This window comes from Melanostigma gelatinosum (genome assembly GCF_949748355.1).
Source record: "Melanostigma gelatinosum genome assembly, chromosome: 16".
Taxonomy (NCBI): Eukaryota; Metazoa; Chordata; class Actinopteri; order Perciformes; family Zoarcidae; genus Melanostigma; species Melanostigma gelatinosum.
Window position 1 is genome coordinate 6,159,937 of NC_136649.1, and position 72,089 is coordinate 6,232,025.

The window sequence follows — 72,089 nt, forward strand, 5'->3', positions numbered from 1 at the left end:
ATTCAGGGCCTATATGCTTTGCAATAATAATGAATTATACATAAACAAAGTGGGGAGAGGTGGGGCGGACGAGGCATGATGATCAGAGCGCAGTGGAGGAGGTTGAAACCCGGGGATGCAGGAGTGCGGATGATCAGGCCTGTTATTACATGGAGTGATGTTCTGGCTGATCACAGCATCAGGCAGCAGGAGAGAAGGTATACACACACTATCGCCGACTTTCACCTCCATACCCAGAACCAACACGGTCGACTCCTGAGAATAGTCCATTTATACCTCGTTATTCTGGGGAATGAGACTCTTTTCCTGTGGAGTTCGTGTTTTTTGTTTCAATGGGTGAATCTGCCTTTTATATTGCTGTGTTTTCTCACACATTCCATTAAGATTTTTATAGATTCTTGTACTGGATTATTATTTATTTCTATGATTCTTTTTTACTTTGTTTCTATTTATTTATCAGTATTTTGGATATTTCAGAAATTTGGTACAATATGTACACTTTATATACCAGCAGCTTTATTGTTCTTATAGTTTGTAAAATGTCCCAAATCACAATACAATGAAGGCAGGGCCGTAGCTATCATTTACCCATTACTTCTATTTTCTGCATGTTGCATGCAAATTAAACTGAAAAGTTCATAGAACTTCCTCTGAAAATCATTGACCTCTCAGAACATTATTTATCTTGTCCTTGTAATTATGATTATATAATTAGTACCGATTTCATAGTTCTTTCCAGGAAAGTTCTGTTGGGTTCTGTTATTCACCATGAATGTCACATGTATATTTATAGTCGGATGTCTTCTGAATCCCAATATATGGTTGGTTATGAGCTGAAGACCATAACGGTGAGGATTAATCATCATTATGGAGTATAGTAATATTTTGCAGTATGGTGTTGTGGGAGCAGCACAAACATGATTTCAGTAGAGTTATGGCAGTTGCAAAAACCTTACTTTCCTTGATGTACACATCCTTCAAACTTCCGTGGATGTACACAGAAATGTGGTGAAGTCACTAATTCACTTTAGTTTAGTGTGAGTTTGTTTTTCTGCACATCAGCAGCACTTGTCTTGCCTGACTGTCTCTGGGAACTTTAAGGAGGGAAACGCTTCTCTTCCATCTTCTTCTTCATTTTTTCTTTTTTTTCCTCTTTCCTTCGGTGGCTGAACACAATAGCTCTCCGCCCGGCCTTGCCAATCCCACAATGCCTGGCGGTGGGTCTGGCAATAATTCAGGGCAGGACTAAACAGCTGGCTGCCTGACAGGAGAGCTGCCAAGAGCTGGCAACGAGCGGCAGGCTGCTAACCCTTTCACATTTTTAATTAGACCCACACAGCCATGTCTTTGAGCCATCGTAAATATACCGATGACATGCCGAGCATCATTTGTTCAGAAATATTCGCTTACAAAATGCTGGGCTCGAAGTCCTATTTTTTTCCCCCTAACATCTAGTTTGCAAGAATATTCCAGAATATCTTCTTGTGTGGGAGTCAGACAAACAGCAGCTAGAGAAGATTTCTTAAAGGTGTTGAGAGATTGTTGCTCTATAAAGGAATGGACTTATGTTACAAACAATATAAACTAGACTCTTGGGCTGCTTTTCATCACTGGTTCACTGGTTCCCTCCCATAATAGTGTTCAGATCCCCTCGACAGAATGAAATACTAGACTGTCGAATACATTTTAGAAAACCTCCCAGAGCAACAGCTTTTAAACCTTTCACCATCCCATATCACCAGACATATTGCCCATCATCATATCATGTCGACACAAGGCTTTCCCTGACCTGTAGAGAGGACATCAGACTTACTCGTACAGCAGGAAGCCTGTCCAGCTCCGCAGGCCGTGGGCACAGTGGTACCACGGGGCCCGGGAGTGCGAAGGAAGTCCAGGAAACAATGGGAGCGAGGTGTTTACCGGAGCGAGGGCACCATGTGCAGGAGGGATTACCACAGCATTATGACTGCAAGACGCCTCGCCATCTGGACACACAGCGCAGAAAAGGAGTGTAATGAGTTTGCACAAAAAGAGGGCTGATGAAAAGGACGAAATGTGGGATGGATGCTTTTGTGTGTCTCAGATGGAACAGGTGAGATATATGTGTGTTGCACACATTAGTGAGGAATGCAATGGCTGTCCTTGAGCCGTCATCAGAAGATGGAAATGGTAGGCATAGGTATTGTTGTTCACTAGTGAGTTCAAGACTTTAGTGCAGATGCTGACTTTGGGCCGTAGTAAGTTAGCTGAAAAAAACTGTAGCCAGATTTCCATCAACTTTGCTGTCGATATTCAAGGTCCTCAAACAATGATTCCTAATGTTTTGCTGACATTCTCACCTTTCTGCAACTGTCCTTGCAAATGTCCCCACTTGTAATATCCAACATTGAGAGACCGGGATGGGGTTGTGAACAGAAGCAAACCGCTTTTAAATGCAACAAACGTAGAAAACAGAAGAATACCGTAACTCCCGCCTGCCCTCCATGCTGTTGATGTGATACAAATTCAAAACCAAATCCAAATGGCAGCTGAATGGCAAGCACACTGAATGCCAAAAGGCCGTGGCCTATTTGGAATCTACCTTGAAAATGTATTTTAGTTGAGCAAAGAACAATTCCAAAGAGACATGTATGTGTTTGAAATGTGATTTGGGAACCATGAAATATATCTGTCTTAATCGTGAGAGAAACACTGAACCAGCTTTAAAACAAATTGGTTTTGCTTGAAGACAGAAGTGGAAGAGACAACTTAAGAACTGTATGCTTAATGACAGGAGAGCAATGCATTGCCATAATCACCAAGTGGTTCCCATCCCTGGCTGAAAATCCAGCGCTCATTGAGCAACACGTTTTATTCCATGACAATGTCAGATTTGCGTATAATTTGAATATTCATGATCATCAGAGGATGAATCCTGATGTTTTTTGCCGACTTTCTTTCCTGTCACGATCATCAGGCCAAATATTTTCTGTCTCTTTAGCGGCTGAATGCTCCACTGTGTTCACCAGCTAGTGTCCAACTGTCTCTGTCTGCTCAAAAGTGCTGAATGATCAGGTCTAGACAACGCATGGTGGCTTTGTGTGATGTCATTGCCACTACAATAAAATATATATGGAACACCAAATCCATTGTTACCACTTTAAATACTTAAAATTCATAACCCTATATACATGTGTGGCCCAGCATCCAGTAGTGTCATGCATATTCACCGAAACCACGTCAAAGCTAGCTGATGGCATCGACACGTTTTCCCAATTGGGAACAGTCAGACTCCTCCGAAAGGTCTGATTTGGACAACATCTGGGTGGTGTAACAGTATGCACATCTAGCATTTGTATAGTTGTTTAAATTACTCATTTTTGAACAAAATACCTGTCATTTTGTAGTTTTGTAGTAAACAACTCTTACCTCTTCTGGCAGTCCCCCCTCTTTGTCTCTGCGCATGAATGATTTTCGGCTGATCTGAGAAGAGAAAAGCCTCACACAGAACATGTTGGACCCCTCACAGAATCTCTCCTGTCTCTCCAACCCAGTCACCGGCAGAGAAGTGTTTCTGCAAACCATGGGGTACGTTGAATGTCAACATTTTATGAATATGTTCTACGTGAGCCTAGAATCACGCTTGCAGTAAGGCAACAAAACTACTTGGTTAAAATAGTTTAAAAAATGATTTGTGTTCATATAATAACGTAGCTAGTGTCAATAAATAATGACTATTCAGACTTTCTTACCTTATGTAACAAGCAGATCAACCCAATGTAACAAGAATAAAGTCAATGTTTACTTTTGGTTTCACACGGGACGCAACTATTGGTTTTATTTGACCCATTGAAGACTTTCTCACTTTTTATACTTGTTATTATAACAACACTTTCTTCTACGCTCTCTGGATATTCTTCATCACTTGTTCCACTTCACCGAATGCAAAATTGTCAATCAACGGTAATCAAGGGTAACACAAAAAAATTGGAAACTAGGCTGCTTTCACACACAAGCAGCCTAGACATGTGTGTGTGTGTGTGTGTGTGTGTGTGTGTTGTGACAGGGCCAAGGGTCTTGGCATGCCAGTGCAGTGTGTGTCACATGGAGACAGGATGGGATGGTGAATGGTCATTTCCAGCTGGGATCACATCTGGACTGCAGGGAAAGTGACAAAGGAAAGGATGAACTCAAAGGACTTCTAGCCGGCTCTAAAGAGACCGCACTTTTGTGTTTGAGTGTTTCAGAAATAGATTCTGAACTGATATTGAAGCAGTGGTCTCCAAACATGTGCCATCCAGAGTCACGGGTCTGGTCCTCCCACGTGGTTGAAGATGTGCTACGTTGTGGAATCGGCTGCTGCAGTGTTTGCTTTGAATGAAAACCTGCTCTAGAGCCTTATGGATCATTGGGTGGAATAAACAGGGAAGTACTGCACACAAAGCAGGAGCAGTGCATGTTTGGATAACTGAATGCAGACAAAGATGGGCACAGTATTGGTGGCATTACAGCACAGTTGTCTAATGAGACATTTTAAAGGTGCAAGATAAGTGACTGGGAGCATTCCAATTGCCTCTCAACATGGGAACAACAAGCTAGCTCAAGTTAGCCGGTGCTAACAGTGCAAACAACGGAAACAGTGCTGACAGAGCTACCAGTTGGTAACCCCACTCCATTATATCTTAACGTAGACAATAGTTGTTTGCTGCTATATTTATCTTCGGAATGTTAAACACAGCTACCATATATCTTGGTCCCTTCTAGCTGCAGTGTTGCACATGCAGGGCATCGACTAGTGACTGAAGTCATTATGAAGGCAGTAAAGGAGGAAGCGAGTGAGTCGTACTGTAAAGAGGGCCAAAGTCTGTGTGGGGTGGAGAGTTCAAACAAACACAGGACTTTCACCCAGGACACCACTGTTCATGACCTGTATGAACCCACATGTCAATGTTTAATCATTTTAACTCACACACATAGGTAAGGGCACAATGGAGTTGAATTGATGTATCAGACCATCTGCAGAGATTCATCGTAGCCTCACAACAGGTGTCCACCCGCAGCGTGACAGAGGCCAAAAAAGTAATGAAGTTCACACAATACTGCAACAGTGTCTACAGTTAAACTCCTCTTCATGTGGAACTTAAATGTAAAAGGACTTAACATGCTATTTAGACGTAACATTCTGCAGCATCCTTTACGTGTGCGGCACAGTATCAATGAATACAGACACATGTCAGAGTGTGTTAGGCATGACGGGCCAGAGTGTAGATCTCTAAACCCAGGTGGAGCTGCAAAGTCAAACTGTATCATCCTGCCTCAGAGGGATGTGCAGCTCTCTTTGATCCAGACCTAGTGTAACTAACAGGGTTTTGATTGACACATTGCGGTGCATTGCCGAGGTGGTCTATAATGGCAATGACAACTGTCCCTCTCAGGCCCTTTTGTGTGCATTTAGGTTTCAGTGCCCCCTCCCTCTGCTATTTCCAGCCACACCTCACTGCAAATCTGTGCAGAGAAGGAGGAATGGTTGCAGGGCTGCTGCGGCGGCCCAACACGAACAGGCCTGTGAGGCCTTTGGCATCAGGCCCAGACAGAGAGAGGAACCACTGGAGGCCCCGAGGAGGAGCTTTGGGGAGGGAGGGGTGGATGGATGGATGGAGGGAGGGAGGGAGGGAGGGGGGACGAAGCCTGAGATCAGACGGGCTTCAGGCAGGTGTTAAAATACTCGCCCTGGTTCTTTTGGTGGCAACCGCTTCGCAAAAACAGTCAGTTTGCAGTCAGCTTCTATGTGAGTCATACACACCGGCTTTGTTTCTATCACTCATCAGCATGTTCTCCTGGCCAAGTGGTGGCGTCATGTCAACCTGAAGGCAGCTTTCCGACACACTCAAAGCAGATGTACACAATTGGTAACAAGCTGCAGCCAAGGTGCAGCGTCCAGGCTTGCACAGAAATGTAATCTCCCTAAACTTCTGCCGAACTCCTGCTGTTTCTTGCCACTTTGTTGCAGCGATGTCGCTATGTTGCCAGATCTCAGCAATCAACTCGGTGAGTTCATCGCGATCACAACCGACAGAAATCATACGGTTGTATAATGAACTGAGACTGTTCTGAGACTGAAGTTATTTGTCTACACTTGATCATATGTCCAATTAAAAACATTCAGTCTGCATAGCATGGATGTCTCAAAGCCCCTCTCTCTGGATATACATGTATTCAGTGGCAACCTTTGGGTCAGTGCAGAAAGAGTGACATCGGCCCCATGGATCTCCCTCACAGTGCACCCTACTTATCCTCCAATGATACAGCAACAGCCACTGCAATGCCCAAGTGAACTGGAGGAGTTCTAACTGCATCACATTTATTTAGGAATAATGACGACTTATAGCTACACCTCCACTCCAAGCCCAGTTCTCCCAGCACTTACAAGTGTCAGGGGAGTCAGAAGGCATCTGTTGAGCTCAGGGGTCGCAGACGAGGAGTGACCTAAAGGTGACCTGAGGGATCATTTTGAGCCGTTTCCTTTCAGCTGTCAGTCATATTGTGAGACGCCCTGAGGAGGAGGAGGAGGAGGAGGAGGAGGAGGAGGCAGGGCCTGTCTGCCCCCCTTTAACTCAGTGTAACCTTTCTGTCTTCTCTCGTTCTCCCGTTCCGACTTTGTCCTGCACCTTTATAAAAATGTACAGTTTGACTTTTATTGTGAAAGATAAATAGAGTAGAACGAGTACAGCAATGCATGCAGCTGTGTGTGTGTGTGTGTGTGTGTGTGTGTGTGTGTGTGTGTTTATAGTGTGTAGGTGACCCTCCCCCTGCCTGATTATAATCCAACCTCTGCCCAACAGACTCTTCCTCTGTGTTAGTCCTGTTCAAACCTGAGCCTTGGCCCTAGGGACACACACCTGGCTCCTCTCCACACACACACACACACACACACACACACACGCACACACACACACCGTGTACTGCGTATATAGGCTTACACACCTGGTCACTCCATCTCCCTCTCCTCTTCTCTGTCTCTTTTTCCTCTTCTTTTCCAGCCTAATTTCCTCGCCGTGTTGAGATGCTTATTTTTCCATCACTTGATCTGCAAGTCATCCTTAAGTCTTTTGACACGGCTCTGGCCCCGCGGACTAATCGTATTCCATAAATATTTAAAAAGGGCGGAAATCCGCTGGAGGTTGCCTTATCTGGAGCCCCGACGATAATCATCTTAACCAGGACCATTATGATTTTAATTACCTGTCTTTGATTTCCTAACTCAGGAGCGTGGTTATTCTTGGCCCCGCGGTACATTCCAGGTTAACAGGGTCTCTGGGATTAGCTCCCCCCCCCCCCCCCCCGATAATTGAGTCCATGTCAAAATGCAGATTTATCCGTGAAGAGGTGTTTAGAGTTAAAATCTCACGATCCCTTGTCTTCAGCCAATCGGGGTAATACTGCAGAGCTGATTCTGGAAGATGCCACTGGCTGCAGATGAGTGTTAAACAGCAGCACACCGCTCCTTCTGTTAGTCTGCTTCCGTTCAACTTTTTAAAAGAAAGGCAGGCTGGAATAAAAAAGGCTTTTCTTTTCATCGTTTCTTTTGACGTTAGGATTTATTTGACCTTAAATATTCACTGTTGTTCATGTAAGAGCCTGATTGCTTACACTGACATCTCACCTGTGACCTGTTTTTGTTTCCACTGTGCTGAACAGTTTAGGAAGTCATTCACCATCTTATGACAATATAAGATACAATAACATATAAGATACTTCTTTTATCTCGCTCACATCATTAAAAAAGGATCAATAATGAGAGAAAAGTGAAAGGCCAGAGTGCACATAGGGCAACATTACGATGAGCTAATCGTGCCGTGCATCACCAACATGTGGGTTTTGTTCTTCACTTCAACATATATACCGTACTTTAGAGGGTTTCTAGATGAGGACTGCTTTCTCATTGCACTGCAGTTGTATGATAAGCTGGAATGTGTCTCTCCTTCATCTCTTCCATCTCTCTTGCAGACATGGTGACACAGACACGGATGCACTTCAAATAAAGTTCTTCACTTTTGTTTGAACATAACCTCTGAGAATCTGCCTGACAAGGGATGGGTTTTATTGATCCTACTTATTGGTTCGGTTCTGTATTGAAACCCTTAACACATCTTTTTCATGACTAAATAATCTTTTTCATGACTAAATAATTGCTTTTTAAATATATTATTAGAACAAAAATAATGAATTCAGAACAGGATTAGAATTTGTTTATGTTTTAAATATAACTAAATGTTGTTTTAGCAGCAAACAGCAAAGGCGATATATGTACTCAATGTCAAATGTCAACGTGTAATGAAGAACGCAGACATTAGTCAGTATCAGTCATTCCTCTGCCGATGTGATTCAGTACCTGCAGGTACCACTGCAATTTTAAGATCTGTAGCAAACTAAGCTAAACATTTAGACAACCTACATTTTGACTGACGAAGGTTTGATTGCACTCACAGTCACGGCCGTGCACAGGGATTGACACATAGGTCCAAACACACAGCTTTCTCATGGGGCTTTTCCTGATCTAAATATGCACATTTTGAACTGTTTGGAGAACAACACTTTGATAATAATAGCTTCAAACCATGTCAGTGGGCAATAATAGCATTACATTATCTGCCAAGCAGTAACACAGAGTCAGTTTAAAAGTTACAATGAATGATCCACACTTCAATCTGAACATACAGAAGAGGGTAAAATGAGGTGTAATGACATCTGAAGATGAATGTCGACAATGTTTAATTAAAGTGTTCAAGTGTGCTGCTCTCTCACCCTCTGTACTCGCTGCCTGTCTGTGTCTCAGTGACTCCTCACTCGTCTCTCCTGACAACTGAATTAAAGATCATTTGCTCAAATGATACACACCTTATCTATTTGACCTTTTTGTTTGAAATCATTTGGAATTAAAGAAATGTGTCTCAAACAGTAGAGACATGTCAGCAAAATGTGTCTTTTACAACAATATATTCATACAATATTACATTATTATTGGACTAAATTATGTTTTAAATGTTGTCTTGTTAAATTGAGCCTAAGTTCAACCGTACAAACCAAAGAACATATATATTTATGTGGTAATGACATCATTTGACTTGGATGAGGGGCCTGTACTACGAAGTGAGTTCAACATGGCCACACAACTAACCGTCACAAGCGCGATCAAGCTGACCGGTTCAACACAATGTTTCTCTATCTGGCTGTTCTCATAACGGGCCGGTGTTTGCAGCTTATGACCAATCATGAAGGTGAAGTCTGCTGTCAGAAGGAAAACTATAATATCAGACAATATCGGAAAAAAAGTTAAACACATAATCTAGGTTAAAGGTAAGTCAGTTGCAGCTGCCATATGCAAGAAGGACAGCTGGAAAAAAATTTGTGTAAATTATGAGACTCATAAGTGGCCCATCCAGAGCAGGAGTAGATCTGACAATGATTACATTTCTGTGTTGCGTTCAGTAAGTGCGTTGCTCAGACGTATTCCTACAGAATTGAGGATATTTTATGCACCCCGTCGGGGAAATTGTGGCTTGTTCGACAATTTTTTGCCTTTTTCTTTCAGCTGCAACCGTGGCAGTGGGAAACGGACTTGGGGGCAAACGAAAAAGAAATATAAAAATACAATTGTGAGCAGGCTTTACTTTTATATGATATAATCACTGACAGCATACATTCAGAGTAGAGCAGAAGCTGACACCCATAAGAGGATATGATGTGAATGATGACACAATATCGACTGATTTATTGATCTTATATAAATGTAATTTATGCTGTTGGTAGATTGCTGCTAGACCGCCCTGTTAATGAGTGCATGTTGGATGCAGGGAAACAAACAGGAATAAAATACATAACCACAGTGAGAATATAGTTCTTGAAAGGCAAGGCACACTGGATTAAAGCAAAACGTTTTGTTAGATAAAATGATGTTGTGACTTTTGGAAATTGTTGACTTTTGGACTTTACAACGTGCTGTAGTTATTTGAAAAACATGAGTTGGAAAGAAAATAGAATAAATAAAATCCTGTCATACGATAAAAGACGACATCTGCAACACGTTAATTCAATGGAACACACCAATGTAGTCATAGTCAGATCTACTGGTGCTCTATGGGGCAGTGATGTTATAAGCCTATTCATTTATGTATTGTCAGCTGTACATTCAGTCAGTTTAAACTGTGCTGCTTTTAGCTCAGATGATGACTTGAACTTCCTTCACTGGTTAGTTGGCGGAGCATTTATACGAGCTGGAACATAAGCCGCTCCAGAACAGGTTGGGTGTGCAGCATAAGACCGCGGTGATCTACACCGGTAGCAAGTGAAAGTGAAACCAATTAGCCGGTATCACTGACCACTTAATGTACCGCGACCACACAGGAGCTATCGGTCAGATGATGCCTGTCTGTGGATGAATGCCCTTGAGCTACATGGATGGACTTGGACTTGTAAAGCGCTTTTCTAGTCGTCCGACCACTCAAAGCGCTTTGCATGTCATCATTCACCCATTCACACCCATTCATACACTGATGACAGGCTACCATGCAAGGTGCCACCTGCCCATCAGGACTAAACGTTCACACCCATTCACACACCACATGGATTCAACTGCGCATCCAGTTTCTTCAAGCTGTTAACATCATCAAAGATGGTGAGTAAAGATTTGGAACTAACGACACTTCACCACTTCACCCCGTCACCACACACCCACACACAAACAGCCGCACAAGCAGTAACGGTGATCAGATGAGCAAGTCGAAATCTTGGCATTGTAGGATATCTGTGCTGCACCAAAGTCATATTATTTACAGTCAGAAAATACAGCGGTCTCAAACTTGGTGACCTTAAGGGTGGGTCCGTACCCATTGCCATCAATGCTAACAGGAAAGAGCAGAGTTGGAGAAGCTCAGCCCCGACACAGAGGGCAGAGGAGACGCTGCAGCAAATTATTAAGAAGTACAGATAACAGAGCCGATAACGCCGCACCTCATCACTACTACCAGACCCCGTTTACTACTGGGTTTGAGTATCCATCCCTAACAATACACATGTTTAATGATGAATCATAATGATATTAACATAACAGATTTCAGCTGACTGATTGAATTCCATTTAGCTTAGCTTTCATTTATACTCACTAGGGTTTACACTGTATAACAACACACACACACACATGCACACACAGTATGCACCTGGTGTCTGTGTGAATGTGTGCAATGGTGTATAGGGAACATATTTTTCCTTGCTGTAGCTCAAGGGTCACTAATAGGCGAACTGCGGACCGAGTCCGGGCCCAGACGCCGTTGTGTCTGGACCCTGGTCCTACAACCGATAGATAATTGAGAATTATTACATTTTGACGGAGCGCTTCTACTTTAACCGGCGCAGCTTTTCCAGCCTTTACGGCACTCGTTCAGCGGTGCAGGAAATACACCAATTGTATGCGTTGTAAATCATCTCACGTGATGCTGCTCAGCCAATCAGATATGTCTTGAGTGGGATTCACACACACGGGGGAAACGGGGCAAGAGACGAGTAGTCGCAGAATAATACGTGAGTCAGAGAAGTTATTTCACATGATGTTCTCCAAGAAGAGGAAAGTGGTCAGAGAGACCACAGAGACCCGAGTCTTTAACCGACGGACTCTTTTATGTTTATTCTTCCCACAGGCAGTTTAAAGCCAGTATGTCTCACATGTTCAGAGACCGTGACTATAAGTAAAAGCGATAATGTGAAGCGTCACTACGAGACAAAGAACAACTCTTTTGAGAAAACATGTCCACTCACATCTGGAATGAAGTCACAGATAATAAACAATCTATGATCAGAATCCTAACACATGAATTCACAGCCCAACAATGATGTTAACTGAGAGGAATAGAGCTGAAACAAGTGGTTTAATAACCACACTTAAAACATTAGACCCTGCACACACATTTCTCTCATTAGAAGATGAGAAGAATAAAATATCGTGGCTTTTTTGATTGACATCTGAATTAACTGAATTGAAAGCTGCAGGGCAATTCAGTTCACTTAAGTTTTCTTAAATTATGTAGTTTTTCCAATTGTTTTCCAAAGCTTTCTGTTATGCATTATTTTATTTTATTCAGCCCTTATTTTACTTGAAACAAGAGAATGACACGTATTTTTGTTGTTGACAACATACAGATGTTAATACGACTGCTGGGCGACATCAATATGGAACTAAATCATAGCACAAGTTTGACATTATTGTGATGTTCTGGACCTTTGCATGAGGAGGAAATGAACTCTGAATGGACCTCGTTGAACCCCCCCCCCCCCCCCCCCACTTCCACTGCAGAAGCAACCCCTTTTATATTTTGGCTGCATTAACAATGTTTTCAGTCACTTTGTTGATGGCATCAAACAGGTGAACCCTGCCAAACATTAGCTGGATAAATTGCCTAATTGATCCATTCACTTTTTAACTGATGCTTTATTAGGAGGCTCTGGAGTGAGGAGGAGAGGTGGGGAAAGGCTGGAGAATGCTGCTTTGGCTACACACACACACACACACACACACACACACACACGCACACACACACACACACACACACACACTCCACCTCTATATCAGCTTTGAGATGGCAAGAAAGTGGCAAAGTGACTGGGTCTAACAAGAGAGCATAATTGATGTCATTGGAGTAAGCAAACGCATACAGTACACAGAGCCATGTCGAGACACACACTCACACACACCATACAGTGTATGTACGGTGTGTGTGCGAGTGCATATGCATCCACAGGGGAGCGGTCACAGGGGCCACATATGGGCACACTCATGGACCCAAAGGCACACACTGGCACAGGGTTTTAATAATCATGTCTGGAAAAATGTACTTTGAATCCAGAGCTTTTTTATGTTTGCCCACATGCTCAACAGGCCCCTTACATTTTTACTGCCAGCTTGTTAAGTGTCTTCTGGCAGCATGGGGTAAAGAGGAGAAGCCCATTCCAGCCGGTAGTCCCCCCCCACCAAAAAAACCCCTCTTCACCAGCCAAACAGCCAATTACACATAAACCAATTCATCATTCTTAACAAAATCAGTATTAACATAAATATGCTGTCTCTTTTTAGCTGGAGTTAAATTTAATAAATGTAGTACAAATGGTAAATGGACCAACCACTCAAATCACCTTTAACACTACATGTCATTCACCCATTCACACACTGATGGCAGGGGCTACCATGCAAGGTGTCATCTGCCCATCAGGACTAAACGTCCACACCCATTCACACGCCACAGGTACAGCCTTTCAGAAGCAGTTTGGGGTTAAATGTCTTGCCCAAGGACACAGCGACATGGACTGGAGGGGATCGAACCGCCAGTCGTACAATTAAAAGACAACACGCTCTACCTGAGCCTTAGGGAGCAGGGCGGCAGGTTTCCAGCTAACACGTCGGCCTACAAGCGACAAAGCCAGTCCCACCAAATATGATTTGATGTCCTGTTCGGGTTCCAGTGTATTTGAACTGAGCTTTATTGAAACCCACAGAGCTGGTCAAGTCTGCCAACAGGTCAAGCATCACAGGTCACACTCATATTGGTTTACAGGTTAAGTGACCTCATCTGGAGTCATGGCAAATATAGTACACCTGTGACAAAAACTAGAGATGATTGTACTGAGTTAAGAAAGCATCAGAGATTCATGTTATGTCACTCTTGAGCTAATTTCAAAAGGGATAGACTTTCTAATAAAAGCAATTGAGAAATGACTTTTACGTTGATGACTATACCCATTTTAAGGTCTACTTGTATATAAAATAGGATGCAAAAGGTGAAATGGTTTCTTATTCGGAGAAATGCACTTCTGCTTTGCTTAAGCCCACGATCCAACAATGAAATATGACAAAAAGTGATTTCCCTGCATGTGAAATGCTGATTTAAGTCGTAAACATGCGCATGTATAAATGATGTCTTAGATTCCAAATGTTAAATCAAACGTCATGGTTCACATGTGATAACACATTTTGTGTGATGACAGCAGCCTTAAAGCAGTTTGTCAAAGGCCATCTTAAACAAATTTAGTTGCGATTTTTAGTATTTTTGCAAATATCATTGGGAATTGAATGACATCTTCTTAATTCTAACAGAAGCCAGAAGTGCTTGTTTGACTTAAGCTCAATCGTGGGACTGCAGTCACCACCACAATGTTTTCCCACTGTCTGACTGTGGATATGTCACCTGAATGATTTTTACACAACCACATGTGTGGGCCTTAAACACCACTGTATAGACCCTTTTACTGCCTGCCTCTTCTCTATGATGCTACTCCATTAAAATCACTGTGGCTGCATCCATATATAGAACTGAACCTTAGAAATATCTTACACTTTCCTCTCACTTGACATTCTGAAGCACGTATGGCATGCCTCCCCAAAGACCCCTCACATTGCACTCTAATGGCTTGTACGCACACACACAGAACACACTTGCCAAATCAAATACACACAGCTGTCACACCAAGACTCCATCCAAACTCGCACCACTTCTTCCTTGTGATTATGGAGAGCGTGTTGGCACGAGGCGCCGGCCTAATAGCCATTTAGTTGATTCCAATGAGGAGATATTGGGGGAAAGTTGGTGGCGAAGTGCTTTCATGCCGACTGCCAAGCGACGGAGAGCCGCGGCTGGCTTCCATCTCCTGAATGAGAAGCAAATTATTCCAAATCATTTGGGAGCAGGAGGCAGAAGCAACCCCTTTTATATTTTGGATGCATTAACAATGTTTTCAGTCACTTTGTTGGCGACATCAAAAAGGTGGGCGCTGCCAAACATTAGCTGGATAAATTGCCTAATTGATCCATTCACTTTTTAACTGATGCTTTATTAGGAGGCTCTGGAGTGAGGAGGAGAGGTGCTGGAGAATGCTGCTTTGGCTACACGCACACACACACGCGATTAGAGTCCACGGCATGAAGGACGATACTTTCTTGCAGTCTTCAGTGAGTTTATTTAAGAATAAACACCAAAATACACTTTTCTGTCATCCATTAAGTTTCCAGGGTTTCTGGCTTGAGGTTATTCATGGAGATATTAACACACTTCATCATCATCAGCCTTCTTAACCGTTAGCATATTAAAATGCTTTAATCCATGCATAAATATTGGAGAGCTTACACTATTAAGGTGATGGATGGAGGATGTTCAGTGGGAACACCTTGTATTATAGAGTGACTGTGGAGCAAAGTGAAGCGATTGCACTGAGCTCACTGTGGATTTTACACAAATATTACAAACATATGTCATTGGTATTTGAGAGTTGGCCGTGTAAAACATGTACGATTTGTCTTCGCTGAATGCAGGAACTGCTAAATTGTGAATTGAATTACAACAAAATCCAGAAAAAGAATCGAGAAACAAGCATTCTCAATGTCTTATGGAAGTCTGTCCATGAGGCCTAAAAATACATAAATAATGATGTCTGCTGCAATTCAGATAGGAATAGGATTTTTTTGAACATGCCAAAAGTTTATACCATGAGCAGAGATCTTTCTGCCAGTAATTGGTACATAACAATTGCAGGAAGTGAAGTGTTTGCTGTCAAAATGTACTGGGGGAGGACCCCCCCCCCCCCCCCCCCCACACTGTATATGTGTCTCCCCCATTGTTGAAAGGACACCTGCGCCTTTGCCCTTGATGAAACATTTGTCTCTTTCTCTGTTAGCTGCATGAAATATGCTCACATTCCCAGCATTTGGAACCTTCATTTTAGTTGTTCAATTACCTCAAAGGTTGTGTTGGAAAAGTCTGGCTTAAAGTTGGCTTCCTGACACTGCTAAAGCAGCTGTATGTACTGAAAAACACCCACCGAGATGGCAGCGACGGGAGCATGACTTCCTGCTCTGTGGTAAAGCTGCGGTCGGCTGGTAGGTGACAGCAAGACTGGAAGCATTTTCAAAATGCAGCAAGTGTAGAGCAGAGCAGGAAGTGTTCCTGGTTTCCTTCCTGTAGCGTGACACTCACTTATGTTCAGCCCTTCCTACAAAACCTCAGACAAAGACTGGTTCCATGTTTTCTGGATGCCCCGCTTCTTGTACTTGTCCTCATCCTGTCTGTTACGTCCTGACAGGCACAATTACAGTTTGACGACTGGCATGAATTTGCGGAATAAAGTGAAAGACATCAAATCCGCTCTCTACAATTTAGTCAATTTAGCAACAGCGGCCTTGTACGACACCATATCTACTCTTTCAAAGTTGGAGGAAAGTAATTAGCTAAGCGTATCCTCAAAAATGTATCTGATGCCGTGTCAAAGTTGGTCTAATTCCTGTTATTTCTTCTACAAGGAGCAAGCGCAGCACTTGTTACAGTCAGCATAATTAATTTGATTGATGAAAGAGGTGTGTGAACACCAGAGAGAAGAGGGCAAGCTGATTTGAACTCCCTCAGATACTCTGAAACTGCTTTAGTGTCATACATCTGTGGTATTCAGTGCTTTCGACAAGTCATTTTGTGAAAAAAGCGTTGTCTTTACACTGAGTTTTGAATGCTCAACCTGCCTCAACCCCTACTTTCTACATCTCCCAGAATGCCTGTCAAAAAACCCAAGAAAAGGGGTGTGAACATGTTGCATTCAACTGGGGGCTTCATGTGGAGAGAAATAGTGATTGTGGCAGCGGAGGTTTTGTGGTTGAGAAAATGCAAGCATCACTGTTGTTTGATGAAACAACTGATTTGTGCTGCTTTGCAATTCTGTGGGAAACAAATATATCTCCCTTAATGACTGGCGAATAAATGTTGAGGCAGAAGTTCTGTCCTTTCATGTCCTTTGCCTCAAGAAAATGAGTATCAATACCTTCAGTGCTCTCATTTCCTCTCCTTCAGCTCCTCTCCTGATTCTGGTTTAAGGGCCTGGGTAAGTTCTTCATGTGAATACCGATCAAGTTATTGGTGGGGCTCATACAATTGATTGATCCAAGGCCAGGGGGCATTTGAGGAGACATGCAGTGGTGATGTCTGCTAGAATTGGACCACCCTGCACTGCAGAACCAGGAGTGGGTTTGGACGGAGCTACAGCGTCTGCAGAGTTCTGCTGACTTGACACTGCTAAGCTGCTGGACTTGGCAGAAGATGAAGCCAGCCTCATCGGTTTACCCCCTCCGTCGAATTCCATGGTGACGCTTATGCCCCAATCTGGATCCCATTAGGAGCCTGGCCCACCAGGCCTCGAGCGAGCAGGGCCAGGGATTATGGATGAAATCAGGATCATGCTTGGGAGGCTCTCTGCCAAACGTAGCATCTACTGTCTAGGTCATACATCTGATAGGATAACAATGATTACACACGGTATTCTTTCACTTTGTCTCATGTTAATACTAATGGTCACATCTGGCCCGCTAGTTTCTTAGATATTGTCCCTGTCGTTGTTTACTGTGTTGAAGTCTGTGGCCTTTTTCTTCTTCTTCTCTTTCTTTATTCGAAGTGGGGTTAGCAGAGCAAAATACCTGACTGTTGAATCAACCATGTCACTACATAGCAAGAATTAAGATATGCTGCAAGCTGCTCTTTTTTTAAATTGTGGCTTCAACAAAAAAAGCCAATGCGGTACTCCTTGCATTCTCAACCTGCAAAAATCACTCTCTCTGATCGTTGCCTGAGTTCCCTTTTTTCAGACCTGATAGATATTGCTGCTAACACTGATCTACCTAAAAGTTGTTAAACTTAAGTCATAACTTCATGTAAAAAATTCACATTTTCTCAACAAAATATGCTACTATTTCTAATACTGACTATATGTCCGATGACTATTCTCTATCAACCAACAATAGCAGGTTGTTACATGAATAATCTCCAACATATTAACATTCATGCTTGATAATGTCTCTATCTGTGTCCCAACATGTGCTGCTCTGTCTATCTATTTGTTCTTTCAAGGACAAAGACCACAGCTTGCTCTCTCGTCAGGCCACTGTATCCTCAGTGCGATGCACTCAGGGCACTCAGCCGTAGTGAGTCACCAATCACTTTGTCTTGTTTTGGGGAAATGGGGAGGGGGTGATTAAACGGATAGGGGGGAGGTCAAAGTCCATCTTCTCATCTGCCGTTGTGTCCCTCCGAGCTCTTATCTGTTACTGTCAGTGTCCACTGACTGACGTCTTCACTCAGCGGTCAGGTCCTGGCAGCCATGCCGCGACAACACCACCTGATACACAACCAACACAACAACAACTAAATAAACAGGGGGCCTCAACGATTCCCAAACCTATAGCCTCCCTATCAGCCATCCATCCATCCATCCATCCATCCCTCTATCCATCCACCCATATCTCCCTAAGCCTACCGGTTGACTTTGCTCTGGTCACTCTTTTCCACCAGCAAAACTGACAGCTGCCCTCCTTTGTTTGGGAGGAAAGTCAGGCTAAACTCCAGGCTAAAGTCATCAGATGAGTCCAATTGATTGTGGCCTGCTTTTGTGACAAGCTGACTTCGCAGGAGAGCAGTGAGGATTCAATACAATGAGTACTTTGCTAGAGGAGTGGTTCCCGACCTCTTTGTTTGACGTACTCCAGCTGAGCAGCTGAGCACAAATAGGCTACCCCATTTGACACCACCCATCATGTTCCAATTATGAAATTAGAATGGATTATCAACTGTATCTTTATAAAACTGTATATTGCATTAATATCTTTTCGGTTTGGTGATAGCAATATGTCAACTTCTCATCCATTAGGCTACTTATTATACTAACTAATTATTTCAACTCTTCAAACATTACTGTAAGATAACTATTTCAATTGTTTATCCAAACTTTTAAAGGTGCACTGTGTAAAATGTGGCCAGACTTTTGTTTAAAACATTTAAAAAATGTACCTGCCTGTGAACATTATCAGCAGAATGTGAAGTGGTTACAGTGTTGACATCATGTCAAAGATGTCTGTGTACTGTGTTGCAGCGATATCTTCTGAAATGAACCAGCTAGCCCCGGCCCTTCCTGTCGTGTAATAGCACTTTACCTCGAGAGGCAATAGTGAGTCACTGCAGCGTCCAGTCTCTCCTCTGTCCACATGAGAGGACTAGAGTAGAGGAGTAGCCCTGAGGGCATATCGACCACGTTGACTGGTACAGTGTCCTTGTACGTTTTACGTGTTGACTGCTTGGCCGTGAAGAGGACAGGAACAGGCAGTGACTCCGGGAGACGGACCTTCAGTTAGCAGTTAGCTGTAGCAACTTACATTCAGTTAGCTGAGTGCAAACACCAGAGCCGGGAGTCACGGCGAGGTGGCACTGGGTTTAGCCTGTGTAACGGCAGCAACAGAAGGTTTGCTGATCCTGCAGGGAGTCGGGGAGGTCCCCTGGGATCAGACCTGGGGTTTGCACCGGCCACATGTTTCAACTGATTCAGGTCCATGGGAGGTGTGTTCTCTCATCATGTACCCTATGGCACCTATACAGAAGTACCCACTGGAGCACAAGTTCCCTTGGTTGGGAATTACTCAAGCATAAAACAAACCCAGCCTGGACTTGACTCTATAATGAATGATACATTTCGAAGTTCTTTAAGTGGAGAAAAACAAACTAGAAGAAGGGTTACTGTCCAGGTAAAGTGAATGTCTAAACAGGTCTGATGTTTCAATCAGTGTTAACTCAGAGAAGTAAAAAGACAAAGTGTTGTGGCCTCTGACCACAGCGATTTGATTTTGCAGGCCAACAGCAAAGTGATGAGACCAGAGCAGGTCTTCCATTGTGTATTCCCTTTCATATGTCAACACCCTGAGATGTGCTGAAGAGGACTTCTGAAGAGGGAAAGTGTTTACTAATCAGTGCATAGGTCAGCATGTAACAGAATATTTTGGCCACTGGGATGGGCCCGTGCTTTGATCAAGAGGGAGTATTCTGTTTGAACGAGTCATTTGGCTCAAGGCAGTAGAACTTCCTGGGGACAAACCAGCCCAGATCGGGCAGCTGTGGGGTTAATATAGTGATGTTTAAGGGAATTGGTTGATGCCCCAGACCAAGACTTTGTAAATTCTTTCATATCAAACAGACCCACAGAAGACTGAAGACCCTCATTCGCTCTGATTCAGTCCCAGAGACCCAACTGGGAAGACTGTTGCCGGTTCAGTGGATCTTAGAACTGATTGATCTTGGAGAACTGACTTTAGACTAGCGCTTGCAAATTCAACATGTACTATTGGAGCAAAGAGATCTCCTAATGCCCAGATCATTATATTTGCTGTTTTTGAACTCTGTCTAGTAGTTTCTGATCACATTTTTATTTTGCTAGTCACCGGAACCGCCGACCTCTGATTGAAAGACGGCCCTGCTATCCACTTAGCCACAGTCGCCCACTCTTCAAACGTATGCTATCGAAAGGGTGTCACATTGTAGTTGGATTATTGTGCAACTCAATGTTTTAGGCTCTTGGTGTGTATGCTAATAGATTATATCTCTTTCAATCTTTCACTCTGACACACATACACTCACATGTATGTGGGAGGACCATCGCTGACAAAAGTCATTGCCTAACTTCCAAACCAAGTACCGGTAATCGTTATTAAGAAACTAAATGCAGATGTAGATATATATTTTTTTACATTGCGGATCTCTTGTGAGGACAAATGGGCCGGATAAAAACTGAAAAACACAAGACACGCTAAAACACACACATAAACACACACACACACAATTCCAGTCGCTCCTATTAATAGGGGGCTCATTGAAATGCTGCAACAGTTTGTTGGCTGGGCTGGGGGGCTGACAGTGCTGGTCACCCCACACCAGACCTCACCTACACCAGGGGGCACACAGAGATCCCGGCTGATTGATTGGAGTGCTCTTTCTGCTCATTCATTAGCCGGCGCTCCTACCTGACAAGGCCTGGCTGCTACCTTCATGTAGACAGACCCCTTTTCTGCACCGTGGGGTCCCGGCCACGCTCACTTCAGCAGTTTATTAATGACATTTTAGACATTAATATTGCAGGGGATTAGGGACCTCCTTTATTCTCCTGACAAACCCCTTTACTGTTTTTATTGGATCATCCTCTCTCTTTCTTTCTCTCCTCAATATACTTGTCTTTTCTCATCTCAAGGAAATGCACATAAATGTTTTGCTCCTCTCCCTTATTTTTTTTGTGTGTCTCTATTCCAGCTTTATTGAGCCCCAAATGTGTTGTACATTTCTTATGCTCTCCTGCCTTCCTTTCCACCGCGTCTCATGAACTTTTTGAATGATCTGCAATAATTGCAATTTTAGGGAAAGACAACTGTGTGTCACCAAGGTTTTTCTCTTATTTTTCACAACAAAAGGGGCACACGCAAGCAATACTGCTTTTTATGTTCTGCGTGAAACATGTCATTTTAAGTTCCGTTAGTCCGTAAAGTGAATTGCGTCATGTCAAGGTACTTAGCCTAACAAGCCTACTAAATAAATAAATACTTGTTTTAACCTAAACTACAATCTTTTACTGAACCTAACCAGCTACCTTTGTAGCCTAAAGCTAAGTGATGCAGAGGGGTCGTTACCAAGCCTTTCTATGTGACGGGGTGGAAATACAGTATGAACGGGTTGGTGGTTACAAAAGTCAATCGGCTTCATGCTCTTGTCACTGCACGGGCAATTCCATAATACATATTATAATACTTTAATCCGTTATACTGTCAGAAATATAAGCAAGTTTTATTCAAAAATGTTATTCAAGAAGAAAAAACGCTTTTCTTCTGGCCCTCGGTTCTGAAGTGATGGTAACGCCCCTGGGAGCCCTTCCACCTTTTCCTCTTCATTTTTCCCTGTCCTCCTCCCATTGCCCTGGCCCGTGGGGCAGAGCTGCTGTATGATGGCATTTGCAGGCATGGCGGAGTCAGGCAGCAGTGGCACGAGCTGTCTGAACCTACGGCTGTCTGCAGGGTGTAGCGAAAGCTGAGGGAAGGCCTTGGGACCCCCAGAGAGCAGGAACAAGCCGAGGGTTTTCTGATGACATTTCTGATGCTGGAGGGAGAGAGAGGTGATACAGCGGCCCGCTGGAAAACACATCTGCTGATGATGATGAGAAATTCCTGCCAATGCCATTTCCACTTGTCTTTATACAGTCATATGGAAGGTTCCAGTGGTGGGCCGTGCATTTTATACCTGGGCCTTCTGTGCTGTTCTACTACACTTGAGCCATCTCCTAATGAGCTCATTATGACGCCACATCTATGGTTATTTGTTTCTATATGTGTAATAATACACGTATTGGTATTAAACCGTTTGGTACGAGGCTTACATACCGAACAATACGTTTGAATCATACTAGTGCATTTGGAAAATGCAGAAGCTTAAATTGTGGGAAATATAATGTTTTCGGTGGACTGCGCTCACGTAACAGACAACGGGCTTTGTGACCTCTGAACCCGGAAGAATAACAAAAAACAGCTGACGCTGATGCCTGGTATGAAATGAATAATTAAATAAGTAAATGTAAACTAATATGCAAAGCTCCTGGTGAGCTCTAGTTGTATATTTACAAATGTTTTGTATCCAGCCATGTTCTCCTGAAGGAGAATGTCTTTGTTTGTTTGTTTCTTCCATGAATGAATGGCTGAGAGGTTTGTATTTAACAGTATGTTGTTTGCATCTTGCAATAAATATTAATATGTTCTTGATCACTTTGTGTTGTGTCTATGTGCCTGTTCTGTTCAAAACATGTGTTTTGATGCACTGCTAGTCTTTCAATGTCATTTATAAATGCTTTGTAAGGCATAAATAGTCCTCACTTTAGATGAGGTCACACAAATACTTGGTCTCCTCCAGCTTGACCTCCACAGCAAGGAGGTCCTTCTGAAGGTAGACCTCCCTTTTCTGATGGTTGAGCTGCAGAGGAGGCTCTGATCTCCTGCAGCAGGGAGGCTTTCTCCTGCTCCCACTGGAGACGGTCTCTTTTTTATGGATCGCCATCTGGGCCAGAAACATGCTGCAGGACTTTTCCAGCTCTTCCATGTGGTACATCTTGACCCTCTGCCTTTGATCAAGTTGAGTCTTCAGCTCCTCCTCGGCCTCCTTCAGAGCATTCTGGAGCTTTTGATTGTCCATCTGCTGCTGGTTTAGTTGACCCACGCAGGAGGCTTTCTCCTCCTCCCACTGGAGACGGTCAGCCATGAACTGATCCACCTCTTCTTCATGGAACGTTACCTGGGCAAGAGACGTGATTGTGGACATTTCCAGCTCTTCCAGAAGGCAACTCTCGTCACTCTGTGTTCCATCAAGTAGAGGCTTCAGATCCTCCTCGGTCTCCGTCAGATCGGCCGAGAATTTAAATTTACCCTTTAACCTTTTCAGGGTAGCGGTGACTTTCCCGACTAGATAGAAAGCACTTCCCACAGCCTTCTCAGCCTCTTTCCGTGTTAGAAGAGCCTCCATCTCACTCAACTTCCGATTTGCGGCACTGAGCTGCGACTTCAAGGCCTCGTTCTCGTTCTCTTTCTTCGTCGGCTCCAGTCCGACCCGCAGGTCCTCGGTGAAGATCCAGATCGGTCTTCACCAGGTGGACGATGTCCTTCTCCGAGCAGACGATGTGGTCAGTCAGAGCCTCGTGCAGCAGGACTTACAGGACGTTTATATCTTCCTGCATTGCTTTCTTCTCCTGCCTCCACGTGTTCTCTCTACGATCCATGTCTTTCACCTTTGTTTCCTGCTGGACTGCAGTGTGTGCTCTCAGTGACTTCTGACCTTCCATTGGCTCTGTGTTTGATAACTGAACAGAGGCATCAAATATTCAATAGTTTATTCTTCCCAAAATAAATGTGTTGTGCTCCAGATGCTCTTATACATAGAAAATTGCACAATGCGTTTTCAGTTCACCCTCATGTGTCACTTCTGGTTGCAAAAAAACAAGATGGCAACGGATAAAATGCAAAGGCTTCAAAACTGCAGTCCACAAACCAATAGCTGCCATCACAGTGACTACATCCACTTCTTATAGACATTCTATGTATGATGTCATCGTAATGCCAACTGAGCCAGCTCCAGAACAAGCTAGTAAGTGTTAACCCAGATATGCCATGTGTTGTCTCTGGCATTTGTGCCACAATTTCCGTGACCTGTTGTCTGTTTCCAGGGCGACAGTCACCTAAAAGGTGTGACAAGATGTGCAATCTACCTCTAAGTTACATTGTTGACCTGTGGGACGGGCAGGATGTTATTTCAACTGAATCACAGGCCTGATGGCTGCTGCAATACATATACTGAACTAGTGTTTGGTGATCGATATAACAGACATGAGTTTCCCCATTTCACCCAGAGAACTCTGAGTAAGATGTGCCTCATCTGGCCTGCCCACCCCTGTGCATACCACCGCTACTACCAAGGTGAAACTGCTACACCTCTCACCCAACGATTAGTGGCACTCATTCAGGTATTCATGCTTTTCATCACTATATGGAAACACTTCCCTACATCACACGACCCCCTTATTCCTCCAGCAGCCCCCGTCACACACACACACACACACACACACACACACACACACACACACACACACACACACACACACACACACACACACATCCCTCTCCTTCTCAGCTACTCTTTATAGATTACTGGCATGGAGAGTTGAAACTGGCTTCAGATCTGTGCAGCTAACCCATGGTGGCTCTGTTATGCCTGCCTGCCTGTCTCTCTGCCCGCCTGTCTAACTGCCCGGCGCTCGGCGGGAGGCCCTGCAGTCTTTAATGAATGTCATGAGGGAAAGGGAAGTAGGAAGAGACAGAAGAGGAGGTGGTGGAGGGAGTGGGAATTTGGCAAGCAGTGCAAGCAAATCGCTCGTACCACACAGGTTTATGTTACTGACAAAAGGATGAGAACCATTCTACTCTATGCTGTGGCTTGTTAGTTTAAGATTAGTCTCATCATGTGAAGAAAGAAAGATGAATCATTTACATTTTGTTTGTCTGTCCATATATTCAAGCATTTCTGTAACCAGACTTCATTACCCAGAAATCCTACAATGTGATGTAAGCACTTGTCTAATCTGTGAAGGTTTATGACAAAGGGACAAGTGGGGCAAAAGTTCTAGTATTGATGACTTCAGCTTTTTCTTGCTCAGTGTTTCATTTGATGGGTTTTTCCCTTTACAAGCACACAGTCAGTCACACGATCAATATAAAGAAACAGAAAATTGCTCATATTTCCAAGACAGTTCATTTCTGTCACCACCTCCTCTCTTCATTACTTTGGTAAATTTGTCCACAGAGGAAAGTGACAACTTTGTGTGTGTCTCTATGAAAGTACATTTCTGCCGTAAAAAGAAACAAAAATGGTGAAACGTTACTGATAATTGTAATAAAAATGTTCATGGTGAGTCACCACTAACAAACCACTAACACTGAAATATATCAAAAGTCAAAACGATGAAATACTGAGTAAAACATTGTTTTCAGCAAAAGGTTTGTATGGTGTGTCAACACTTTGAGAGTAAGTTTGACTTACGGCACATTTTGAATATATTACCTCCTCAAAAATGTGAATTTTAAGCCCAAAATTTGTCTTGGGTCAAAGTTATAGGTTCATAAAGTAGGATTTTGACATCACTGTCATAACTGTGATTTAAAACGAAAACAACATTTGGGCTTTTAAAATAAAAATGACAAGCCACTAAATCCAATTTTTTACTTTTTAAGTATAAATTTTAACAGTTAAGGTCAAATCTAGTTTTAGCCCTTTGAGCCAACATTTCAAACATACATTATCATTGGCTTCTTCAATCAGCATTCAGTTAAAAACAATAAAGTCAACAGAGTTTACCCAATGAGAATCAAACTTAAGTATTTTTTTGGTTTCATATTGTGCCATTTTGTATTTTCACTTAGTATCTGTTTGTGACTTGTATATTTAGCTGTGCCATCCTCAATATTCTCTTAATCTGTTGGTTTATTACAGAGGTATACCATCCATACATGTGTGTGTGTTTAGGCAGGTAAAACAGCTGGACTCTTACATACTGAAAAACTCTGTCTCTAGTGCGGCTTTAAACCCCAGCCTTAATAAACGTGAAATAAAAACTCTCTCCGCTCGCTCTCTTCATAAAATGTCTTGAGGGCAAACAGCGATAAAGTAGCGGGGTGGGCTTGTACCTCCAGCCCTATTAATTGGCTGGGCCGCTGGGGCCCTGGTGCCGAGCCTGTTACCTGTGTGAAGAGAGGCGATTAATGCCTCCCCTTTGACCGAGCCAGGCTCTCAGCCCAGCTCTGCCGAGACGCTCTCTAATTAATCCACTCTTACTGTTGTAATAGGCTCTTCCTCGGGGAGCGCTCGGCCTCGGCTATAAGCCCCCCAAATATGATTTCTCTCTTACATGGTAAACAACAGGCCCTCTCACGGGATGGCAAGAGATGAAGGAGGATGGATTTGAAGGATGCAAGTAGAAGGGAGAAACAGAGGAGGGAATAATAGCCTGATTCTCTTCTACCTTAAGAAATGATGTCTGGCTGACAGTCATTGATGTTGATTACAGTTACATTTATATATTCTGCTAAGATGTGGACTGAAGTGACTTTACTTTACACATCACAACCATTTTCTTTTCCACCTAAAGGGTAAGATGAAACATAAAGGAAGCTATACTGCTGGAACTGACAGCTTGCTGCCTTTAACTGTTGTGATGTTTTTACAGTCATTTCGTTCAGATAACAGCTATTTATAGTTTAGTATTAGCTAACCAACAACTTGTTCGTTTAGCATGCTAACTTGCAAATCAGATTGGCCCCAGAGAAGAAGAGGAGCTCTTCCAGCTGGTCTAGCAAAGCTAGAAAAACTGTGAGAACTGAGTATCGTCCATGCCCAAGGGCCTCCTCTCTGAGACGGATGCAAGCAATGCTTGCCAGGTCAACCTCTGTGCACTGTCCCCAACACCGAGGGACAACAATGGAGAGATCTGTGGCGTTCCTGGTGAAGTTGCTGGGAAGCTCAGCTGCATGCGGAGACCTTCTGTTGTCTTCCATAGTGTTTCAGCAGACTAAAACAGTTGTGTGGCAAACAGATGGATGATATCCTCCCGACCACTAGATATGTGGGCACGGAGGAAGACCCAGTCGTCTTCACTGTCTATATGAACAATGTACCGCTAAGTGTGCTGTCTGACTATGAGATATCCCACGCTGTTTCAGGAGTTTTCACTGACGAGGCTGGCAAAGTCATAAGAAAGGAGGATGGAGTGGAGCCCAGCCTGGTTCTGGGAGCCGGAGATCTCCTGACCAGGACGAACACTAAGCAAGACCAACTCCACCTCCCCGCCAAAAGCAAACACTTGCAGGCAATAATTTTCTCTCTCAGCAACAAGCAACGGTGGGACACAAATTGCCTTTTTTCCCAGACTTTGTCCTGTAGCGCTCACTGTCCTGGATGTCCCCTCAGGCTCAACTCTCACTGCCATTTACTCAGTTCTTGGACTTGTAAGGCATGGACTCCGCCGGGTAAACCAACCATCACTCCGATGGATGGAACGCTGTCTACCCACCTGTTGCCAAAACCTCTGCAAAAATCTCGACGAGCAGCAAACCCTTGCTCCCCAGCAAACAGTACAGATTTTCTGCCTGCCACGTAGAGCAAAATATACCGTGGCCAGGAGGTTACCGCTCCTGCACAGAACGTGGCCTTGATGCTGCAAGCTTGCAGGGGGAAAACTTGCATGAACCACACCAGCTCTGACGAAGAAGGAGAACCCTGCCGGGCTGTTGTACACGGTACACAGAACGGGCAATTTTATTCCCCGACTCTCCTGTACAGCTCTCCAGTCATAGCCTTGGGTAAAGGCTGTAGCTAACACTCACGGAGCTGCCTGAGATTCAGCGCTCTGAACTTCTCCACCAATTGGTTGAGCCAGACAAACTGCGACCACAGGAAGAAGAAGGACAGGGTGCTACAGATGAGTATGCCTGGGCAAAACAACCCAGTAACCAGGAGTGATGCCGTCATCGCTCTTACTCCCTCACAGGTTGCAAAATCGGTCCATGTTTCAGGAGCAATACATCCAAATTACCACCTTGCTTATTGGAATGTACTTTCTCAATGCCTTGGAAGCTAGAAATTCTGTGGTTGTGTTGTAGAAAATGTTTTACTAGCCACTTCTTTAGTCTTTCCCATATACATCAAACTGTATAAACCAGCCCTATGGCAACACAGTGCTGTGCTGTGTGACACATAGCCATAGTCAAACATTATACGTTCATTCGATGTCCAAATGGCTCAAAAATGTGTTTTCACTGACACAATCATGACACAAGAAACGGCTATCAAACAATGAATTCATTTTTTTGAGTGCCATAAACAATCGGACATCTTTGTATTATCAAAATTGGATCCATTAGGAGCAATAAAACTTCCCAAATCTGAAAGAACAACTCATTATTTTGTTGCCTTTCATATGTATAGGAAGACAGCAGGAAGTCTGCCAGCTCAGCCTCTCAGGGCACCAAGAATGTCCAAGGTGGTAAGCAACTTTCATTGTAATGAGTGGGGGTGCCTTCTTGTAGCAATGAATCAAGTTCTCTTAATACATCCATGTACAAGTCTGAGCATCGCTCTGGTTTTAGATTGTGTGATGACGTGGTGATAAAAGTGTGTGTTTGAGCGCAGTGCTCGATCCTAGACTTTACATCAGAAGAGGACGTAGTGATCGTGCCATCACCCATTGGTTCGTCGACTGCCGTTTTGCCCTCTTGGATTAGGGCTGTCGCCATGTTGTTCTTTTGGCAACCAAAGAATAAAATGTTCCATATTTGGAATGCGGAGGAGTGGCGCCGTATACATCTCTTGTGGCGGCAGAGACCTGTCAAACACAGTAAGCCTGCCCTAAAGCATACTCCTCTTTATGGTCTATTTGACTCCAAATGAACCATCAGTTACTAAATGAACATGCTGCATTGAAGAAGACTTTAAACTGGCGATTGAGACCATAAACTTATGTTTCAATGTTTACTGAAGGAATAACTCAAGTGTAAAGTAGGGTCATTTTGTCATAGACATCCATACAACCGGATTTCTTCCGGAGTCGTCCCCTGCTGCTGAGAGAATGCATGTTTTAAGACCCTTCCACATCAGCTTCACTCGGCAGAACCGGAAGCTGCCTCCTGTGCTCCATCTACCAATAACAGCTGGTCCTAGCTTCTCAAACCAGGTGTAACGACAGAGCGACAGAAGGAAAGAGAGATGGAGACAGAAACGCACACTACAGTAGGCCTTAAACCATGAGGTTGTAACTCTTCCTCCCATAAGAATCACCATCAAGTTCCTCATAATCAACTATTTCAAGCTCAGGAAAAGCAATGGAAACTGCAGTAACTCCCTTGTCAGCAGACCCAAAGCCCCATTCTTCAATCAAATTTCTGAGTTATAGATATATACGTTTGTAGCAAAGTTATAGCTTTCAAGCCTCAAGAGCCTGAATCTAACCCTGACCATAACAAGCAAAGCTCTAAACCTGACCCCTGACCTACAAAACCAGGATTAACTGACTAAACTGTCAGCACTTTGGAGATTTCTCCTCATGTAACTATTTTTATGATGTGATAATTGGTCTTCACAAATATAGACGTACAAGAAAACACCACGCACACAAACACAGACACATGCTCACACCCTGAGCCCCTCCTTTCCATCAGTGGAACTTTGGCAGTCTGACCCTGCAGCTCAGAGACCAGAGGTCTGCACTGTGTCAGCACTGAGGTGGCAACACACACACACACTCACACACACACTCACACACACCTACACACACACACACACACTCACACACACCTACACACATATTAGCGGCTGCAGGCAGGCAGGAGGTGCTAAATGGCCTCAAATGGACTCAGTCAGCAGCTAATGATGCCAGCACATGTTTCACACCACAGAAGATCAGAGAGGAGAAGGACCAGCAGCCGCCGTCCAAAAATGACTTGTAATGGAGCAAAGGTGGTTATACTGTAGTTCTGAGGCATCATGGGATCGTGAGGGAATAATTTACACGTGTCTGAGAACATGTCACTGATTGCAGATCAGCCTTGAAAGGGAAACTGAGTTCTAAGAGCAGTAGTAGAATACATACACATATCTTTCTTGACCTTGGAAACAACAGTTGAAGAAAACAATCGGATTCATTTGTCACATAGTTTAATCCAAAGCGCGACCTTTTTCCGAAACCTAACTAAGTTGTTTTGTTACCTGAACAGAACTAATTATTTCAGATTATTTTCCTAAACCTGACCAAGTTTATTGTGACTAGCGAGCGGAAATTGTATTAAACGTTATGCTGCACTTTCAGAGGCAAACACACAAAACAAATTCACTTTTCACAAGATATCATACAAACCTTTTTATGAGGATACCGTGGTTCGTTACATACAGAGTGTCTTTTCAAAATAAACTTCTTTCTTCACAGTAAGTAGGTCAAGCTGCTATATTTGACTCACATTACACCATCAGGACATCGGCATTTATACTATTGTCGTCGCTGATCTCTGATAATGTCACATTGTAAACAACTAATCGGTGTTTAAATTGGCAGGAGAGAAGTATTGGGTGAAGATGAATTCTGACGTTATCGTGATGTGTTCACATGTAATCTAGTCGAATGTATGTGAGAAACTTGAATGAATCCAGTTGTTTGAAGGAGATACTTTCACAACAACATAACTAGATATTACATTTTTAACTTCCGAACACTAGCTAATCGAAACAGCATAGTATCACGATATTTTGCGTGGCGATATTATATTGATACACGGACGCCAAGTATCGATATTTTATTATATAAACTGTTAAAAAAAAATAAAAAATAAAAAATAAAAATAAAATCAATTGCTTTTTCAGTCCACTAAATGGTGCTGAGTTGTTTTCTGGTGAGGTTAGCAGAGGTGCCGGGTCTGCGTGCGTGATTGGTAGGAAGTTGGTCGAAACAAAGATGGAGACATCAGAGAAAGAACTCAGATAAAACATGTTGTTGACACAGTTTTCCTTTGGGGACATAATTTGAAGTTGAAAAAAGTAATAAATCGCAATATATGTTATCACAATACTCAGAATATCGCAGTGTCGTGAAAGTATCGTGATAATATCGCAGTATCGTGATATATCGTATCGCGAGATCTCTGGTGATTCCCACCCCTAATATATATATATATATATATATATATATATATATATGTATACATATATATATATATATATTGAAGCCATATTTTAGCACAATGTAGCTTGTGCAAAAAAGGTTTAGGAAGACATCTATAAAACTATAGACCTTTCAAACATCACTTCACCGATGTAAATAATATTTGCAGACTTGCACAAATAATTCAATAAAGAAACATAATGTTTTGACTTCTGCCATTCCTTGACCTTCAATCCCAGTGTTTTGTAAACCCAGTGTACAATGGATGCTGGATTTCATGTTGGATTTCACAACTAGGCAGAATGAGATTGCCTGTTGAACTCCACTGCAAATGATAATACTAAAACTGGAAATGTGTGATATTCATTTCATGCATATTCAAAACTCACCTGCTAGGTGTTATTGCAATAATAAGCACTAAGCTCCTTCTCTCTATAGGCCTTGCATACTGATGGTGCGTGTGCCGTGCCTGCTTTGCACAGAAACAGCTTGAATCCGGAGTCACATATACAGCTCACTAATGAGAAAACAATAGGGGATCCGAGGCACTGTCTCACGCCTTTTCTTCACATATTTCCATATACTTTCTCCAGACTCTTCCCTTTTCTTCCCATTTTCTCCTGCAAAATGTTCTTGCTACTCACCTCACACTTGGTCCTCCTATGCAGCGGTGTGTGTGTGTGTGTGTGAGTGTGTCGTCCTAGGTGGGAGGTTTGGTGAGAATTCCCCCGAGGTCTGGTCGGGAGATGGTGAAGCAGACACTATCACCTATCAAAGCCTCAGGCAGGGGTCCCACACGTCCATGTAACTGATATTATTTCTATTTGATGATTAAGCCACAAGGCCAACTGTGGCCACAGCACCATTCTCTGCGTCAGGGAGGGGGCTTTTCAAAGGCAGCAGTGGAGATGAGAAACCAAGTTACTGTTCTGTATTCTTTATTCCGTCTATGCAGAAAATCAAGACAATTTTCCACTCTGGACAATGTTAACAAAACAATCCCTGGGACAAGCTGGAACCAATACTAAACTGGGGAACCCTCAAAGGAAAGCTGTTCTTCTTTCTCCTGAATGAGAAGATCAATACAATTTCATATCTTTGTGCCCAGCACAGACGTGCCTATGTTAGCACAAAGACTAGAAGTACTGTAGGGGAACACTCACAGACACACATAGCTACATTAGGGGCAACATTGACAATTGTCGGCTTAAAAACCGCCATGCGAGAGAGCGTCACGCAAAACACTGTGGCGCGCCTGTGAAGCGGGGCTGTGGGTGCAACAGGTTTATCAAACGGGATCTCTCTCTTTCTATTTCTTTCCCTCTCTATCATGACATGATATGAAGTCCCCCCCCCCTCTCTCACACATACTTCATAGCTCTCTCACAGATGTGGCAGCTGGCCCTACCACATCTACCGGCATCAAAACAGGAGTTAAGTAGTAAAGGCCTGGGCCGAGTGTCTCATTGTCAAGTGGTGCGACTCGTCGGGTGGTGCCGAAAAGGTGAGAATATACTTTAACTTTCATCCACGTCTTAAAGCTGCTCGAAGAACATGGAGCAGGGTGCAAGAGAGAAGCACATGGCAGGCTTGCCTTAGACTGCCATATGAAAACAATGCTTTTGCTGCCGACGCATTTCTGTCATTATTTGTGCAAGTCTGACAAGTGAAGAAGTACATCTTTGAGAAGTTCCAAAGCCGTCTTATTTACATCATTGGTGAGATGTAACTAACAGTGGTGTAAGCAGTATTCAGATCCAGCAGTAACACACTGTAAAAACACTCAATTACATGTAAAACTCCTGCTTTCAAAGTTTTCAAGTAGTATCACCAACATGTTACATATATTTTTGCATGTTTCAGTAGTAGCAGTCTATCATCCATTTAACTTCTTCAGTTCCAGGGTCCTGGTATTGTAAATCCTGCTCACCGTCACACTGTCATGGTTTAATAGGCCAGTGGAATAGAACTTGAGGAGAGCCACTGTATGTTATCAGTAGCACCTGTACTTTCCTTTTCCCTGTGACCAGTTGGCTGATGGGAAAGGGACTCGGTGGTAGTTCGGTTAAGAAATTTCTGAGACCAATTACACTTCACTCAAGAAGTCGCACTGCTATACCTCAACAACGTTAGCTGATGATCATCCAATTTCTGGAAGCAAACACGTTTTTTCATCCAGATTTGGGGTTTGAAGCAGTTCCAATTCCTTACCCATTCCTGCTCCTCCTCCTCCGTCCCGTCTCCATCCCCCCAGCCATGAATGGCTGCCATTCTGCCGAGGATGAGGGCAGTCGTCGTGTAATCACCTGGGTCTGGGGCCGGAGGACAACTGCTGATGATGAATTGTTCATTTGTTCTGGCTGCGGCTGGGAAGAGAACACAGACACAGAGCCTGAAAGAGAGAAAGCCCCAGGCCATTACCCAGACACAGCATATGCACCACAATTTTAACCCCCCCCCCCTCACTCCACGTCCTCACACATCACAGAGGCTGGAGAGACATGGATCGGCGACCCACACCTCCACCCACAACCTCCATCCTATTTTGATGTACACAGCGAGGGTCACCAGGGGTCACGTCTGGGGGGAGTCTGGATGGAAACACGGAGTGGGGGAGTGGAGACAAGGGACTTGTAGCCTGAGGGTGGATCTTCCACACACACATGCAAACAGATGCAAACATGCATGCAGACACTATAGTGGGCTGGAAGTGCTTTGACACGCACAGCGTTACATGGACACAGTGCAGCCAACACTAATGTTGGTAATGCGTTTAAATTGTGCACATACGTACACAGACAGGAATACACAAGCAAGCTGCTCCTCACTGGAATGGGAACACAGGTGCATGCACACACATAAACACATGGTAGACTTGCAAAAATATGCTTTTCCCCCTGAAATTGAACCTTTAACCCCCTTAAATCCAGATTTCCCTTTTTGTTTTTCCCTTAAGTGGGTAACATTGACTCATTCCTTCCTGTCTGACAATATTATAAACTCTATGTTAGCTTGTTCCATCTCCTCATTAAATATTACAGATGGTGTTATTTTGTCAAGACAAGTCAAGACTGGAAAAGCTGCATTCATGCAACTATTCCCTATAAGTGTACACACATTTCAGAGATATCTGGTGACTGTAAGATCTCTGTATTAGTTTAAAATAAAAGTGTTTGTGTGAAGACAAAGCCTGGCTGGACAGCATGGGTTTGAAGAGGTCAATGACAGACACATTCCTATTCAAGAGGCCTGTTAGAGAGGGGTTGGGAGAAAAGAGGATACATGTTGAAAAGAGATAAACAAAACCAGACAGAACTTTCGTTTTCATTCTACAAAACCACAGATTATATTTTTGAATATGCATTGCCAAAGGTTTTTTTAAATCATTTTACAATAACTATGGTGAGGACCAGGAACAATCTTGGTTATGGCGGATAGACAATGCTTTGAGCTATGGTGCATGATGTATAAGAGACATATCACGATATTTGTTGAAATTCTCTGAACTGAAGGGACGGGCTGTCAGTGTTGCCGACTTGGCGACTTCCTTGCTAGTTGTATTGACTCTGAGAGTTAGTGCTGCGAGCTACTTTTATTGGAAACGAGTTGGCAACACTGGGCTGGGTTTTAGGTTGGATATTTCTTTCTTAAATCTAGCGCACTCTTGCAGGTTTCTCCAAGGTTAGGTGTTTAAAACACTTGAACATTGGAACATTCATTGAAAGTGAAGACCTGTACGGGACACAGACCGATTACCGACATGAAAGTCGGTAATGTGTCGCACCCATCCTCCACTCTGACGTCAACATGTTTCACCCCGCTACATAAAGGATACACATGCGCTGGCACTGAACCATGGCACTGGATGTGTATTGTACAATGTGCAACCCTTCAAGATGGAGCTAATTCCTCTGTATAGAATGCTGAAAAGAGAGGTTTTCAAAAGGAAACAACAATCAAAGGCCTTTGTCTATACCACTAAAGATAAATGGAAAATGTACCTTTTTGTAATAAGGGGAAAACACTCCTCAAAAGTGACCACTGGGAATAGTTGTACAGCTGAATGACACTGTTGCAGACTGTTCACCTTGGAGTTGAGACGATCAGCGGTCACAAATCAATCGCCTTCATATCACAAACTATTGATCGATATCTCTCTGATTGTCGGGGGCCTAATGTCCTATGAGAACAATAAAAGCCTCCAAATTGGCGTAGTAGTAAAAAAGAGATGACGGGCAAGGACATCTTGGAGACAGCATGGTCTGTGGCAGGATGAAGGTGGGCGGACATTAGCAATATTAGTATGTATCGAGGAAGAGGCCCCTGGCTGTATCAAGCAGGATTTATTTACACAGATTGATCCAGGTGTCTTTGAACATGACTTTCCCCCCACCCGGCCCCTCCAGATGGATGCTAATCCCTCTGCTATGCAGAGAAGATTCAACGATCAGTTCATTTTCACTGGGGGTCATTTACACTGTACAATTCCTTTAAAATCATGCTCTGCACTCAGGGTCATTTCATGAAACTGCAAAGAGCAGATATCTTTGCCTTGATTGAATCCCTAATACATGCTGGATTTAAGGTTCATGATATTGTATTTTTACTCTTACATCATCTTCTTCTCATTCTTTAGTTTAGAAAATACAGTCGGTGAGTTGGTTTTAGCCTCACGGTGTTTTGGGAATACGGTCCCAGATTTACAGCAAATCATAAACAATGTCTGGCAGAGCAAGTTATTGAGATAAAAAAAGAGATAAAGGATATATCTCAACTCTTAATGCAGTTAGAGCAGAATAAAGACTAGTTTGCCAAAAAATAAAATGTAGCACCATCAACACAAGCACTTGTATTGAAGGCCTCTCCTAAACATTGTCCGTCACAGTGCATGAGGATGGAATCTTTAAGAAAACCTTTATGAATAAAAAAATGTTTTTGATCGCAGTAGTTTCCTGTTGTTTGTCCTCCCCCTGAACGATAGCTTTAGAGCATTTTTTTTAAAGTTCTCAATGCATCAGAAGTGACTTACTTACTCACTTTCAACTGACACTAGAGAGCTTCCTGGTGCGAAACAGAGCGCTGTCCACGAGAGAAGGACAACAAGGCCGATACTGCTGGCATTTCCCATTAAGAGCACAAAGCAAAAGGAGCTGGCACATATGTGCAAACAAAGAAGTTAATTAGTGGCTTTTACCATAATTCATGGCTCACGTTTTCCTTTGAAATACCATTCATCATTTAATGACCGTTGACATGTGGGCATGATGGGAGATAGCTGATCCCGCTCTACCATCTGCAGCTTGTCTTAATTAGGAAATCCAGGACAAAAAGAGGTCAGTCAGAGCAAGTGTGCTGACAGATAACCAGGAAGTGGCTCTAATGGCTGCTTATTTGACCTGTGACCTCTCACATCAATGCTTTAAGGGTCATGTTCAAGTTTCATGAGGTATGCATTGGTTGTTATGGTGATGAGTCGCTAACAAGCAAAGCTCGGGGTTACGACCCCCAGTCCACTAATGATGACCTCATATGGCTGCAGTATTTATCAGCCCGAACAATAGACATGTCAGTGTGGTTTCATATGAATATTTCAACATTGGCCCTGGGTAAGGAATGACTGATTACCCTGTCTGAGCACTACAATGACTGTAGATAAGGAGCACACCATGGGAAAACACATATTCACATACAGTCACAATATTATTTATTCTCCCAGGTCAGTGCCATAAATAATACATTCTACATCTGACAGTTAGAATTGTTAGTTGTCTATGCTTAAATCACTCCACCTGCTCTAATCTGGCGTCTGTTTTATTTATTTGCTGCGTCCTATCATTACTGCTCATGTAGCCACCGTAGGGATCAATAAAGTTTAATATTTACAGTTCAAAGTTATAGATTTCTTCAATACTTTAAAATAAGTATGAAGCCCCTGTGTCATAATTCAATGAGGTTGGAATTCGTGCTGAGGTCCATGCAAGGCTCAGTGGTCCTCAGAGTCATTACAGGGAAGATTAATTCCGTCCATATTTGTACATACAATTTGGCCATCCCAGTCCATTGACCCTGGCACGTTTCCTAATGCTTCCGCCTATTCTCCAGCATCTGTCTGAGACCGCCCAATACACAACACAACACAGGAGGAAGGGTGTGTGTGTGTGCGTGTGTGTGTGTGCGCGCTCTGGGAGTGTTATGCAGCCTGCATGGTGTCTGTCTGTGAAAGAAGCTGAAGCTGTTGGTGAGGCAATAACACTAATGAAAGTGAAATGTTTGCCCATAAAGTCATGTATTATTATCTGTGGCTAATTGAAACAGTGACTCAACCAAAATCCTTCCCCTGATGTTGGAAACAGCCGTGTCTGAACCAGGCTTTGAGTATCAGACGGAAGATATCGTGTTGGATTTATATATGTACATGCAATGTGTTATTGTTATAAGTCTGCCATCACATATGTGAATAGAGAAGCTGCTTGCCAGGGCTGGATTACATGCAAGGGTTTGATGTATTCTTGATAAGCCACATGTTCAAGGTTTCCTGTATGCCACATACATACAGCTAGATAAATGAAATCTTGCCTCTGCATTTACCCCATCCTAAGCTTTAAACAAAGGCCCGCGTAAAATTCTACATCAGTGCAACTGTGCAATATAAATGGAACTTATTTTTTACCTTTTTTGCCAATCGAGTCTTTTGGCTTTGAAGCTTTGAAGATGATTTCCAGTTCACTTCATTACCTCGAGTGAGAAACTTTATTTACAATCTGATGCACGAGATAAGAAAACACTAGAACAAAACAAGAACAGACACAGCAATACATGCAATGTACAGATTACAATTTCACAACATAACAATCTCTAAATGTCTAAATTACGAGTGCAAATGAAGGAGTTATTGCACAGGGAACGAAATAGTTTGTAATCGTATTGCTCTTGAGCGGGGCACTCTTAATGTGCAGCCTGAGGGAAGACTTTCAAACTCAAAGTGGAGTAAAGTCTTGCTTGTAAAAGATAGCTGTCAGGGAGGTCTGTGCACCTATTACCTTCAGCCACCCTTTGTCCTTGTTGTTCAGGTTACTATACAAAGCAATCATGGTAAAAGTAAAAACAGAGTCAGTATAAAACAAACAGAGACATTTCATATCTACATTTCTCCCTGTTTTGGGAGTTGTTCCTGTACCGGTGTGAAGGTCCCGGACAGAGGATGTTGCATGTGTACATATTGTAAAGCCCTCTGAGGCAAGTTTGTGATTTTGGTCAATACAAAATAAATTGAATTGAATTAAATGCATTGAACTTCTTCAGGAAGTACAAGCGTGGCTGTCCCTCCTTACAGACAGCATCAGAACTGCCATCAAACTTTAGGTTTTTGTCAATGACTTTTACAAACACAGTGCCAGTTCCTTTGATGAAGGTCTGGGATGGTGGGAGAGATGATTTCCTTAAACCATGCCCATGCTCAGATTCATCTTTATGGAGCAGGCTGATGCTAAGCATGCTGGCTCCTTCAGCCACTGGTGTAAAGACTTGTACAGCAGTGGGGACAGGACACAGCCCTGAGGAGAGGAGTGGCGTTCTGACAGAGAGCCGCTCAGCCTCAGACTCTGAGACCGACATGCTGAAAGAAATAGTGTATTCAATGCCTCTGTTCTGAAGTCGTTCAGCTCCTTAGGGCTTCTGCTTTTAGCCACAGGGACAACAATTTAGTCCTTCAATGACTTTGGATCACTCCCCTAAGTACATGTCTGAAGACATGGGTATCAAATGTTAAGTCTTTGTCTCTATCGTAGCCTGCAACTAACTGGCTAGTTTTCAATTGTATGTCGGCCTGCTATTTTCCTCATTTGGTACATTGCTGCTGCATGCATACATTTTCCTAAAGCTTATACTTATATTGTATTCTCTCCCCTTGCCTTCCATAAGCAGTCATTGACAGTTTTCATCTTGGAACACAGAATTTCTCTTCATACATCCATGGTGGTTTTGCAGATGATGGCCTGTAAGAAGCAGCACTCACCAGCACAGTTTACAGTAATTGATACGTCAAAATGAATGTGGTGTTGATTTGTCGATCCCAGCTGACATTGGGTGAAGACAAGGTACACCCTTGACACATAGAGATAGACAACCATTCACGCTCATATTCACATCTACGGGCAATTTAGTGTCATCAATTAACCTAAGCTGCCTGTCTTTGGACTGTGGGAGGAAGCCGGAGAACCTGGAGAGAACCCACAACCCAACAGTAGCCACGGCACCATTGTGCAGCCGTGGTGGCCGTGGTAACGTAAAAAAACACGACAATCTTTCTCTAGCCGCTGTTTGGTTTGTCCGTTCTGAGGTGCTGTAGAAACATGGTGGCACATGACGGACTCCGTGAAGAGGAGCTGCTCCCTATATAGACACGGTGGGTTTATTCTCAGTGAAAGCTAACCCGAAAACACAACAATTCCTATTTTCAGGTGATATTCTGCTAATTGATCCCTCTTAATCCTACACATTGGCCCTTTATATAATATATCTATCAAATCATTTAAAAGCTCCATGAGCCACACCAGCAGCAGGCTGACGTGACCAGCTTACCTGTAATGCATGCGCGCTTCCTTCAAGTTTCCTCTGCAACTTCAGCGACACCAAAAGGAGAATAAGAACTTTCTTTTTTCAGAAAATGATGAAAAACAGGATCAGGTATTAATTCACCTCTCACTCCTAATCTGGATGGGAACGCAGGGCAGCCCTGTTAATAACTGCAGACCAGCGAACACAAAGCACAGGAGGGGAAGAGGGGAGGAGGAGGGTAGCAGCTTGTGAGAAGAATAACATTTCCATGGCTGATCTGCCAGAGCAGTTGTCGGGAGGTTAAGGTGAAGGCCAATCCAGCTGTAAGAGGGGCCAGGATTAAAGTCTTTGAGATATGGATCCAGGGGCTCTCCAGCTCTCAGTACCAGGGCTTAAGTATCATATCCGTGGACAGACGGATCAATACCCCTTGCCTTTCTTTCCCTCGATCTTCAAGGAGATTCTTTGGCAGTGCTTACATGGGGTCCTCTCCGCATGCCCTTAATGACATGGTGGCACGACTTCCATCCCATAGCTCTGGAGGGGCTGCTGGAGAGTCAAGAAAGGTTGTAAGTCTTAAGCTTTCATATAGAACATGTTGCTGGGACAGAGGTGTAAGTATCAGGTTTCACATGTCATGAAGTGTACGGCACATAAGCGCCCTGCAAGTCACATATGCTTTTAAAAAGCCATAACAATCCCTCTTATCTTTGTTGCAAGGAAATAATGAAGTTTAGGATAAAAGACACATTAAGCTGAAAGCTCAAGGATTGAGCTCCTTCTCCAAATTCTCCATTCTTACACTTACATTACACTTGGACCGGTACATACATTTGCTCAGTATTGGTTTGCATCAGACCCTGCACACCTTCCACTCAAATCTACACACACAGATATCACACACTAAAGCGTGTGATTGGAATAAAGTAACTTAACAGATATCTCACTGGGTCTGTCACAATACCCCGTATTCTTGACCGCTTCTGCATGCAAAAATACTGACGCAGTACCGTGTGAACATTATATTGTATTCAGCTTATAGTGCATCTGGAGGATTCTTCAAATTGGGTGCGTGCCAACCGTCATCATTCACCGTCAAGTTACGATAAGTCATACATGGATAAGGATATATGTCTATAGATATAGCAACTTCATCATGCAGAAACCTACCTCAGGTCATATTGGAAAACCTTTTCAGAAGGGCTTTGGAAAATATCTTTCAATACTGGGAACCAGGATGATATAAAGAAAAACTAAGAATAATGGACCAGACTTTTAGCTTTGTCTTCAAATAACAATATACGACATGTCTATACATGTGACTTTTGAATATGGCTATGAAGTGGTGCAGTTTAATAACAGATTGATTTGAAAAGTCTGCCTCTCACTACCATGCAACAATAATGGAAAAACCAAGCAGACTGTATGACTACTGTGATGGCATCCACAAGAGGATTCTTATCCAACAGAAATGAATGGAAACCAATGGCTGCTCATGATTGCTAGACAAATTAATTCAGTTATCTAAAATGTTGGTAGTGTAAGTCTTTATTTGTGAATACAAAAAAACATACAGTAGGCATCCCAATTTGAAAATGTATGAACCTACATGCTGTTTCATAGGATTGTTTGATCAGTAAGGAGGAAGTTCAGAAAGCTTTTAACATATTGAACTAAATGTCAGATGTAAAGATTATAGGCCATACATCAGTACAACATATGGGCAAGTTGCAGAGGAAACTACATAAATATAGCGTAAGTACGTTTTGGTCGTCTGAAGTAAAAGGTCCAGAGAGTACAGCATTTTGTTGGATTTGAGATGACTGCACCCTGGATGAAACAAACCCAGGATGAATTTCAGCCACAACCTTTTGTAATGCCACAGGCCACCTCTGATCTGTGATTGGTAGCCGACATGAATCAAAATGATCGATTGACCCTTGGTTCCAACAGAAGCCTGTGGCCTGGAAACAACAGGGTTGGCGACCCCAACATGTGGTGTGAGGCAGGTCAATGTGACAGCCCAGCAGACACCAATCACAGACGAGGGTTTGATGAGGTTTGGAGGTGAATATTATATCAAAGCCCCTGTCCTGTGTCCTCTAAACCGGGACAGGTTTGACGAAATAGAAACACCATTTACAGGTCTTCACGACAATTTCATCATTGTGAATACAAAAATATAAGGGTGCAGACAGTCCTGACTTGGGAATTTCACTGGAAAAACCCTACGAATTTCCTGCGAGACACTTTCTCACACACTGTGGTCCAAGCCTCATGAATGCAGGGACCTTCTCATGTTCTCCACAAACTGTAGCAGTCAGTATAAACAGCCAGTCAGACTCTGGCGCCCATACAGAGGTGGATTACAACGATCCATGCAGTAAACTCAGAGCACGCTGTGCCATGCACGCCTCCCCTACTGCCCGGTTTACACTGCTGCCGGCACGCCGCTCTAAATCCACTCTTTGGGGCACTCAGAGCGTGAAAACGTGAAGCCCACCCCTTTAGAACTCCTGTTAAGTCCCCCTTTCACCGGCTCCCATTTTCCAGAGGGGTCAGCGTTCAAATTTGATTTCATGCACTGCGCTGTCAATGCTGGCTGGCAGCGGCTGTAAAAGACTGTGTGTTGAGGGAGAGATTATCCGACAGCAGAGAAAGCCAAGTTACGCTGACCTAATTGAAATCAAACGACCTCTCTGGGCAGCTCACAGAGCATGATTAAAGCTTGGTCTTGGCCACCTCTGTTTACTTTAAAACCGATGGCAAGTTTCTGTTAAATAGACACCCAGCATGACCGATGAAGTCACTGGGGATGAATTCGGGCCACAGCTGAGAAAGAAAGCCTTCAAAACAGCTGCTTTAAATAGATACAATTAGAGCAGGCTTTTTGTGCCACAGAGCATCACAATGCTTTCATTAGAGTGTCGGTCTGAGTTTCCAAAGATGGCCGCCAAGAGATTACTGCTGACACATTCCTGTGAACTGTAAAAGATGCATCGGGCCTCAGCTTTTTAGGGTTTTGCCAGTCCCGGCCTGGCAGCCAGCACCGAGGACAGCGGTGCCAGGAAAGCGATAGCTGTCCCAGAGTGAGGGCTTCCAGCCAGACATACTGAAATGGAAAGTCAACCTGCAGTGTGTGTGTGTGTGTGTGTGTGTGTGTGTGTGTGTGTGTATTGGCTCCAAGAAATAAATAAGTAGCGAAGTGATTGACTGAACAAGAATGATCAAACTTCAAAATGCTTTTGATATGGCTACGATCTAATGGCTGTCTCTCACACACACACACACTCACCTCCCACCGTGCCATCTCCCCCTCGAAATCACCCGCCTGCCTTTAATTCATCACGCTCATCTTTATAATTTCATCCGTACAAATGTGGAGTGGGCCAACGTTGTGCGTCACTGTTTCATCCCTCGTCAAGCCTTGAGTCAGATACTCTTAATAAATGGCTGAAAATAAATCACATGAGATGAGAGGAGTATTTGGTTTTTCCCATTCCCAGACGAGAGTAAAACATTCGTGAATGTGAACTGCTGTTTAGTGTTGAATGGGGAGCTGTAATAAGGCTTTGAACAGACACACAAGATGGAGAGAACTGGACTGGCTACATTTAACCATTCAAATCAAGACAGGCTCTGGATTGCCGCACTTCATTGAACGTTGTTCCCTCGTAAAAAAATATTAAAACCTCATAAGATCTGCAACTCGCGCTTTGGTATCCGGTGAACTGCTCCCTGTGTTGTGGTTTTCAATATGAAAACAAGAGGGGCGATATTAAAACAATCAGTGTAGCCTGTCTGCCTGTTAGCTGAGCTATAATTCAAGGCAGCTGTTCTCCGGGGCTCTGCCTCTGAGGTACAGGGCTGGTGTATCAGAACCCAGTGGTTTTCATTTCAGCGCCACCCAATGTTAACTGAATGTAGAGTGTGTTTAGTGGCATTATGATACAGTTACAATAGCAGTGTTAACTTTCATGTTCAAAGCTGTTAGCTCTGATCCCAGAGTCGTCTGTCTGCACGTATCAATGGCATTCAACTTTACATTTCTTGATTTATACTTGAGCAAAAGAAAATGTGATGTTTACTGTTCTGTAAATAATGTGGCTAAATATTGACTAATGGGCATAAACCTCATTCATACATCTTTTGTCATTTTAATTTTTGTCCCATGAGTCAATGCTATTCATCACCCTTTACTTCTGTCTGTGGGTTAGACAAATACGTAACAATGAAAAGATTGGAAATGTGTTGTTTTCTATCGTATAACATCATCATGATATTCATTTTCTATATACTTGTTCCATCCCCAAAAAAAGTTTAGATATGGATGCCATGATATTATTGGTTGAAATTGGTTTGTACGAGCTTACACAAGCACACGTCATATTTATGTTGTACAGGAAGACATGTTGATTGGACTTTTGATATAAAAATATAAAGAAATGTATTTATATGCACAATTGTGCTGGGGATGTGATGTCAAAAGATTAAATTGGCAGTTCTCAACTTTAAAGTCCTGAAGCATGTCCTACACCTCTCCTCCCAAGCACAGTGAAGTCAGTGAATGGTAACCCTGTCTCTCTGCAGACCACTCTGTGCTCTTCAAAGGGACAAATGGACTCTAATTTGTTATTGGAAATGAAGTGGAATATAATAAATGAATCGAGTGCAGGGGAGTGCTATCAATTCTTTGAGCAGGCTTGTAAACTGATAGCTGTTACATAATCGACGGTGTGAATAAAGGGATATTCACGTCTCAGACGCACAAGGTTGAGGTGACACCGGTGTGGAGATGAAGAGATAAAGAAGCTCACAGGAAGTTTTAAAGAGTTGTTGCAAAAACCACAAGGCTGTGTTGTTACAATTTTCTTTACTTACATGCTACAGTTGTATGCTGCTCTTAAAAGCAAAAGTTAAGTTGTTTACGTTATGCTCGGCCAAATATGTTCCGACTCCAGCTCTGTCCTTCACACGCTACATTGGTGTTGTTCTGCTCACTTAGCACATTTCAAACAAAATGTGAAATGCTGGTAGGCTGTAATACCAGCTAAAGGTCAGGCTGACAGCTCGTTTGCTTTTCTGACTTGGCTTTCCAAATTCAAGACTAGAGCTTAGAAGGCTAAAATGATGGACTTGGGCTTTCTAGTCTTCCGACCACTCAAAGCGCTGCACACTACAGGCCAACATTCACCCGTTCACACTCATTCCTACACTTGGCAGACACTTGTGGCAGAGGTAAAGTTCCACTTGTCCATCAGGACTCTAAACTAATTCACATGTATGCACGCTGACACAGCAATGGCACAGCCTTCGGGAGACATTTGGGGTTCAGTGTCTTGCCCAAGGACACTTTGACATGCAGAATAAAGGAGCCAATCTTCCAACGACCCGCTCTACCGCTGAGCCACAGCCGCTGAGTCATCACAACTCATTGTTGGACAAAGATTTCCAGGTTCAACTTTGACCAACTCTACTTGGTAACTAAGTAATCGGGCTCAATTGTTCCAGCCACAGCAAAGGTTTTAATGTTCCCAGATCTCAGCAATGATCTACAGTGATATCATGGATGATAAAACCACTGGCAAAAGGTAAAACAATGAAAGCTAAGTTGTTAAAAACACATTCGTTTGATGATATAACTATCAAGGTAAGCTAACTAGTTGACCTTGAATTAAACTAAATCTGGGTGAATTCCGACCCAGCTTTGTCAATTTAAGTCTGGTGAAGTGCATTCTATCAGATTTGCATTTGGGTTGTTTGAGCTACTGTCGATCCTTGGAATCAGGCTGATGTTGGCACATCATTAATCAAGACTCTGGCATGTTTCTGGAATCCACACAATCATTTTCTGGCTTCCTGAGAACATAATGTCTTAAACCATCACACCACAGCCTACATGAGAGTTAGATACAGGGTATGCTGGGCAATGTGCAATGGACAATTAACTCAAACACACTTCAGCCCTGTATGTACAAACAATATACCAAGTAGACCAACATGCATTATAACTGAGATGGCCTTTCACTCTGCAAACCAAGACCGAGTGGATAAAGGTGGGTTTCTTTTTGCTTCGGTCCGGCAGAAGGAAGCAAGTCGGACATTACTGCCATAGCCAATGGAGAAGCTGCCCTGATGGCTGGTTTGTGGGAAAAACAAAGTCGGTGGCGTATGGCAGCCATTATCTCCCTCTGTGATTAAAAGCAAGAGTCTGTCCCCCTGCCTCAATCCCCGGCCTCTGGCCAAGCCACCGACCACAGCTATTTCTCCTGCTCCCTGTGCACCATTTAATCACGTGTGCGCTCTTGACTATTGTGGTTAGGCCAGTTTGCATATGGAGAGGGGAAGGGACTGTGTCTCAAAATGAACCAGAGAGACGTGTTCTGTTGTAGCTTCTCAGCAGCATGTGCTTAAGATGTCCATCTGTGTGGAGAACACGGTGCGGGAAGCTGCTCCCATTGCCTTGTTCCTAAGGACTTTGTTTAAATTAGTCCCCAAAAAAACTGGAATGTAACCCGCCTAAAATGTGTACATGATGAAAACGGACATAAATTGTTGATGATGTCCATTTCAACAACATTGATAAAACACTTTTAAAACTCGAGACTCCAACTTGCTGTCAAATGTACCTTATCAATTTAAATAAACATGATCAGAACGGTTTCCAACATACTGCCATGTTAGCCAAACCTTTTGGAAAAGCAAAAGCAACGGAGAGATTATTAGTGATATTACGGATTCACTCACTTTTAATTTGACTTTGAAATAAAGTGGTAATTGGACTAAACTGCATGTTTACAGCCTGTACTATTGTCATTGGCTTGATGAGTTGATGGCGGGAACGATGTAAATATAACTCAAGGTGTAAGAACAGTCAGCTAGCTAACTACCTGGCTGCCGAAAGCAAGAGCTCTAGAGTATGCGAGTCTATTGTCTTCCTCTTGTGCCTCTCGTCGACTTCACCTTTGAATGAACATTTGTCCTTTGACAGATCGTGCTGGAACACAGTCAGAGTGACTGCATGTGCTCAGGCCAGCAGAGGCTGACATGTGAGAGGCGTTGTAAGTGACATGTTCACACCTCTCCAAGCTCAGGAAATCCCCAAGCAAGACAAACACACCGTACTGTACGCTCACACACTGACAATCAAGAGTGTATGAGCCAAATGAAAATGTCCGTGTGCACCAGCAGCACATACTGTAAATACAGTTAACCTTCAGTCCCACAAAGGTTTCTCTGAGCAACCATAAATATGTCTGTACTGTGATATGTATCACACTTTATTTCCTTTTGCCATCTGTTAGTTAAAGAACCATCGCAGTGACATGAAAGGGAGTGTACACTCAGCACGCAGACAGTTGAACCTGCGGCCTGAGGGGTCGAGGTAATAGTGCGATCGCTATTTCTGTTATATAATAGTGTGTCTGTCTCTCCTCGATGCCGGTGGTTCTGTGCAGCGCTCGCACTGATGTGGTCTCGTTTGCCTGTGAAGCTTCAAGCCAAGGCCTGCCACCGCAAGACTCATGTTAACCCCTTCCTGTGTCACACACAGCCCTCCATTTGAGGTTTCTGGCTGAGCTGTGTTTGGAGGCTAAAGGTATAGAGGTCAGCCTGCAGCCTCTCACACTGTTTTGCTTAGAGTGACTTTATCTGGAGAAAACGGTTCAAACTTGCAAACAAATAAAGCCCAGGATAAAAAACTAAACATTTCTCCATTTTCTGTATGAGATGCCACCATTTTACCCTTTTTCTTCAAAATGAAGTTCTTTATGGATATGGACTCCATTGGAACAGGTTAAGGGGGCACTGGGCAAGAGTTCTCTTCGGGTTCTTGCCTTTGACTTGCCTTCACACTTCTCCAGACTTTCTCCGGTCACAGAATAGAGACATTTCACCATCGTTTTATCAAATGTGAGGCAGGTCTGACCTTCAAGACCAGTGAATGAAGACGTTGGCTGAAGAGATGAAGAGGTGGATGGAAAGATATTGGCCCACATTCTAGTGGCCAAGGCTTTTTGATTGAGAAAATGCCATATGAGGGAGAACATCAGCGCCTTGTATCCACTGAAATAATAAGCTGACCCAACCGCCCCCTTTTTTTCGCTGTGCGTTTGAGCACGGGCCAACCATCTGAATCCACTCAGTCCCAAATGAGCAGCTTATTTTTCAAAGTGTCTCTCATTTGTGCTAGCTCGGCACCCCGACTTGAGACGGGAGGGGAAAGAGGGGGAAAGCGAGATGGAGCGGAGAGCAGCAGTGTCATCTTAGAGCATGTCAGATTATCCTGTCTGGCTTGGAAATCCTTAGATGGGTCAGATTTTCCCTGCTGGAAGGGTATGTGGTGGGAAAATGGGCAAAGAGCATCTCTGCGGGACCTCTGTATCCACCCGCTGCTGTAAAGAGGTGATACGTGATTTTATTGTCAGTCCAGGCCCCTGGACAAAATGAGAGCCAAGGTTGGTATACAAAGACGGCACTGCTTTCAGGGTTTGATGGGAAAGTTGAAGGATAAAACATCAGTCGTATTCTTGTCGTTTTTACATGGTTCTGAAACAGTCTTATTTCTTATTCTCAATGCTTGTCACAGGCTCAGATTCTGACAAAATCATGCAGGTTCCCCAGAATCTCCTACAGCTCAGACTCTAACTTTGACTTACCATACTTGCCGAAGCTGTGCAGTGGATTATTAAAAACACTTTCAGTTTTTCCCTCCAAATAGAGTTGGAGATAATGTGGCTTTAATGTCGGCTTGTTTACCACTTCTCTGATGGGGTGACCGATCCTGTCTCTGACGCTCTGGAGGGACTGTCATCAGCATAAAGTTGGTCATTTGTTTAAAATTACCCAAATGTATGTTTTCTGAACAGCAACCCTCCTCATTTAGTTGTGATAATAATGACAGTTTTCTCTCTGAATTAAAGTTGGAAGTAGTGTGATGTTTGTATACGAATGTTTAACCGAGGAGCTTTAGTCTGAACTTCTGGGCAGCAGAACGAGCTGTAGAAAACATCTCTTACATAATTAAGGAGGAATATATACGAGATGACGAATTCGTCAAACATTTGCCTGTTAACACATACAGCAGAGCAAAATGAGTATTTAGCTCCTATTTTGTCTCCACCAACCGGAGAGTCTGCAGTTGCTGTAAGCACGATAGTCTCTCGGTGTCTTTCTGCTGAGCGGCGCTGCCAGCGGGTTCATCAGAGTTGTCTGGCTGAAAGCAGCTGCGTGCTCCTGCATGCTGCTGCTGGAAACCAGGTTGATGGGAGTGGGGAGACTTTACCAAAACCATAAAGTTGATATTTATTAATTCATGAATCAGTTATAGATAAGGACACAAACCTATGAGTCATGTTTGCAATGGTCACAAAGTCACTGACGAATGTATGAAGATGTGTTGGCTGTCGGGCATCATTATAACCGTATTGATCTCAGCAGCAGCTCACTTTGGTTGGTATGTTCTTAAAACAACTATTGTTGATGGCCAAAACAATGAAACTAAGACCAAGTTGTACGTCATTTTTATTTATGTTGACTGAGGTTATACCGGTGCTGTAGAGCAGTGAATTGTTGAGCAGGCTCTGTATCCATCTGTTCCAACATCACATGTATGGGGTTGGCATCATGTATATCTTTGCAGACTGCAGACAACTAATGCACAGCAACAGTTGGTGGTATAAATGAGCCTTAAAATATAGCAATGTGTAAATACATATTGAAGAACTAAACATTGCTGACGTGAGTAATGCAGCTTGCAATGTGTGTGTTAGACCTTGAGGATGCACACAAAGCCTTTCGGTGAGAAACTGGATCAAATCCTCATTACTCACCTTTAATAAACCAGTTGGATTCGAAGGTGCTTCCCTTTTAAAGCTCCTCTCGGCAACAGCACATGTTTACAGCTCTAAATGGCAGCAGCTGTTTGAACAATGTGGACAATGAACGTTACATTCAGAGAGCATGCACTCCTGAGAGGTCAAACCCACTGATCTGTGAGACCTTACACCAAATTTGCACGACTTCTCGTGAAAGTCCGAGCCCAACTGTAGGGCTTCATTTGGGCAGAGTGGTAAAAAGATGAATCTCGGGATCTCAATTAGTGATGCTCGTCTCTGCTGCAGCCCCACTTGGTGACTTCTACATATATTTTTACAAAAAAAAAAAAAGAAATCCTTGTGAATCTGTGATGAATGTTCTAATCTCAGAGAACTAACTCCAGCCAAATGGTGAATGTGGCTGGAAACGTTCTCTCTACTTTAATTTCCACATTAACAACTGGCCATTAACTTCAGAACCACGTCTGTCACGTTGGTCGGTGATACTAAACCCACCATCTAGTCTGGACAACAGATGGCCTTTTTAACGGCATGTCTGACAGTTCTCTCCATAAATCCAGAGCCAGGGCCGGAAATATTCTCTTCCATCAGTAGCTGGAGCCCTCTGTCGTACCTGCTGCCCTCCCAGAAACCTCTGGTATTCTCATGCAGCTCCTGAATGCCCTACAGTGCAGGAGAGACTCGACGATGTGAAAGTATCCCTCAATTGCACGAGCCACTTGACATTTCTTAAAGGTTGGTGAGGAGCCAGACTGGCAAGACAAACTGGTCCCACAGCAGATACTGTACTTTAGTGCCTCTCTGATTCTCTTAATGTACCTTTCATCATGCCATCATACCAAAGCGTTAAGCTCTCAATCTCTGCACGTTGCAATGCAGCTTGTATGTATGTGTGCACTAATGCACACGAGCTCACGTCAAACTCTTTGAACACACTATGACGCAAGATGTTTTAATCGGTCAAAAGGAAGTTTTCACACTCTGCTGAAATTAAGGTTTTAATACAGGGGTCTCAAACTCATCTCCACTCTGGGCCACATCAGCATCACGGTCGGCCTCAAAGGGCCGGTTGTAAATGTAAGACTGTGTGAATGTAACTACTCATAACATATTGGTAAATAACTCTCTCTGCATTTGATTATTCAAGTGTAAAAATATTGTACATGCAGTTATATAAATGTAAACATATATTTAAGCACATTTCTGTTATTATAACTTAAATCCTTTTAATTTAGGGTTAAGAAACCCACATTACTCTATCAAAGATCAAATTATTAAAGAAAAGACAAATATCAAACAAGTTATTACAATAACTTTGTTCAAAGCTTAAAATCCTTTCAAGGGTGAGTTTGCACAATCCCACATGAAGTATTTCATGTGTTTTTAAAGCCACGTTTAAAGTAGTCTTCAATGTACTCACAATACATTTCCATGTCAAATGTACAGTAACCAGCCAAAGAGCTGCTTCTGTGTTTAAGTATCTCATCATTATGACTTTCTATCATAGTTATGACTTTCTGCCTCATAACTTCGACTTTCTATCTCATAATTTCGACTACGGGGATATTTTTATTATCAAGTCTAATTTAAAAAAATAATAATAATAAAAAATTATTATTATTTTTTTTTTGCTGGCGGATTCGCGGGCCACATAAATTGACGTGGCGGGCCAGTTTCGGCCCGCGGGCCGGGAGTTTGAGACCCCTGTTTTAATAGTATGCTTTATGTGTAATAACCATTAATAAAGCTATTCGTGTCAACTTATTAGGAATGTAACACCAACGTTTTAAAATGGTTATTAAAGATGACTGATATATTCATTTTTAGCAGTATATTTTACAGTTTAAGAATAAACTTACATCACTGATCTCTGGAGGATAAAGCATGTAATGGCAACACAGTAAAAAAAAACAACTAAAACGTATTTTTTAGCAATTCTGCTTTTTCGTGTTTGTCCGAGAAATACTCCAATACCGATACATCTGTGATGTATCAACAAAACATCTAAAAACGTAATTCATATTCATATTCAGCACGTTCCTGATTACTGTTTGGATGCATGATGACTTTGAGACTTATAACGATACATAACCAGGGAACAGCACATGCACGAGGATCATTTTGCTCACTCAGTCTTCTGCAGATAACCGGGAGAGAACCTGCTGTTTTGAGAAGTCATATATTCTTGTCAGAGACTTGTACCAGCATTGCTTAAGACCCGCTCACATTTACAAATGAAGTGCATCTGCTGACCTCATTGGCCTCAGGCATCTTGATTGACAGCAGGAGTGAAAAGATGAGAAATGATGAATCAGTGCAGATTGCGGCTTGGAGGGCTCCGCCTCGGAGCCCAAGCCGATTGGATCAGCATGTTTGTTTGGGACAAATCATTTTGAAGTCTCGAGCCTGTCATCCACCAGGCAGACGATGACAAAGAAAAGCGCTCTGTCTAGATTGCATTTTAAACATTGGTTTGAGACGGGCAGCCCATAAAGTTCCATCCTCGTAACTTTTGGATGCCGAAGTTCAAAAATCTGCTGGACGCGGAACTGATCGGATCTGTGAACCAGCACACTTCGTCAAGCATTTTGAAATACAAGTTCTGCTGCAATGACACCGCAGCCACATGTGGCTTTCATAACCTTCATGTGTGTCGCTCTGTTTCCATGGGAAAGACGGCGGCTTGCTCCGAGAGAGAGACCTGATGAAACTCTGCGAGAGTCTCCGACCAAATCCTACTTATCTATCCAAACTGTCTGCTCGGAGGGTCACAGGGTCTCAGCACCCCCCCTCCACACCCAGCAGGTGCTTATCCCCTTTGACACAAGTGCATGAGTCAAGTGGCTGACATTAGAATAACAAAGGCGGACGGCAGCAGATTGGAGATGGCCGGGTTTCACAGGTGCTGCCGCAGCTAAATCCCGCCGATACAGCGGGGAGATTAGAAGAGTCAAAAGTGATCATGGGTAATTGGTTATCTCACCTCGAGCACCTCGCAGGGTCTTATCCCCCAATAAGCCTCCTTATACTCTTGAGTGGACGGCTGCTTTAGTGGAGCTGGTTGGGGAGGGAGGCTGAAAGTTTTGGAGGATTTGAAAGATTCATTTGAGAAACTGAGAGGAGTTGTGGCTTCTGCCTGGGCATGATGAAAGAAAAGGGATACACAGTTACACTCTCTCTCCCTCTGTAACCCCCCCCCCCCCACACACACACACACACACACATCTTGATCCACTCAGGAGCTTCATGTTAGTTTTCATTATCAGCTCTCCCTCTCCACATAATTGAACACAATACCCGTTGAGTTGGGCTTGGGGTTCCACAGCGAGAAAGGATGAATACATCATTAACCGTGACTTCCCACACAAACACAGTCCTTGGTAAACAGTATGGATGGAGACGACGGCCGCACTTCCACTCACGCAAACTATAGGCCTAATTTCATTTAGCCCTCTGTCGTCCGCCGGTCTGAAAAACCTCCACAAAGCCTATTTAATTGGTAATCCCAAAGACACAGAGAAGATGATCAGAATTAGGCTGTATCATGGTGCCTTAATGGAAGGAGTGTTTCCCAACTAATTTAATCAATATTAGAATATCTGCCAATTACCAGCATTAATTTACTTTGTGTATGAAAATCAGGACCCTGCTCATTTATCGCGGCCTCATCTCCCACACTGGTTGCATTACAAATGTGATAACAATGGCTGATTTTTGATTTCACCGTTGAGAAATAAGAAGAGAGGGCGGTGTCCTAATTAAACTCCATTCAAAGTGTTGATGAGGTTTAACCGGCGAAGTTAATTAAAAACTTTATTTCTTCCATTCCCGGTCAAGATTAGAATCATGACGTTTGGAGTATTTAATCAAAAATATGTTTTGCAATTAATTAGGAGCTCATTTGCATATATGTATGTTAATTTGCGGGATGGGATTTCAATCACGCGTCTTGAGCAAACCTCATCACGGAGTTGTTTGTTTTTTGTTTCGTACACTAACCTTAGCCGGTGCATGGGACAGTTTGAGCAGCAGTAATGGATACTGGTGGATTACATCCTAATCTTATTTCTTCCCTTTACAGCCACAGATTAGCGCTGCGTATCTAATTTTCCTCGGATTCTCTCATTATGCTTATGTGGGCTGGGCCTTTTTTTTTTAATTGGAGATGCACAGGACATGGAGTTGGTGAATAGGTTTTCAGATGCTGTCGACTTGATTAAGCAACATATCTGCGATCCACGTGGCTGATGCACAGGTGCTGGAGCCAGTTGAAACACTCTGCCAGGGAGGTGAAAAGAGAGAGAATCGCATCTCATCTGCAAGTTTCCTCCTCATTCTTTCCCCCTCTTCCTTCTCCGGCCCGCAAAGGGACTACGAGAATCAATTAAAGGCACATATAACAGAGGGAGACGGCAAGCCTTTTAGTGCTTAGGTTAATGGTGAGTTATTGTATGAGAATGACTCTGTGAACATTGCTTAATTTGCCCTCCCCTTTTCCCTCCCTTCCCCTCTGTCTCTCTCCTCACTGTGGTTAATAGCTAGTTTAAGAGCAATATGATGTATTACTCTGGGCTCTCTCTGGGGAAACCCAGGGGGGGGGGGCTCCTGTACTGAATCCATTTAAGACGCTGTGGCGATTCCACGGTCACACTTGGCCCTATTCAAACAGCGCTCACACCCCCCGACACACGTCCCCCTCCATCCCCTGAATTTAATGGCAAATGAACTATTCAGAGCCGTATTTAAATGGCGACTGTAATCTTGGTCAAAGGATGTGTAAAACATGCAGGTATGCAGCAGCGGTTTCCAAGGTGTTAGGTCTGAGGTGAAAGAGAGGTGAGCGGTGTGAATACGGCTACATGTGGGCCATCTTACTGAACAATGACAGTTTAGCTCTGATGGGACACGTGGATATTAGAAATGTCCCATCGTGAAGTGATGAGTTGGCCACGTTGTTGTAAAAGCTGCACTCTAACTCTACAATCACAGCCAGCATATTGTGGCCTTGTTAAGTTGATATGGAGATTTTTAAATATTTGTAAACATCTCAAGAGAAGCTAAAGATTTTGCTCGTTTCTGAGATCGTGAGGCGCGAAAGAAAAAATGACCCAGCTCTGTTCGGGTGATACGGAGCATAATTACGTATTTATTTTCATGAAGTGGGGAGTTGTTTGCTTATGTTGCCAGGGCAACACAATTATCCTGCTCATGTTACTACTGTCAGTGAAATCGACTCAAACCACAGCTACCCATGACAAAGCAGATTAGCTGAGCTTTTGAGTTCTAATCTCTTATTCAATATAACGATGGATATTAATTTAGCTTGGTTCTAATTTAGTCATCGATATGTATTGTTACAGACGACTACTCAACAGACAGATGTAAGGATTTTATATTTGCTTAGAACATATCAAACGAATATCAATTAATGAATTTTCATGCTCAATTATCAATTTGTCCCCTTGACCCCATCTACTTACCCAGTGACCCAACATGGGGACACCATCCTCAGCTTGAGAAACTCTGCTCCGAATAGTGTTTTAGAAGACTGCAAATGCAGGGTGACATTTTGAATCTGCATTGTATCTGTTTTACTTTAAAAAAATGGTCATATTTAAAATATTAATGTATCAGTATCAAACACCCAGAGCCAGACGATAACAATAGATGTGTGGATTATGGCTGCACAATACACCCTTTTCTTCCTATCCTTGCAAATGCAGGAAGACATTCAGTCATGCATGCAGGTTTAAACACACACACACACACACACACACACACACAAATGCACAGAGACATACTCATACAAAAGCGGGGAATCCAGGGCCCAGCTGTTTGGGTCTCTACACATGGCCAGTAGAGAAGGGTGGATGGGGGGGGGACAAAGGAAAGTGGCCTCCAGCAAGTGTGCTCACTGAAGGGTGAAGGGACCCAGGGAGGGTCCCTGAGGCCTGGGGGAGGTTTTAGCCAAATTATAACTTTAAGCCTTGGGTGTGTATGTGTGTGTACACGGGGAAAGCATGCCTCCAGTACGAGCCACTTCTGTGTGACCGTTATGTTTCTGTGCATATGTGTTTGCAGCACGTGTGTGTGTGTGTGTGTGTGTGTGTGTGCATCCTGTGTAATCAGGCTTTAATGGCGGCTGCAGCACCAGTCCCAGCCTCAGTAATGAATGAGCTATTACCTAATGAAATCTGAAGAATGCTTGGCAGCGGCGGGCCGAGTTGGCGCCGCACACCAGGAGCCCGTTCCAACACGCAGCAGCGATGCCATCGTATTTAGGACTGGCGTTTGTCGTCATGCGAGATGGGGGCCAATGTGTGCTCTGCCCTGATTGTTTGAGTATACTATCATTAGCAGGCTGGCTTTCAATGAGTCTTTCATCCCACAGACAAGTGTTTGTTGAATGCTAACCAGGGTTACGCCGGTCAAAGGCTTTCCAGCGCTTATGATGTAATTACAACGCGGAGAACTCAGTTTCACACCTTGCTTCCTGTCGGATTCTCACACTTACTAAAGTGTATGATGATTTCTATTTTGTCTAGACAGTGAATTACACCTGTTAGCTGCACATTGAAGTTTCATGAGGATTTTTTTTTCCTTCTTTTTTTCAGATTGGGGTTATAGACTGAAAAGCATTTAATGGTGCACACATGAAGAGAAAATCTGTGCACTTTCTTGCACAGTAAAACCTGCTCTTAACTTTTTTTTCTTTTCTTGGAGGCGGGTTGTAAAATTGGGGGAAAAATATATATATATTTTTTGGTCTCCTACAGTCTGATTAGGTAAAATAAATTCACCCCCCGCTGCACACACACACACATACACACACACACACCCGTGTTTTCATAATGCCTTAATGTGTTCCACAACTGTGCTGCGTGTGTCTCTCTCTCTCTCTCTGTGTGTGTGTGTGTGTGTGTGTGTGTCTTTGTGTGGGTATAAAAGGGGGTGTGTATATTTGGGCATGTGCACTCATTCACACACATCCACATGAATGAGCAATTGCATACCTTGAGCACATTGGTAAAGACACGCTACACACACACCTCTCAGAATACCACACACGTACACATTAAGAAAGTTTCTCTCTCTCTCACACACACACACACACACAATGAGCGGGGTGTGTTTCAGTCAAAGTTTGCTTTCTATCAATGTCATCATACTGCCCTCTTTTGTTAGTGAGAGTCAGAGAATGGAAACCAAAAAAAATAAAAAATCTTTATCCTCTCTATCTAACTCTATCATTTATTGCTCCACTGACTTGATTCTTATTTGCATGTTTTTATTATTATCATTACCACTTCTGTACACCTACAGTAGTAACTGGTGTCACATAAAAGAGAGAGTATGTGTGTGTGTGTGTGTGTGTGTGTGTGTGTGTGAGAAGGAGAGGGAGAGTACAGGCAGAAAACTCATCTAATGACTGCAAATTAGAATGCAAGTGGCAAGTCTACTCCGTGATTTAAATACAACCCTGGTTGTATCTGCAGCGCCAAGTAATTGTTAATCAATAGCATATTGAGTTTTACATCCAGTCACTAACCTTTGTGGCTTTACTGATCAGCAGGCAGTGTCCCGGTGTCAATCACGCCGGCCGGTGATCGTTTACGGGCGACCGACGGCTCCATCAGCACATTAACCATAAGAGCGGGCTGTGCCGGTCCTCTGTGGATGGTAAGTGTGGTACCGCTGAAGAGAACCTTATTCCCACCAAGCACCAAGAGAATGGAGAGGCCTGAAGGAGATATTTTAAACTTTTAGACACGTATTCCCTCGTAATTACTAAATTCTTAACCCCAGATCTTTGTCATACGAACAAGCATGAACAAATAGGAGATTCATTTTTAATCCCTAAAATGTTTTAGGGAGCAGGGAGAGTGTGCTCTTTAGATTTTACCACTTCTTAATGAAAAACCAAGACATTCACAATCATTATGTTCCTATTTCAACTGAGGCAGGAGAGCATTCAGCGACAGCTAAAATATGCTTTATGAATTGTATTGAATTCAAAGAAGGCAAGAAACATTTTGAAATTGTGGGGTTTTACCCTCACCATCAATTAAGCCTCCTCTCGCTGGTCCATTATAAAACATTAAGCTCTACCTGCACACGCCCACATGAACACTCAGGTACCAGTGTAACAGCGAGTACACGTAGATACAAGTGATGTGACAGCCCTGCCATTAGCCCTACTTATCAAGCTCATAATGTATCACGATAAAGCAATTAGAAGGCTGCAACAAATTATTATTTTCAGCATTGGTTAATCTCTGGATCAATGACAAATTGTTTTTGCCTTCAGAATGGCAGGAAAAAGAGACACATGTCATCACACTATCCTAATATTCCTGTTCTAAAGTCAAAATATCACCAGTCTCACCATTCAGAGGCTCGGATTTGGAAACGTTTCATATTTTTGCTGGAAAGAAGACTTTATAAATAAGAATAAATATTATTTTTCTGTTGATTACCTAATTCATGAAACAACTAATAGTCTCAGCTCTATAAGAACACAGTTCAACTTCATCTGGCTCTGTCAATGGTGCCCTGTGTTTATTATGATGCACTACAGAGAACATGAGGGTGTTTCACTGCCCTCAAATGGGTCGAAGTGGATCGAACAGACCCAAACAGCATGTTGAGTTTCATTTTTCTTTTCCCTTGAATATATTTTAGGTTCATTTTAGTTTCACCTTTTGTCCTAAAACAAAAAACAAAAAACTTAAAGTTGATACATTATAGATTCAATAAATTAAATTAACTGTATTTCTACTATAAAAGACCTGGGTAAAATGAAACATGCTCTTGTCACGAAATGATAGGTCACATTTGAATTGTTTTTGAAATAAATTAATTGTAATACATGTCAAAAAAAGAAAGTAGAGCAATTTTAAATTAGGCTGAGGAATATACATACTGTATGGGTTTGTATCCTGTTCTTTATAATTAGAAAATGATTTGATTGAATCAATGAATTGTGGTCCATCAGCATTATTCTGAGGCAAATCATTCATTTTGCTGAAAATAAAGGCAGAGAGCGGAGTCCTGCAGCGTTCACACACTGTAGGGAGTAGTTTCATAGAGAGGGGCTCCCCTAGTGGACACAGCAGGTACTTCCCTCCCCTCTCTTCACAGCTCAATCTCTCCCATTACGATGTCACCGCTGCTCTGAGTCATTTCCACGTGTATTCTTTTGACTGGGGGAGAGAGTGGTGGATTAGACTCCTTTTTTTGACCCTATAATCCAGATAAACTGTGGCATCAATCAGCAGAACCTTTAAACCAGTCAGAGGCAGGTTCAGGCCGCTCTAAGCAGGCTGTGGCATTGATTGAAAGCTCCAGGAAAGGAGGAAAGGTGACAGCGGAGAGAGCCTGGACTAGCTGCCTGTCATTATCATACGGGGTCATTCACGCTTCGAGGAAATGTTTTGATGCAGAAAGTCAGGGAGGAGCAATCAGCCGAGCTGTTACAATCCCAGAGTTCATCTGCAGGCCCTCAGAGGTCCCTGTAACTTCACAATCCTCTTACTGGTCACTGCTTCTTGGGGCCGCTAATGCCATTAAGAATCCAATCCACACCGGTTTATCCCCTTAGGAGGACAATGGCTCTCGTGAGCTGACCGCTGGGATTATACCGCAGTGAATCCACAGGGAGCAAGAGGTGGGAGAGATTGGTGGCTACAGACTGTGCTTCTTTTTTTCTGACCATGTCATCAGAAAACCTCATTGGAAATTCAGATTTGGGATTCGGAGAATTCCAAGAAAGGTGTTACATTTCGTACATATTGTTTCCAACGATAAATTCACCTGTTTTGGGTGTTTCTCCTGATCTAGCTCACTCAATTGTCTGGCACTATAACTGCAAATCTAAAATAAGAAGGAGTGATGAACCAGAAACATACTCTTGTACCACAACTCACAGGAGATGCAACTCATCCAAGACTGAGGCAGAAAATAACACATTTCCACTTATTTATTGGTGTATTTATGGCAATAAATGTCCATCAAACCCTTTAAGAGTTTTGGCTATTTGTACTGCATGCTTATGCATATAACTAATTGGCCTTTCGCTCAAACAAGAGCACCAAACTGCATACAGCTACAGTGTGACCTCTTCATTTGTATTTACACACATTAAAGCTTTATTTTTGCTTCGTCGTCTCCATTTATTGTCTTTGTCTAGCTGTGGGTCTGTGTTCGTGTCCTTCCTGCAGTTTGTTCTCTGTTCTCTCTGTGATGAAGCTATGAGAGCTACTGAGACATCCCTCGAGTGTGTCGGGATTCTGGTTCTTTCAGGAGGGTAGTGTATGCTATGGCAACTCAGGTCCAAACAGGACTCTAATCCCCCTTGACTCTGTCCAATACACACACTTCTTTCTCTGCTGCTTGAGAGTTGATAGATTAATACCACTCTCATATTGTATCTACCTGTTGAATGAAACTACACCCAGCAGCTGGCAGCTCCACACAAAGACTGCAAGCAGGGGAGATCAGGAAAGTCTCACTTATACAACACTTGTTTGAGCCATACAAGAACTCAAGTGTAGTGGTTTCATGTGCGGCTGTGTGCCGGGCTTTTTCTTGGTCAAGAGCAGTACCTTCTTGAAGTCTCTCAAAGGGTGTTTACAACAGAACAAACTTACGGCAAATACACTTTGTAATAAAGCAGATTCATCCTCTATGGCAGGTTCAGCCGAGTTGATTTGCAGGTTTTGTAGAGCGAGAGTGACATTTACCCGCTGATATCTGAAGTACACTCACAGTCTAACTGTGGTCACAACTTTTCTAAAGGCTGCCTCTTCTCTCGAAGCGGAGCTTTAACTGTCTTTGTGTCATCTCGAGGCCGTGGCTATTGTCAGAGGCACGTCATGGTTACATGCTACATGGGCTTTCAGAGACCTCGTGGTCTGAAGAGCCTCAATAAGAGAGTTTGAGGATCCGATAAAGGCCTCTCGACCTCTCCTCCCTCTTTCCTCTGTTGTTGCCAACTCGTATTTACCAAGCGGGGTATGTCACGTATGTCAAACGGAATCCAACGATTAATCCTTTGCTTTCTATGGTGGGCAAAGTCCTTCACAGGGAAGCCGAGCTGTTGGACACGGAGCCCTCTGCCGACGTCGCCCGCCATAGACAAAAGGGGCCTCTCCTCCGCTGTCAAGATAACGCCACAGCAGCTATTGTAAAGTCACAAGGCTATTGTGTAGCCGGTTTGCAAAGGCCCACACAGTACAGTAGACACACGCAGAAACACACTCCGGCACAAACACACCACAAAGACGACAGAGAAATGTGACAGAATTGGACGCTTCTACTCTTCTGAAGACGCCACTCGGAGGAAAGAAAGGACGGGGACTGAGGGGGAACAAAAGAGGAGCGTTTTAAAAAAAACCCACTTCTGAACGCCCAGATCAAAGGCAGCCGAGGAGAGAGAGAGAGAGAGAAGCGCGTGTGTGCAAGAGAGGAGGAAAAAATAAAGTCATACTCAATAGTGAGTAAACAAGCCGAAATGGAGCGAGTGGTTGAGCGAAGCGGGGGGAGAGTGGTGTCAAAGCATCGTCACCACGTCCACAAGGTGCACAGACGAGGCCGGGTTATCACATGCAGGGTTGACTTTTCATTCGGTGTTACGGAAGGCCGGCAGGTGTTTGTGCGGCGTGGCGAGGCAGCTGCAGCAGAGTGAGGAGATAACAACCAGCAAAACAAGCCCTCCTCCTCCACCTCCATGTCTTCTTTTCTTCTCTTTCGCGTTTCTTGTTTTTTGTTTCTTTCGTGGGGGGGGTTTCTCAGGGCGGCGACAATAAAAAAAAAACAGCAACCACAAGGTCGCCTCTTTCTCTTTCTCTCACCGGAGTGGTACAAAGAGGCCGCCATAGGAAAGCGATACCCGCCCCGGTGCCACACTCATTTGTCCCAGTTTGAGAGGAAAGGGGGGGGGGCCGCTGACATTTTGCGGGAAGGACAAACTGGTGTTAGCGGTTAGAGTTGTGCGTCTTGTTTTTCTACAGGCCCTGACCTTTCATCACCCCACATGGCTGTGACTGTGCCAGCTTGTTTGTGTGAGCGCGCTGTGCTCTCTGTGCTCGTGTACACTTCCTTATCACAGATGCGATGTTCCACATTTAGCGAAGAAGCATCAACATTGTCAAAAAAAGTGGTAAAATGATCACAGCTTTGTTTGCTTGGTTGTGTACCATCACTCACATGATGTCTTTAAAACATAGAATATTGTTCTTCCACTTTCTATATATTACGGGCAGCTATGGAATAAAAATGCTTGCAGATGTTTGAGCCAAGAGGTCAACTCTTCAAATGACTTGTGTTCCTGTTCAACAGGGACATGTTGTACTGTAACCAGAAGGTTGAGATTATCTGTGCAGCAACATGTTATGGCATGTTTGTGTGTGTTGTGTTTTTACGTGTGTGTGTGTGTGTGTGTTAAGATGAAGTCATATCTACTCATGGATCGTGATTGTGAGTAAAAACAAAGGGTTTGAAGTTGAAGACTGGCCAGGCAAAGTGCATTACAGATAGATGGTAAAACATCTGTTTCATGCCATCGTTGGAACAGAACATTCATAACAATACATGATATAAAAACTGCCTTTAGCAAATCTTGAGTGGATGCGAGGGGGAAGACAGTATCTACAAACAACATGTGGTATTTTATCTTTATCGTCAAAGTTTCTTTGAGAAGAAGCGGAACATTATGTTTGACGAATGACTTAAGGTTCACTTACTTACTTTGTCTGTTGTGTCTCTTGAAGCAAGTCAAACTGATATTGAAATCAAAATATTAAATTATTTCACAATTGAATACATTCACATATGTTGGCAGCTACTGCCAGCAGGACTAGATCAGGTGATGCTTTTCTATATATCACAATTGCCATTACCGACTGCTTCATATGTGGGGGAACAAAGTAAATTAGCAAGATTTCATCTTATTAAAATATTATTTTTTGGTCTAATTTATTTTCTACCTTTCATCCCAATTCGTTTCACTGTTTTTTTTCTGGGGGGGGGGGTGCATTTCACTTTCAGTTAAGCCTTGATTATTATCAAGATGTCGGATAGTTATTTACATCCTTCTTTTCAAGCGTCAGCTCATTTTATCACAGCTCCCGCTGGTCATGGTTGTGTCTCCAGCTATCTTGAGCGTGATCTGGCTCTGTTGTCTTGCTACCTGTTAGCTAAATAACTACACGCCAGGTGATTGAAGTTTAGCTTATTTTTTTACATCATTTCATTTAGTTTTCACCAAAAAAAAATACATTTCAAGGGGTTTTATACTTTTAGTGAAAAAAAAAAAAGAATCACACAAAAAGTCCCATTCTGGTCAAAATGAATACGTGCTGTGACCTCTTCGGACTGGAAGGCTTCTTGACTCCAGTCACTTCATGTAAGATGAAAACACGCGGCTTTCCATTTGTGCTCTGACTGCTGCTGCTGCTGCTTCCTTCTGTGAATATGCTCCGTACTCGCTGATAGAATTACACCCAGATTCCACTTTTGATCACAGAGGGGTGTCAACAATAACATATAATGAATACAGCCGTCTAATAACCAGATGCTGGAAACACTCCTCACACTGTTTAGCCATTTCACAATCAAATGGGAGCTTCTCGGGGGCAAAATCATCTTAATATTGCTGCGGTGCAAATTGACCACGCTGGAGGAACGGCAGCAAAACACGTTCACTCATCAGACTTCAGATTTCCAGGAACAAAGAGGAAAAAAAACAATCAGCAATCTGCAGTTTAGTTTTTTTTGTTTTTTGGCTGACCTCAAAGTACAAACTCCTACTTGTGAGACAGGCTGAACAAACGGCCTACCTGCAGCATCTGACTGCATGGCAGATTAACAGCTGTTCCGTGCTGTAGACGATGCTGCAGCACAATAAGATATTGTTTGCTTTGTTTTAGCGGATGATTTAAGGCTAATAAACAGTCACTCGTTCACTGGAAATCCAAGATAATTGATAAATCGTTCTCTTCTTTTTTCCTATTTTTCTCAAAGCAAAGGCAGTTCAATTATTCAATCTCTTCACCGCTGAGAGAGAGAGAGATACTATATGCCACCAAGCCCTAACACACACTGTCACAGCTAATGGACGGAGCAATCAAATATTTTACAGAAAACCAAATATGCAGATGTGTCGGCAGCAATTTAGCGAGACATATTTTAAGAGCGAGGGATCCGAGAAAGGAGGGGACGAGAGAGAGCGAGAGGGGAAAGAAGAGAATGATACCAGGAAGAATCGAAGGAGACGTTTGATGAATATTCGCCCATTGTTCCTGGGAATGTAAGTCGCCACCTACTTCAGAGCATGGGGAGAGGAAATAAGTCAAGCTCCTCGCGGCGCGGGGTGTGGCACACAGCAGCATTTTAGTGCCGCAATTAATAGTTTTCTCACATATCTGGAGAAGTTATTAAGAGAGAAAGTCGCACCTAAAGAGGCTCTCGAATTACACTCCGAGATTTGTCACTTCCAGCAGCCGTTTAATAGCTCATTTGAAACTGTTGACCCCAGTTAGCAGAACAAGCCCACTCGAGCTTTTAGTGAATTAGTTCAGATTTAAATGAGCTGAATGAAATCCCACTCCCCTGCATGCACACACACATAGAGACACAGAGGCGTTTTCATCTTACACCATCTCCATTTCATTTATTATGTGCAGTTTATTATCATAGAGGAAGAACTGCATTGAAAGTAAATACAGAACATTCTGACCTGTAGCTTTCTCTTCATCAACTTCATCCCCACGAGCTCTTCTCTCATATCTACCTGCAGACGAATGTACGTGAAGATGAAAGAAATAAAAGATAATCTTTGATCAGCATCCATTGTTAAAAATAACCTCAAAATATCAGAAAATGTCACACGTGGGGGGAGGGAGAGAAAAATAACCCAATATAATACACTTGAGGAAATATTTGCCGATCTAAGAATTTCATATGGTAAATGTTAGCGGTGAAACAGTGTGCTGCCAACAGAATCCAATTAAAGAAAGCCTCACCATGTTTTTGAGGATTTTCACAGGAATGCCAGCGACTGGAGATATCGGTGCATAAATTAACTGCAACGGACTTAATTACACAGGAGGAAAAGCAAGAGGTAGAGAGAAATAAAGAGCTGTGTGCAAACAGGGAGGAATGGAGGTGTGGAGCTTTTATTCTTTTTTACAGCAATAACTCCAAAGTTGAAAACGAAAAAGAAAAAAAAAACGGTGAGACACTCACCGTGCTTGAAGCTCCTCCATCTGTCTCTGATACACACACACACTCACGGAGCTACACACACACACACACACACACACACACACACACACACACTCTTTACCCGGCCCTGCCGTCCAGCCGGAGCAGGTTAAAGGTGTCTCCTCTCCTGGTTCTGGTCTTCCTTCAGCCTGGATATTTTTATTTTTTTGAGAAACACACGTATACGTAAACGCACATACACACTCGTAGCTGCTGTCTTAACCAGAGAATATAAACAGACTTCCAATGTACCTCCTAAATTCCGCCTCAGAAGTTTGTACACGACACATAAAAGCTGCATTTCCCGCCCGTCTGTGAATCAATTTCTTTCTTTTCTTTGCTTCTTTTTTCAGTGGTAGAGAGAGGGGGGGGGGGGGGGGGTTGTTTTATGCTTTGCACATAAATGTGATGCATAGACTCTTCTTGCTCATATCTGCCTGCATTGTATGTGGGCGGGTGTAAATCCTCATCTTCCTGTATATCCATTAGTAATGCAACACTCTAAAAATAAAGTGTGCCCCGGCGTATCAGTGCCTATGAACATGCTGCCTGTGTAATCACATTTTATATACTTCTTTTTTATCTGTTGCAGAGAGAGAGAGAGAGAGAGAGAGAGAGAGAGAGAGAGAGAGAGAGAGAGAGAGAGAGAGAGAGAGAGAGAGAGAGGAGGATGGGGGAGTTTTGCAGGTGTCTCGGCGGTGGATTGCGGGTGCTGCAGCTCTGCATGCATGGGTTTATAGATGCCGGTGATAGGCCAATTGTGAACGCCGGGGTTTTACCTTTTCACCAAAAACTAGTATTATACCAGCAAGATGGACTGTATTGTGAAAGGTGTGATAAGTCCCACTTTTTCATCCTCCATCCTCCATCCTCCATCCTCTCCTCTTACTCTCTGCTGCACTGACACAAATCAGCATGCTCAGAATAAACTGCATAAGTTATCAGCTCCTTGGAAAGCAACGCATAAGGGGAGAGCAGCAGAAAAAAAAGGAGACAGAGAGAGGGGAGACTTCTATCACTTAATGAAAAATAGCTTCCCTTTTGGACAGAACTTCATAGGGCTGCAATCAAGCCCTGGCCCCCACTTCTTGACGTGCAATCCAGGAAAATCAAGTCAGCATCTATTAATAATATTTCCCTGGCTCCTTTCATTCCAGCGCGTGTCCTACCACTGTCAACGCTGTGATGGAGCACTGCCTTTATCTCCACCCCGGCCTGCTCTGTCACAGTGATAAACAATTCTAACAAGAATCAGAATAAAGATCTCCCCAGTAGACTCCCGGAGATAGAGGGGGCCCTTTTTTCTCATTTTCTAGACGGCAAAATTTAATCTAGTGCCTACCCCCACCCCCCCCCCCCCTACCACCCCCACCCTCCTTTCACACACACACACACACACACACACACACACACACACACACACACACACACACACACACACACACACACACACACACACACACATATAACCCACCCAAATTCCCCCCCTTTCTTCTCCCCTCCCTCATTCCTCCTTCTTCCTCCCCATCTTCCTTTTTTTCCCTCCTCTTCCTTCTTTCCCACTTTTTTTTTTTTTTTTTTCTCTCCAAGCGTCACATTCAAAGAGATGCAAATTTTCTCAGAGCTGGGACCTGATGGAGTTTGAGCGCAGAGTGAATGTCAAAGGGGGTGGAGGAGTGGAGTGGAGGAAGTGTGTTGGGGGGGGGTGGAGTTAACCATTAACCATCGCTCGGCTCGGCCCGACTGGATCTGGATAAATCATTGTTTGGGAAAAGGTGAGGCTTGTGTCCTGACATCCTCGGATGGACAAGTGGAAGGAAGTGAGAAAGTAGAGGCAACGTCACTGAGCATTGCATTGAGATGGAAGTCAGTCCTCCTTTGTTTCTGCATGGGTTGAATATCCGCACTGCCTCAACGTTGAGCCGGTGAAACTGATGGAGGTGATGAAATACTAAACGCTGAATTGTAAGCACAAATGTGAAAAGTAAAGTTTCATGAAGTGAGTCTTTCAAATAGGAGTCTTTAATATGAGCCTATGGTGAATTCATCCTTAAGGGTTTGTTATACGCAGATTGTATTTTCAAAATAAACTTCCAATGTAGGTTTACTTAGTTTTCAGGTTTGCTTACACGACAAAAGTACTTGGTTAGGTTTAGCAGACAACTGTGAAAAAAGAAAAAAGTCTGTTTGTTTGACTCAACCCCTCAGCCCTCCCACCCATCCTAAGAATACAAACATGAAGACTTAAACCCTAACTTTAGAGCTGCACTGATCAATATTCGGAGTAGAGACGCTGCTCTTGCGCTTCGACAGCAACCAGCTGAGGTGGTTCATGGCATCTCATCAGGATGACGCTTCCCTTAAGAGGTTTACCGGGCACGTCCAACTGGTCAGAGGCCCTGAGGTTGACCCAGATCACGCTGGAGGGATATATATATATATATATTGTGGCAGCCGGAGGGGCAACCCCAGAGGGGTAGTGATAGAGGGACGATATTGCCTGACATGGAGGCGGAGCCCCCATGTCAGGGAAGGGAAAAGAGCGCCAAACCACCATCAGCCCAACAAGCAACACCTGAGGAGGAGAGACGAGGGAGCGACCACACCCTATCAGAGGAGGAGGAGGGGACTACAAAAGGGCCCAGGCAACAGGAAAACGGGAGAGAGTAGGAGTAGAAGAGGAAGCAGAAGAAGCAGAAGAAGTAGCTAATCAGAGAAACCCTTGGAGAAGACTGCCTTACCCCTGGATCACCCTGGAACGTCTGACTACCCGCCCGGCTCACGACCCCTGCCTGTACGACTACCCTGCTCCTGCCCGCGCCCTGGACCGTCTGAGGAATACCCGTTGTGCACCGACCCGTGGAATTGGACCCCGACCCTCCCTCTGGAAAGCGGACATTGTGTTCTTGAGTGTCTATCCTACCTCTTTCCCCTCTCTACCTTCAGTAAAAACCTCACTTGAACCGTTTATCTGCCGACTGGTTGTGTTTATTGGTCAGTGTTGTCGTGAAACCCCCTGTCCACCCCGGGGGCTGTCACAACTTGGTGGAGAATGTGGGCACAACCCGGTTCTGGCAACGCTGACCGATAGACCAACCGACCCAGTAAGCATGGCCACCCCGGGGCCATTTCAAGAGCTGCTAGCGGGGCTAATCGCTAGCAACCAAGAAACCCAAAAGCGCCACGAACAAGCCATGCAAATACAAATGCAAATCCTCCAATCCCAGCAGCAACAACAATACCAACAGCAAAGCCAAATGGAGAAATATATGGAATTGCAAACAGAACGCGCGGAGGCCATGCAAAGCGAAATCAAGGGCATGTTACAAAACCAACAGGAGCAACATACCGTGGAGAAAGCCAATCCAGCGCGCTTCCTGCTCAAACAAACGGCAGCGGACGATGTTGAAGTTTTTTTCCAAATATTCCAGACAACGGCACTCCGCGAGAAATGGCCAGAAGATCACTGGGCAGAGTTAATAGCCCCCTTTTTGATCAATGAAACGCAAGTAACGTATCAGGACTTAGAGCGCGCTGGAAAAGTTGACTTCCGGGTTTTGAAAGCGGAAGCGTTACAGCGATGCGGGGTCACGCTGTTCTTAAAGGCCCAACGATTTCATGACTGGTCATATGACGCCTCACTTTCTCCGCGAGCCCAGATGCATGAGATCAAAAGGATTACGACGGCCTGGCTACACGCAGAGCCAACCGAGGTGTCGCCCACCGATCGCGTGGTCATGGACAAATACATCAGATCACTCCCGTATGAGGCAAAAAAATTGGCAGGCCAGAGAAACCCCCGAAACATCGAGGACCTGGTGGAAATAATGGAGGGTTACCAAGCCGCACAAGCTTTAGTGCGTGGGGGAAGAAACCAGACATTAGAGGGGCACACCCGCAAAGAAAAAATTAAAACGGAGGAAAATAAATATGTGTCTCCTTCCTTCCCCCCAGGCTTTCCCCGACGTCGGCCGGCGTTTGGACAGGAAGAGAGGAGGTGCTACCACTGCGGCGAGATCGGGCACATCGCCTGGGAATGCCCTCACCGCCAGGACGCGCCCATGCCCACGGCCAGTGAGGGGAGTCGCCCATGCGGCTTGATTACAGGATGCTGGGCCACTCACGAGGACCACATGCCCCTCACCCCTGTCAAAGTCAACGGCCGCGACGCCTCAGCGATGGTGGACTCCGGGAGCGCCATTACATTGGTGAGACCCACGTATGCTCAGTACCCGCTCCTAACAGGCACCCGAGCGGTCACGTGCATCCATGGGGAGACCCGCGAATACCCCACCACCGCCCTAGAGATCTACACGACGAGGGGTAGATACATCGGCACTGCAGGAGTCGTGGAAGGACTCCCCGTAGAGGTGCTCGTCGGCCGAGACCTGCCCGTGTTCCAGGAGCTTTGGCGCAGCCTGGTGGTGAAACAAGGTACGACCCCTCCCCGAAAGTACAAAAAGAAAGCCATCTGTGGGCTGGGGGAGGAGATCTCCACCTCTCCCCTATCGGAAGGAGTCGCCAGTGCCGTGGCCCGGGCGTTGGTGGAGGCCACCCATCCCAACCCCGATGACGTCTATGCCACAGCCATCGAGAACGACGGACCCTCCAGCCCCAGTGAGCCCGAAGGAGAGGCGCCGCCCATCCCCGAGGAAGCAGATACCCCCTCCCTCGACGAAGAGGAGCTGGCCGGGCTGTTTCCCCAGGACCCGGAGGAGCCCATCTTACCCGGGCCCCTCACAGGGAGGTTTGGGACGGCCCAGTTGGAGGACCCCAACCTAGCCAACGCCCTTCGGCAGGTGGCCGCCGTAGACGGACGACCACTGGACGGGGTAAGAGACCTCCCTCCCACACATTTCGCCATATATAACGGGCTCCTATACCAGGTAGTAATGAGGGACGGGGCCCCCCTCAGGTTGTTACTGGTGCCACGTCCTTTTATACCCTCTGTCCTACAGTTAGCCCACTCCCATCTCCTAGGTGCCCATCTAGGAGTGGAGAAAACCCTGGAAAGGGTGAGGGCCAGGTTCCACTGGCCCGGAATAAAAAAGGCCGTCGAAGATTACTGCCGGAGCTGCCCCGAATGTCAACAAGTGGCCCCACAACCCCATCACAGAAACCCGCTGGTGCCCCTGCCGATCATCACCGTCCCCTTCAGCAGGATCGGGATGGACCTAGTGGGGCCCCTACCCAAGACCAACAGGGGACACAGGTACATCCTGGTTATTGTTGATTACGCCACCCGGTATCCCGAAGCCATCCCCCTACGCTCCATGGCCACCAAGGGCATAGCCAGGGAGCTTGTGATGTTGTTTTCCAGGGTCGGAATACCGGAGGAGATTCTCACCGACCAAGGGACCCCGTTCATGTCTAGGATCATGAAGGACCTGTGTGGCATGCTGAAGGTGACACAACTGAGGACGTCGGTGTATCACCCCCAAACGGACGGCCTAGTAGAGAGATTCAACCAGACACTGAAAAAAATGCTGAAAAAGACCATGGACCAGGACGGTAAGAATTGGGACCAACTGCTGCCATTCCTTATGTTCTCCATTAGAGAGGTGCCCCAGGCGTCTACAGGATTCTCGCCCTTCGAGCTCCTGTACGGTCGACGACCCCGGGGACTACTCGACCTGGCCAAGGAAGCCTGGGAACACCAACCCTCCCCCTACCGCACCATGGTGGACCACGTCGAGGAGATGAGGGTGAGGATGGCATCACTCTGGCCCATAGTCCGAGAACACATGGCCGAGGCACAGGCGGCCCAAGCCCGCGTGTACAACCGGGGAACACAACCCCGAGTGTTTAACCCAGGGGATCGGGTGTTGGTCCTGGTGCCCACGGCGGAATGTAAGTTTTTAGCCCGATGGAGGGGACCGTATGAAATTATGGAAAGATTGGGGCCGGTAAACTACCGAGTCAGGCAACCAGGTCGAAGGCACCCGACGAAGATCTATCATGTTAACCTTCTCAAGAAATGGGTGAGTAGGGATGCCATGCTCTGTTTCTCTCTCTCTACAACCCCAGGAAAAACGGAGCCAGTCGAGGTACCCGTGGGAGAAGAGTTGACCCCCCGGCAGAAGCAGGACGTCCGGGAAATGGTGGATCGGTTCCGAGACGTGTTCTCCCCGGACCCCGGATACACCACACTGGTGCAACACCGGATAATCACCGAGCCCGGGAAGAAGGTAAAACTAAGGCCGTACCGCATCCCCGAAGCCCGCCGGGGGGCGATAGAGAGAGAGGTACAGAGTATGCTGGAGGCAGACATCATCGAACCCTCGACTAGCGAGTGGTGCAGCCCTATAGTGGTTGGTTCCAAACCAGATGGCTCAGTCAGATTCTGCAATGATTTTAGACAGCTCAACGCCATCTCAAAATTTGATGCCTACCCGATGCCCAGGGTGGACGAAATGATAGAGCGCATCGGGAGGGCCAGATACATAACCACCCTCGACTTGACTAAAGGCTACTGGCAAGTGGCAGTGGCCCCCGAAGACAGGGAAAAAAACGGCCTTCACTACTCCCATGGGCCTGTACCACTATAAGAGGCTGCCGTTCGGTCTCCACGGAGCCCCCCCCACGTACCAGAGACTGATGGACCAGGTACTTCGTCCCCATCGAGAATACGCGGCAGCCTATCTGGACGACATCGTCGTACACGGGGAGGAATGGGGGGCTCACCTCCAAAGACTGGAAGCAGTCCTGAAAGCTCTGCGAGGGGCGGGGCTGACAGCCAACCCCAAGAAATGTCGCCTCGGCCTCCGGGAAGCTGACTACCTGGGGTACACCATCGGCCGCGGCTGCGTCAAGCCCCAGGTAGGGAAAGTCGAGGCGATCCGGGAGTGGCCCCGCCCCCGCACAAAGAAACAGGTACGAGCATTTATTGGGCTAGCTAGCTACTACCACGTTTTGTTCCCCAGTTCTCTGCCCTTGCAGCGCCCCTGACGGACCTAACCAAAAACCGGCTGCCAGATCGGATCGTCTGGACGGCAGAGACCGAGGACGCCTTCGAGAAGCTGAAGGAAGCACTGTGTTCCGAACCAGTGCTGGTGACCCCGGACTTTACCCAACCGTTGGTGGTACAGACGGATGCCTCCGAGACCGGGGTGGGTGCCGTCCTGTCCCAGCTGAGGGATGGAGAGGAGCACCCAATCACATACGTAAGCAGAAAACTATTACCTAGAGAAACAAGATACGCCACGGTCGAGAAGGAATGTTTGGCCATCAAATGGGCTCTGGGGGAATTGAAGTACTATCTGCTGGGACGGCACTTTACCCTGGTCACGGACCACGCCCCCCTGGTATGGATGTCCAGAACGAAAGACAATAACGCCA